The following is a 57,281-nucleotide window of genomic DNA, read 5'->3' as shown; positions in this document are numbered from 1 at the left end:
GTGATAGTTTTTCTTTGATTAAATATATGTTCATGTTATATTTTCAGTCATAATCTTTTTATTTAATATTTGCTGTTTTGTTTTAAAAAAACTTAGTTTAAAGCAGAAAAAGCCTATACAAAGCTTATAAAAATAAGGCTCAGAATCTGCTTACACTACTTCAAATGCTGCCTTATTTCCAGTACCATGATGGTTTGCTGTTATCAATCTTTGCAATGAGAACAGAAAAACCACTGAAGCTTCAGTAATATAGCCATGGAAGAGAGCAATAATTTATCATTGCTGTAGTAGTTCAGTCCCAGATGAACCATTTGCTAATTTATTTCCATATGTAGCTAGCAGACAGATTAATCAAGCATTCCGCTCTAAAACCTGGATTGTAGTTTACCCTTTTATCAGACAAGAGGAGCATGAGGCTATACAACAAAACAACAATTCCAGTTGAAAGGTATTCTGTCAAGTTTAATGTTTACTTAAAATAAATGATTTTAGAAAAAAAAAACCTGTGGAGCAAAACCAAACCTCAAAATAAACATTTTAACTATAATTGCAGAAGACCAAATTATTTAGAGGATGAGCTACTGTATAACAATTCCTAATTTTAGTGCCTGAGTCCACTTCTTTGTTATCCAGTATAGCAGCTAGATTAATTACAGAAATGTCAGCATTTGATCACTAGCAATATTATTGTGATTATCCTGTCATTGTTTCTGCTAGTGGGTTTTCAGATTATGATTGTATGGCTATTGTTGATTTTAATTCAAAAGCTGCATTACTGATACAGGCAATCGAGTCTCACATAATTAAACATATTTAGTCTATGTAATTTATTCAAAATGTGGTATTTTACAGTGAAGAAAAACCAGGCTGCTATGTGGGAATATCACTGTTTGAAGAAGGAAATATAATTTTAGCACCAATAGTGGTACTAAAGAGACTGTGTCCCAGGGATAACTTTTATTTTGCTTTTATTTGTTTGTATCCTGCCTTTATTATTTTCACAAATAACTCAAGATGGATGATATATATATATTATTTATTATATATTACAGTATATTTTATACTGTACAAAAACTAAGGATTATTAGATGTTTTATGATAAAGCAGACCATTTGTCTATCCAGCTAGAGGTGTTTGTGCAAACTGGAAGAGACTATTTCCTGCTATTCATCTATTCAGCTAATGAAACTGGAAAAAGAACTGGGAACATTTTGCATGCAACATATGTGCTTATTAAATAAACAATAATAACAGTGATAACATAATAATGGTGCAAATAAAAATACAAAAATTAAATTATTAAACTGGCATTATGAATGGATTTCTAATGTTAATTGATAATCTGGATTATATAGACTGCTACTAATTGCATCTGCTCTATAGTGAGCTTTAGTCCTTTAAGCAAAAGATTAAAATCAAATGAGGTTAAACAGCTGAAAAGTAATGTATTGAGTGAGTTGGAGTTTTTTTTAAAAAAGCTGCCTAGCTGAAGTCCAACAGTCTGGGTCTATTAATGTTTTGCATCCATAAATGGCTGCTTGAATTTTCAAATTTCTTGTTGGCTATACTATTCCCATGCAATTTTTCCATAGGTTATTCTGTGGATAGATGGTACACAAGAAATAAACTTCAGATCATAGGATAATTGGCACTTGTTACACAAGTAAGTCGTTCTACTGTCATATATATTTGAAGGGGGAAAAAGTACTGTTAGACAACTTATACGTGGTCCTTCACAATGACACTTCTCAGGAATTCCATCCAGCAGTGGTCAGTGACCACTGGTCAGACAGGTTGAATATTGAAATTCCAAAGGGCCATTTGTTCTCCTTTCCCCCCTATTCTGTTGGCTGATGTAGAGGAATAGTTAATGAGAACATGTAAGCATGGGTCAAAAATACAGGCAATGAGAAGGACTGAATTCAGGAACAACCCAAGAAAAAAGCTTCAAGAGTTCCCTGAGAGAACATCCTGGTCCTTAATAACTCATGTAAGATCTCCATTCAGATCTCCAAGGAAATGATGTTTCATAGGGAAGGTGCTATAACAGATTAATTAAATAGTCCCCACTGTGCCCTCCAAGTATTCTTCTGCCCCTTCTTATCCAGGATGTCTTGGGTTACCTTAAATAGCTTTTCACAGACACAACATGAACAGAAAAATAATTCTATTTTGTCAGTCTTATTGCCACAAGATAACATCTAAGAAAGGCTCTTACATGTGCTTGGTCTCTTTGTTCTTTGTTTTCTTTTTGTGGTATCTTAGGTATCTCTTATATTGTTTTATCACCCAGAATTCATCTGAAAACTAGAGGGAGCTCTCCCTGATTCACATGCATAGAGACTCCACTCAGATGCAATCTGATCCAAAGCTTCCATTGCTCTTTCTTTCAAAATAGCAAAATAGCAATAAGGCCTTGATCAAACTATATACCAGAGCTTCAAAAAACAACCTACTGTACCTACCAATAGAGAACTACTAATATAGCCCATCTATTTTCCATCTACTCCAGAAGTAAATTTTATTTTGATATTCTTCTCTAGATACGGCTCTGAAACAGGATTATGCAATGATGATGTGGCAGATGTTCAACAATTTCTTGACAGATGATGTGGACAGTGGTCCTAGAAGGTCAAAAGTTCAAAACTGATTTAGCAGAATTTAAAGGGCCAGTGAGAGAACAATTGAGAAAGTAAAGAAGATAACCTTGGTAGAGATAGGCCAAATCTGTTACCAAAGTAACAAGGATGAAAACATAGTTTAAACCCAGACAAGCAGAAAGCATGCAGAAATGGCTTAGGTAGACACCTCTGACCTCTCTAATTCACATGGGTATAAGAAGGGGAAGAGGTACAGCATAATACAACTTGTAAAATTCCATCATTATAGTCACTCTCAGTAAAAGTAGCTTTAGCTTTCCTTTGGAAGTGATTCTTGATCTGGTGTAGCTGTGGGCGACTGAAATAAATTAACTTTTTAACCCAGGATAGGGAATTTGTTACTGAATTCATTTACTGGTAAAATTTGCTATGGATATTGGAAGTTGTTCCCCATTTCTGCAGTGTAATGCCTCTACGTGAGAAAATATATGTTAAGCTTCCCATCTGCAATTGTTAAGCAGAAATTAAGTCTTTAAAAAGAGGAATGCTCATTTTTTAATTAAAACAACATTCTGAAATTGCAATATTTGTTTCAAATATTTTGACTGATGTTTTCTAATGCTATTTCAAGATTAAATAAAAACAATATTTATGTCATGTTTTACTAAATGCTGTCATTATAGGCAGATAACAATTAAAATATTATTATCTGCCTATATATTAAGTTTGTTTTTCAAATTTGCTTGAGTTTAATTAATGAAATGTAATAATCTTTCAACAAAAAGTTTTCAGCCTTAGATCCCTTTTTTTTGAAGTTGCCATATTTGGCAATGATTCTGATTTCTACATTCTAAGTTTGTCTCAGCAAGTCCATAAAATTGGGTTGAATCAAAGGCTGGATAAGGATGTCGCCAAGGGACATCCTTATCCAGTGGCAAGATGAATTCTTCCTCTCCAACAACCACCCCTGGAATGTCATAGATAAATTTGTTCTTGAGATTTGGGAGAATTCAAAACAGATTTGATGGATGTCATACTCATACTGAATTGAGTATAACCTACTGAAAAGGACCTAGGCTGAATGGCTGGGCATGGGTAATTCATAGCCTGCACCCATGACCCTTCATACTGAGTACAGTATTAACTCTGTGCTAAAGTAGCCCATGGTGCATGAAATTGTCGTTAAAAGCTTTATCTTGTAAAAGAAAAATAATGGACTTAAAATGTCTGAAATTAATATGGAAAATGGCACTGAAATATATTCTTACAATTATTACAATAGGAAAAGATAGAAAGAAATGTATGTGTGTGGATCTGCATAAAACACTAAATATTATATATAGTAGTAGTTTGTGATTACAATAATATTTAAAACCTGAATATAATCAAAGCATAAAATATTTAGATGTGTAGATGGCAAGCAAGTAACAATAAAAGTGGTAAATGAAATTATTCAGGTATCAGTGTGTGTTTTTCTTGTTCACTTCCTTATAAAGGATGCAACTACCCCACAATTCATATTTAAATAATGGACTGCCATCTAATGTAAGGCAAGCTATTAGGCTTTTCACCAGAAAAGCAAGCAATGACTACATCAATTATTTAAATAAATAGTAGAGTTGGACTATTTTTTGTTTGTAGAGTCCACTCCAGGACTGAAAATACACAAAATAAAAAACTGGATTACAATGTTGAAAGGGCAGAAAGCAATTATCTTAGAACAGACCTGAACATTTTATGGCTTCCAGGCCATATCTGGCACTTTTTCTATCCTTGTCCGGTCTGTGTGAGGTCAATCAGAAATTAAAAATCAAATGCAAGTAAGTGTATGCCATGCATGCAATGAAACTGCATTGGTTTCATTTTGAAGACAACTGCTATTTTTTTTTCAACTTATGTATGTGCGTACATGTATGCCTGCACACTTTGATAGCCCTGTTGCTTCAACCTTCCACAATAGTCTCTGCCAGTGTAATTATGAGCTGGGATAGCTATAACAACAAGTCAGCCAGTGAGAACTGTTTGGTGACTAAGAAACAGGATCTGTTGTGAGCCAGAGGAGATGGCTTGGACCTTGGACATGGCTTAGCTTGACTGAACTGTATATATATAAGGATTATTACCCTGTTTCCCCCAAAATAAGACATCCCCTGATAATAAGCCCAATCGTGCTTTTGAGTGCATGGCAATAAGGCCAAGCGCTTATTTCAATGTTAAAAAAAATACAAGATAGGGTCTTATTTTCGGGGAAACACGGTATTGCTTCTGTGATATATTGATTCTGTACTTCTGGATTCTGAGTTCTGATTCTGGCTTCTGCTGCATGGGGTATTGTATACATGCATTATGATTTATATTATTGTATATAAAGAGTTTTCTTTTATACATGAATCCTACTGAATTGTTTACTTTGTGTGCTGGTTGGATCGCTGCAAACTCTAACAGCCTCCATTTCTCATGTGGTCCCTTGGAAAAATTAATTGCCTACCCCTGTCTTAGAATATATAACACAAGTCATTTATATAATGAGAATATAATGCAGATAGCTGCAATGAGCACAGAACACAAGTCTTAAATCCAAAGCAAAACAGGCAACATGTTAAACGTTTAGGCAATATGTAAAGTTTAGGCATTTCAGGTTCCATATACAATATCAAATTTTCTCATTGGTGGAGTTAACAAAGCAGAGTTTATTCTGGAGTTTTGTTATGGCACCACAGCTTTTAAAGGATCTTTCAAATGCAGTCCAAAATCAGATGTGCGATATACAGTATTCACAATAAAAAATGGATGCATCATCACTGGAGGAGTAGATCAGAATATCACGCTTCTCACAGGGAATGTTTCATATAAAGAAGAGAAAGTTATAAGCAATGGTTATAGTAAACAATGAGTATGTAAGTAAGTAGGTAAGACAGTAGAAGTCACTGATTCAGACGAAGCAGTTAAACACATCCTCCACAGTGCCTCCAAAGAGAAAAGGTGCTTGAAAGTAAAAATTATTGGAAACTTTTCTTAATAATGCTGAGGGTAGCATTCAACTTGCACCCCAAAGGATAGAAACAGAACATGTTTAAAGTAGTTGCAAGTTTATATATATATATATATATATATATATATATATATATATATATATATATATATATATATCTTCTTATTGCTATATATATATAGCTTCTTATTGCTATAACTTAACTAGTTTGTACCAGTCCTATGTCTCCTTGATAGTTTTTAATTAGTATTAAGATATCTTAAATGTAGAATTAGTAGTTATCACAGGATAGCACAGGAATCACTGGCATATGGTAGAACCCATGATTATAACATACTATAGACCTGAACAGGTGCAATTTATTCAAAAGGAAGAGAATGAAAAAAGAAGGAGGGGTTGTTGCACCGTATATAAATAAAGTACATGCACACGCAGGAATTCATGAACTGGAGTATAAAAATCCTGTTGAAAGTATTTTCTTTTAAAATAAAAATGATATTGTGGGAGTTTAATATAGATCACTGAGACAGGCAATAAATATTCTGCCTTTCTGAGTCAAATGATCAAACTTTCAAAACTATAATAACAATCTGCAAAAGTCAAAGATCTTACAATTTTTCTTGATGACAAGTAGAAAAAGTAATAAAGGGACCTAATTTTACTGAAAGGAAATGGTTGTAAAAGTGAAGGTGATTGGAACAATATGGGAGAAAATGACCATGTTATCCTTGAGTTCAAGGGGAGGCAGAATATAGAAGAATCAAGCTATGGGATTTCTATGGGATCCCATTTCTATGGGATTTCAGGAGAGTAGTTCTTGATACACTCAGTACAAGGAGAAAGGTATCTTAAGAAGTTCTGCAAAATGAGATGCCAAATATATAATTGCAAATAACATTTCCTAGAAGGACAAATGGAAGACTGTGTAAATACTTGATCAGTTGACTGATTGCCATCAATTCATTGTCAATTCTTAGCAACCACATAGATTTTTATCCCCATGACAACCTGTCCCTAATCTGTTTTTTCAGGTTTTCCAATGGTGCACTTATTGTCACTCTTTCCAGCATTAGAGCCTTTTCCAGAGAGTTAATTCTTTGCACAATCTGTCTGAAGTAGAATAAATTGGAGCCTGGTCATTGAGTGAGAACTTTGGGTTGCTTTCTTCAGTGGTCCATTTGTTTGTTTTCTTCTTGGTCCACATACTCTTAGGAGTCTTCAACACTAACATTAAAAAGCGTCAATACTCTTTATCAATCTTCTTCTTCAGAGTCCAACTTCCACTTTCATATAATGTCACAGGGAATACCATGGCTTGCACGATTCTAATCTTTGCAAGTATAGACACATCACAGCATTTGGATATTTCTTCCAAGGCCTTAGTATCTGCTGCATATTTCTTGAATGCTCCCTACCATCTCAGAGGACAGGACCAGAACTAAAGGGTTGAAATTACAGGGAAGTAAGTCTCCCTTCCTTGAGATGTTCAATAGTTGTTGGATTGCTACCTGTTTGAAATGTTTTAGCAAATTTTACACTGAGTGGAGGGTTGGACTAGACAATTTCTGATATCCCTTCTAAATCATTATTCTACATTAAACATTACTTGGTTTATTATGATTCAATTTTTCTACTAGCTCTTTATGATGGTCTTTCAGATATATTTATATTATCCTCCTAAACCAGGGGTGTCAAACTCGCAGCCCGCAGGCCAGCTGCGTTACGCTCTGGCCACGCCCCTGCCCTGTTTAGTGAAGGGGGAAAAGTCATGATATGTCATGCGATGACACAAGTGACATGAGTTTGACACCCCTGTCCTAAACTGATCACGCTTGCTAGCAATTATAAATAATAATTCTGGTAGCATATCTGTCCTTCGCGTTAGCAAAAATATTGCACTATCTTAGTGCTCATAGATAGGCCAATTTAGGAACAAAGAGCATTGCAAAATTTCTGACCAGTGTAGCAAATCCTAAATGTATCAACCGAGTTCTCAATGTACTGTTACAGAATTCTCCAGCATGGAAAATTCACTGAAATAAGATATGCTATTTATTAGGTAGAGTTAAGAAGGTGATTTTAATGTTCATCCCAATAAGGGTGCTACCTAATTATAAGTAGTTCAGAATGTAATTCTGGCAGACAGAGAAATATTCAGGGCATTATAAATCTGGACAGTTTTCTCTCAGTTCTTAGAAAAACGAACAGAAATATTATCTTTCATCATTCCAGTAAAAAACATAAAATCTACACACATAAATTAATTCTGCAACCTACATCCTTCGGGGGTTGGAGTTCTTCTCTATGCAATTTTTTTAAAAATTGAACCCTCTCACATTTTTTCTTACATACTGGACTCTGAATGTTCATTTTCTCATCCTCATCTTCAGTGCAGGATCATTTTTAATGCTAGTTTTCTTTATTTAGTCTAATATTTCCCACTTTAGTGGGAAATAAATGTTCTAAGAAACCAACATGAAAGGCTGTTTTAGTCCCTCCATCATTAGCCAATGATGTTGAGCTAATGTATAACTCCATAAATATAGGAGATGAACATTGAGTTTATTATCTAAATGCCAGTGAAAAAGCATGGAGGGAGAATTAGGATTCTACCAGCTTGAAGACTGGACAGTGGGGCTCTTCAATTATCTATGCAAACTTGGCAGTTGCTAACTTTTCCAGGTTCTGGTACTAACCACAAATGTGGATGACTCACAGATTAACTTTGGTAAATTAATGCAATTCTATTTTTTACCTAGAGTTGATGCTGATAGTAAATTATGTAGTTTGAAAAAGTTTCAGTTTTTTTAAAAAAAGTCTTCGGAAGACGAACACATCACTTTTTCATGCAACAGGCAAATCAGAGAGAGATTTTCCAAATTATTTTTAACACTGATTATTATTGTTAATAAGGATAAGGAACCATGATGAATATCCGTAAATTGGTGAATGTTAGCATCCATATTTGATTGCTTGTAATTACATATTATTTTGGAAATAGACCTTTCTATTTTTTTTTCAGTGTTAGTACTGTATGTATGTTGACAATTAAGTGACTGTCACCATCAGTGTACATCCATGTTTCTGAAGACTCACAACATTGGGGTATGTGTGTATCCAACATTCACATGCTAACTCAAAACACAATCTAGCTTCTGGTCTGAGTGAACCAATAAAAGGGAATTCCCATTTGTGGAGAAGCATGTACACAGAATAGGTGAAGAGGGAAGCAAAGGCAGATATCAGACTGTACCCTCTAGACTAGAATAATATCTTCTTAATCAGCAAAATTAAAAGCCCTGTTTTGCTTTTACAATAGTGAAACCACAAAACAATGAAACCAGGCTGAAAGAAATCAGTCCAAATGAGACACCAACACCCTGGGCTTCATAGGCTACACTACTACTAAAATCTATGGAGCTAAAACTTACTCTAACGTTCATTTATATCTGTGCATTCCTCCATGATCCAGAAACAATTGGGAGATAAGTACAATACCTACTTGGATCATTCATATGTTGAGGTAAATATAATTGTCAGAATATCAGGATATTCTTCTTTTGGTCATAATAACAATGTGGATAAAAAGAAGAAGAGGAGGAATGGGGGAAAGCAAAGAAATAGATTTTTTAAAAAAATAAAAAAACAGCAGTACAATGTCAAAGACAAATCAGGGTCACTAAATGTTATGCTTTGGCACAGCTCTGCTATTTACAACAACCCTAAAGAAGAACATAAGAGATTGAAATCTTTCCAAATTAAGCAGCTGGTCAACAAACAGTTCAATCATTCTCATTTGGAATCAGCCTTACAATTCAAGAAATCCCAACATAGCAACTGAGAAATCTAAAATCTTCCCAGATTTCTTATTCTATTGCACTACTTTCTACTGCACATTCTACTGCATGTGAATAAAGGAGAAAGAAAAAAGAAAAAGAAAAAAGAAAAGAAAAGAAGGAACATCCTTCATCTTGCCACAACTATTTACTCCTCAAAATTTTCATTCAAAATTTACTGCCCACATTTTAAACCAGCTGCGTTCACTCACATTTGATTGTTTTGCTCAAATCAACGCGGACTGCTTGAACAGCTTCTTGCAACTTTCAGTTTTGACCATGGCATCCCGGGTAGAATGGCACTTAAGGTCCAGCCCTCTTCCTTTAAGTTAACTCATGCCAGATGCATCTTAAATTATCTGAATCCAGAGGCTTAGACTGGTAAAATTCTTCTACACTTACTTAAGACAGTGTATGTGCTGCTAGCCCACTGATGCGATATCAGAAACCTGCAAGCTACTATTTCTGCAACTGTGTCATTGTAGATACTATGAAACATGTACGTAGCTGTTGCCATGGAAACAAACACAGCTAGGTTAGAGTGCCAAGCTGTGTTAATTCCTTCAACCATGAACCCCAGGGGAAAACTAGCATTCATCTTCTGTCTCCTTTTGTCTCTGACTGCTTTCATTTTCTTCCCTGTGTTATCAAATGTACTCTACAGATGGAGATGGACGTGTTCTTAGTGATACCTGAATATATACCCACTGATTGAAAAACATAAGCCCCATGTGTTAAACCAACAGCAGAAGTCCTATTTTCCTATACCTTGTCAACACTTAACTTGGGAGACATGAAGAAAAAACTTCACTTTCAAGGATAGAGAAGACATCATTTTAAAAAAATACATTACACAAGAGCCATTTCCTGCAAAACAGAGAACATGTATGGAGGATGTAAAAATGGAAAGACACAGCAAGGGTGAACTATATTCTTCACATACCGAATATCTCAGGTTTGGTTCCTGGTATTCCTGCCTGCATCTCCCTATAACATACAAGTATACATTCATACACAATTTTTTCAACATGGGATACACAATTCTTCATTTGGGATAGAGGTAGAAATGATAGAGATGATAGAGATAGAGACTTCGGGTCAGTCTTGACTCCAGGGTCTCCAGGCCTAGACAACAACTCCTGCAGTTTTCTTGGCAAGATTTCAGAAACGTTTTCCCCTTGCTTCTTTCTATGACTAAGAGAGGGTGACTGACCCAACGATACTCTGCTAGCTTTGTGTTTAAGGCTGGGCTAGAAGTCATGGTCTCCAGGTTTCTAGCCTGGTACCTTAATCACTACATCAAACCCTTAAACCATACTGGAGTGAGATCTTTATCAGGGACTCTGGAGAACTACTGTCCCTTAAAATATCATGTTCTGTGATTTAGTGCCAGTAAATTTATATGTTTATTGTAGCATTTTTCTGGAGATGGAAGGTTTCAGAATTATTTCAAGGGGATTTACTCTTTCATTTCCTTTACTTTCCTCATGACTGAAAAATAAAATGAAAATAAAAGTAAAATGGGGCAATTTCAGGGAAACCTCAATTCTAAACTTTTGTGTCTTTTTGTAACGTTCAGTTGGGCGAAATGATGCATCATAGGCCAACAATTTTTGAATCAATGTACCTCAAATTGAATAGTTTACAGAATGAGTTCAAAATCCATGACTCATGACCCCATGGGATTGAAATTTGGTAAACCTGTGGCCGCTTCAGCACCACTCCGCTTTCCATTTAGACATCTCAGAAACCTGTAGTTTGCATGGCACGAGGGAAGACGGGAAGGTTATATTTCCTGTTTCTTACCCCCTTTTAGCCCCTTTCTCCCAAACTGCTGGCACCAAGACTAGATGGGCGACAGGCAATTGGCTTCTTTGGAATCAAGGCTGAAATTTGAAATCTCTTAAAGGCAGTGGCTGGTAAGGGAAGGATGAGAAAGCTATCCGGATGCCTAATGGTGCAGTAGAGCTGCCTGGAGGATGTCTGTAGTCAATAGGTGAGCCCTTCTTTCTCTCTCAAAGGAGGGGACCCTTGGAGACACTCTGAGAAAAAGGGGTGCAATTTTCCTCACAATCCATGGCTTCCTTTGTTCCTTTACTTCCAGTAAAGTGGAAGGCAGTTCTGTAAGTTAGCCAAGGAGAAGGAGTGATTTCCAATGCTTCCTGCCAACTTCTCATAAGCAATGTCATGGGGTGGGGGGTGGCAGGAAGTCAGAAGTTGTTCCCATTCCAATGCTTTTTTGCCAGCACATGGTCTCTGTTTCTCTGTTTAGGAAATATTAGATCTCCTAGGTAAACAAGACAGGAAACACAACTAGATGAACTAATTCTATTTTATTGTAAGGCTACATTAACAGACTCTTGCAAGTGTGAAAGTACAAACTTCCTGCCATCACCTTTAACTGCTTAATCCATTAGGCTGGGTCCTTCCCAAGTTTCTTTCCTTGATCCTTGAACCACTCCTGCCTCTCTTGTCAGATTGTTTCCTATGCATCATTTCTTCCCTTGGTTCCCCAAGGTCATCTGCACATTCTATTACAATATCTCTAAAACAATTACCCAATGGGGTCACAGGTTGTCTAATAATATATTTTACTATTGAATTAACTAGAGTTTATACTATTTTATTTTAGTCCTATTGACAGATCAGTCTAAAATTAAGAAATAGGTAAAAGCATAGAGGTTCTTCAAACTTCCCACCTGTTGCATCAATGCAACAGAATTCAATTTAAAGCTTGTACCTTGTAAAGCTTGTACAAGCTTACATGAAGATTGGGATAAAAGAATGATAATACCCAGTGGTGAAATATAAAATTTATTACTACCGGTTCTGCGGGCATGGCTTGGTGGTGGTGGGTAATGCGACTGGGTGGGCATGGCCAACTTTTTTTTTAAACTTTTAAAACCATTTTTTCTACAACCTCTTTGAGAGGTTGAGCTGAGCTGCGCGATCATCAGAGGCTTTTTTAAAAAAAACTTTTAAAAGCATTTTGAAGAGGTTGTAGAAAAAATGCTTTTAAAAATTAAAAAAAAGCCTCTGATGGTTGCACGGCTCAGCTGGGCATGGGGGGGGGGCAGGGATGTTTGCTACTGGTTCTCCGAACCACCACCCGCCACCATCGCTATCGCTGGTGCAATCCAGTCCGAACCGGGAGCATTTCACCCCTGATAATACCACTATAAAAGTTCTATCCTTGCATAGAGATGGAGGAAATTGTGAAAGTTGTAAAAATTGTGCTCCACAATACAATTAGAAAAACAAAAGAATGAGTGAGTGAGTGAGTGGCTATGTTCTGTGAATGTGATTTTATTTAAAAACAAAACACAATAGTTATTTGAAATATTTGAAATTGTGTTCTATTATCAGGATACGGTGGCTCAGTGGTTAAGATGCTGAGCTTGTCGATCGAAAGGTCGGCAGTTCAGTGGTTTGAATCCCTAGTGACCAAGTAACAGGGTGAGCTCCCGTTACTTTCCCCAGCTTCTGCCAACCTAGCAGTTTGAAAGCACGTAAAAAATGCAAGTAGAAAAATAGGGACCACCTTTGGTGGGAAGGTAACAGCATTCCGTGTGCCTTTGGTGTTTAGTCATGCCGGTCATATGACCATAGAGATGTCACCGGACAGTGCTGGCTCTTTGGCTTTGAAACGGAGATGAGCACCACCCCCTAGAGTTGGGAATGACTAGCACATATGTGTGAGGGGAACCTTTACCTTTATTATCAGGACAGGAAGAGTTATGTTATCAGGGTGCAAGCAGGATACACAAACATAAGACAGGAGTTATACTGAAAATGAATGTAATTGCCCTAGGCCTCACACATGAAGTAGCCATATCAACACTGACAAAGATTATTATGTTTTTATGTTTGAAATAGTCAGATCCTGAGTTAGCAAACCATACTAACACATACCAGAAATACTCATTCAGAAATACTCGTACCTGCCCTCTAGTTCAGATGGGTCCCCAAAATAGAATACAATACAAAAACCAAAAAAAAAAAAACCAAAAAAAAAAAAACCCAGCAACAAAAACCTGAAGCCAGTGGGGCTGGCTTGAAGGCCCCCCCCACTTTCTTTAAACTTTGAATTTTAACTGCTAATATAACATTTATATATAATTTTTATGATTTTATATGTTCTTTGTACACTGCCGACAATTGCTTTGTGAGAGAGATTGGCAGTTTCTAAATTTAACATATAAATAAAATAAATAAATAAATAAAGTTATTTACAAAGCTGGCAGCAAAGTCTCTTGAATGAAGGATAGTAAAAATCATTTCAATTTTTAGTATTGATGAAATAAAAATATCTTAAAAATTCATTAGATTAAAAATTAGGGCAGAATGAGGAATTTCAAGAAAACAATAAGTTCTATTTACAGAATGATTTCCAGTCCCTCTGTAGCAAAATTCCACTGGGTTAGTAGACATCTGCTTGCTTCATACTGTAGTGTATTTTATCCTAAGTGATCTAAGTTGCAAGTATTTGTTTCTCAAAATTGGAAATCACTCTTCCTGTCTTAGATTACTAAAACAGTGTTGACATAATGAACATATTTCATCTCAATCTTGGTTATGTTTTGTCATAAGAAACAGCTCAAACATTTCTATATCTAGTCATAGAACTGACTGTTTTTGTGGGAACAAAGGTTCATTAGAAGCATCACAGATTTGAATAAAATTGAAAACAACAAAAACTGTAGGTGTCCTCACCATAGTTTGATGTGCTCTTGAATTTTCCCTTATTCACTTTAGTTTGTATAAGTTCTAATCATGATTCGAAAACTCTTCCATCTTTAAGACCTAGACTGAAACAAGACACCTTAGGCAAATTTCAAGATACAGCTATAGAAATCAAGAATCAAAGCTGTATTCATGAGACAACTGAGAAGTCAAGTGTGGTCAGAAAAATAGGATCATAGCATCAAAAAAAAAATTCATAGCAGTTAAAAATGGACACGTTTCTTATAGATTATAATTATTTTAATTATTAAATATTAAGATATTTTGGAGAGTAGTTAAAGTACCGGGCTAGAAACCAGGAGATAGTGAGTTCTAGTCCCATCTTAGGTACAAAGTTAATTGCTTGATCATGGGCCAGTTCCTTTCTCTAAGTTCTAGGAAGAAGGAGGCAATGGCAAGCCACTTCCCAAAATCTTGCAGGGGAAAATTCAAGCACTCACCAGGCATCAATATTGATTAAAAAGTACAAAAGAGAGGGAGAAAGAGGAAGAGAAAGAGGTATTTGTGCCCAATATCTTATTTTTTTTAATGCAGCCTAAGCATTTTTATAATGGTAGGAAACAGCCAATATTTTGTGATAAGAGTACATGATTTCCAAATCTAAGGTTCAATCCAGTGTCTCCAGGTGAGGCTGGCAAAACCTTACCCACACATCAAAATATAGTTGTTGGGTAATCTAGGAACATTGAAACAAAGATCTAGTTAAATATAAGACAGAGTTTTATGTTTCTACTACATCTTTGGAACATCTATTTCAGAAAAACATTGGACTTGAATCGTGATTTCTTTCCTGCAGAATGAAGTCTGTTGGAAGCCATAAATGGGGGGCCATGACCTATAGTTTTCTGAACCAGTACAATTTGGGATGGGCACAGCTACTTATTTCTAAGGTTATCACCTGCATGTATGTTATCTATAAAATCATATTATACTTGCTTGCTTGCATGCATGCATGTCTGTTTTAAATAAATACATAAAATGCTCATTCAAATATTTTTTCCACATATGTTCTCCCCAAATATGAATTTCTAAATATATTTCAACCCCAAATAAACTTATTTTCCATCTCTTTCTTTCTTCCCTTTTCATGTATGCATTTCTTAATTTGTCCTGGCATATTTCTCTTTGCTAAGAACATTTGGGAAGTGTGAAGGAATGGATACCTAAACTCCAATCTGTCCATTTGTTTAGAAAGTGCAGATTATGCCAGAATTCACAAGGTATATCATTTTGCTAACTTCCCTAGGTCTCAACAAGTTTTTCCAAAAATAGCATTAAACCCTACCAGTACATTTTTCCTGGAAGGCTCCTCTAGTCCATCAGATAATGTGGGCTGCAACAACTACATATTTCCCATTTTCCAGTATTTCCCATTTTATTGCAATAAAAATGGTACTTCACTTGATTCTAATTAACTTCCTAGGATGATTACTGACAGTGGTGGGTTTCAAATTTTTTTACTACCAGTTCTGTGCGTGTGGCTTGGTGTGTGTGGCATGGTTTGGTGGGCGTGGCTTGATGTGTGTGGCAGTGGAAGGATACAGTAAAATCTCCATTCCTACCCCACTCCAGGGGAAGGTTACTGCAAAATCCCCATTTCCTCCCAGTCAGCTGGGACTTGGGAGGCAGAGAATAGATGGGGACGGGGCCAGCCAGAGGTGGTATTTACCAGTTCTCCAAACTACTCAAAATTTCTGCTACCGGTTCTCTCAACTACTCAAAGTTTAGGCTATTGATTCTCCAGAACTGGTCAGAATCTGCTGAAACCCACCTCTGATTACTGTTTAAACTGATTATCACCACACATTCACTACATTCAAGGAACTTATATTGTTGGAAATTCCATTTAGAGACTTCACAATGTTCTTTCGCAATGTTCTTCTACTGCAATAAGCAACGTAGAGAGAAAACTCTCCCAGGATTTTTTTTTCATCGCATCAGAAAATAAGTCAAAATCTTTCAAAATATTTAGTAACAAGTAGGAAGAGGAAAGTCTGTTCTTAATTTAATAGTCAACTGGCAGATGAAAATTTACCACCAACAAAGGAAAGTATCTGATATTAGATAGGGTTTTTGTTCAGCTAAATGCGAAGCACTCCCCACTATCTCTTACCTTGCTATTTATAGTGCTTAAAATTTCTATGCCCTCTGAGATTTTGTAGATTAAAATAAATAGGAACATTCTTTTTACTTACTACCCTTCAATATTATCATAGCAGTGATAAAAATAATAGAAGCCTCTTTGAGGGCCCCCACCATTTCCTTCTGCAATTTCTCAGTGATCAGCATTCAGAGCCCTGCTGCCTTTAAACTTGGAGGTAGATGCTAGAAAAAAGCCATGGTTGCTTATTGTTCATGGGATTTTCTAATTCCTTCATTACAGCTTTTTAGTACAATAAGAGATTGGATGTGGGCTGAGAAGTTTAATCGAGGGAAATCACTGCTACTGGTTAAAAGTCATCCAGTTAACCTAGAGTTGGTGTTACATCCAGTAGTACATTTAGAATAACATCTCAGTGTCTTATATTCCAGGAGAAAATGAGTCTGGTCACAGTGACCCAGACCTTAATCTCTTTTTTATTTGGATTTCTGCAATGTATTCCATGCAAAGGAAAATAAGACATTGCAGGTGTACACAAGAGTTCAGCCCGGATTGCTTTCTGGTTGTATGTTTTGTACATATAAACTATAACTGACATCAGTTGCATAAGTTTATCATTGATTTTTAAGACGAGCCCAAGATTTTGATTGATTCAACAAGCTAATTTTTATCTATGAAGTAGGGCATGTTCATAGCTAGGGTATCTGAGACAGAATGTCTCTTCACTTATGAACCTGTTTATAAAGGTTACATTTTCTTTGGGAATCCTATTATATGTTTCACAACCAAGAAACTTAGGATAGTAAGAATAAACCCTAATTTTGCTCGGCTTTACATACTAGTGAAGAATGAAGATGTTTTTGTTCCATGGAACTTTCGTGGCAATTTAATATAGGGTTCACCTGCTTTTTCAGGTTTTAATTATAGTATTGTTGTTTTTCTAGTCTTCTCTTTGGCATCTGTTTCCAATTTAATATACCATCTTAGAATAGTGAAATAAAGCAGGTGCAGAGGAAGGAGAGAGGGAAGAAAGGAAGGAAGGAAGGAAGGAAGGAAGGAAGGAAGGAAGGAAGGAAGGAAGGAAGGAAGGAAGGAAATTAGTTATTTGGACTATTTATCCAAAATTCCAGTGGATAAATAAACAGAAATAGAGTTATGGTCAGGAATTGTGAGTAGCTAAAATGAAAAAGAAATGCATATTTACAATAGCTGCAGGAGAAGAAGTAAGATAAGTTACAGGAATCCCTTTTACATGCAAAATGAATGAGAATAAACTTTAGAAGGAATGAATTTATTAAAAATATATCAATGTATATATTTAAAATAACTTCTGACACATCAACCCTCGTTTCGATTTTATTCTCAAAAGATACTGGGATGTCAATGTTTTGTCACTAATCTTTATTACTCTGGGAATTATGCTTTTTAGATCAAAAAATTATTTTGGTCTTACTATTTTGATCTTTTATGTCTTAAGTAAAATAGACGCTCAAGAAAAAAATAGTATTTATTTCATTATTTTATTATACAAAACAGATATTTGTTCACAATTAGTATGTGAAACAGTAAATAACTTGTAAATTAATTAATTAGCCAAGTGGTTAAATTAAACAAGTAGGTAAGTAGGTTAAACTGTACTAGATGACACACGCACATACTGCATGCAAATTAAAAAGGACAATTGTTCCAGGTAATTCAGTCGAGAGAGAAAAATCATTTCCTGTCTTTTAGAGACATTGCCTAGCAAGCTTTCACCTCCCACTCCTATATGCATACAATATCTTGGGTATATTGTAAAAAATGAGCACAGCTTGCAGGGTGAGGCCCTTGAAATTAATATGTATGGTCTATCATTGTATTAAATCAAAATCTGAATTCATTTCTGACAAGCTCAAAGGCTCAAAATGTTAATGAATGGGAAAATGATATAATTAAACCTGAGATTTCTGGCTCTGAGACAACACACAATTATTACAGAAAAGCCAGATTGTATGATAATGGATTCCTAATGCTCTTGGTGTCTTAAATGCATTTAAAGGATTGCAACTGTTAAAGCCCAATTGCCATTGGGACACAGAGGCAGGTGCATCTATCCACTAAACAGAAGCTTCAGAGCTGGAAAATAGCAGAGATCCATGCACAAGGAACTTTGAATCCCAGGAATATAAAAAAGGCATGTGTATATGTATGTGTATGTGTAAATGCATATGCCTACACACACATGCATACATATAAGTTACACAAAAATATATATGTGTAAGGGACAGCTGGATAGAAAATCAAGCTGTTTCTTGTAATTCTTTTTAAACACTAGACATAGGTGGAATTTGATAGAATGGAGTAAAAGATGAATCTATACAACTGAATGAGGCTAGATTTTGTGGGACCCTACCTGACCCATTTAGCTTAAAATGTAATTAGTAGTAGCTTCTCAAAATTCATGTTTTTTTCCCAGCCCACATAGAATTGCCAGGGATTTAATTTAGAACCTTCTGGATAGAAAATTTGTGCTGTACCATTGAGTACCCTTAAGACCCTCCTGTTCTAGCAAGCCGGACTGGCCTAATATGAATTTTATTCTGCGGGCCAATTTTATATATTGATTTTAATTTGGTTTTAAATTTTATAAATCTATGTGTTTTAATATGGCTGTACACCGCCCTGAGTCCTTTGGGAGAAGGGCGGTATAGAAATCTAATAAACTAAACTAGAAACTAGAGTCCCAATTGCCTCGGGACCTACACTTGCATTCCTACTGACTTACTTTACATTCAGCTGAGCTGTATCAGAACTCGGCTGAAAAGTATCTTATTAAAAAATGTGTGAGAAGTTAACAGCCAGGAGGTTGGGGAAGAGTTCATACCCTCCTTTTACTACTCAAGGCAGAACACCAAGTTCATGCTATTGTGTATTATATGGGAGGTTGCTTATTTTACAGCTCCTTCTGCCATCTGACTAATTATAAATCCTACTTCAGACAGGTCCATGGGAAAATCCTGAGTGTTAGGAAGATATATACTTCATATTGAGTAAGGAAGGTAGTAAATTTGCTATTTGTCAGATAAAGAGGTGAATACTCAGCATTCAAGGGCCATGGCTGCTGAAATTTAGACTTGGATGCACATAGGATACATCCTTGTGGCAGAAATCAAGTATCAGTGATGTAACCTGATTCCAGTACTGAAGCAAGGGCTTAGTGTCTTGATGGTTTTGCAGAAAAATCTTTAATTGTTTAACACTGGTGACAAGGCACAGGTTGTCCTCCCTTTGTATATCAGTATGCTGATCTTGTGACTAGACTTCACAACAGGCATGATAATATATCTTGACACTTCAAAAATTTAATCCCATGTTCTATTAGCCTGAGAACCACTAGTTCCCATCTCAATCAATCAGAATAGACCTAGAAGGGAATTTGGAGGTCTTCTAGTCCAAAGCCCTGCTCAGAGAGGAGGCCCTACCATTTCAGATAAATGGTTGTCCGGTTTTTTCTTAAAAACCTCCAGTGATTAATATGAATATCAATATTCAGTGACAAATATGAAGCATATGATCTCATATGCTTCAGCCAAATTCTTATACATCTGTATGTGGATCTCACACAAAATTATTGATGAATCGGCTTATGTAAGCAAGAAGCAGGCTCTATAATCAATCTGAGAGGAACTAATCATTGAATTGAAAGGGGTAATTGGCCATCAAGTCCAATTTCCTATTTGTGGCAAGAATTCAAACTAAAACTTTCCCAGCAGATGGCTATCCAGATTCTGAATATACCCAATGAAGCCCATCTCCTTCCATAAATAATTTTTCTCCTCTCCAAGTGCTCTTTCCATTAAAAAGTTGTTATTAACATTCAATTGGAATATGTCTTCCTGTAACACTTCATGAGATAACACAGGTTTTGACCTTTTTATGACAGATCTCAGGTATCTGAAAAGTGTTAACAGATTCCCCTTCAGTTGTCTTTTTTTCACTGCTCAGCATATTCAGGTCTTTCATTGTTTCTTAATTTTCACTCCCCTTACTACTTTAGTTTGTCTGAATACTTCTTCCTGTTGTCTAATTTTTCCAAACCATATTATATGACAATCATATCCCAAAACAGTGAGGAACATCAGAAGTTGCTTTATAGAATTAAAAAAAATATTCTATACAGATTATTACCTCAGTTTTTTCAGTCATATAAAAATGAGACTTAACTGATTCTTTAAAAAAAATACCAGGTAGGATCAAATCTCAGACATTCAGTCTCAGAGTCTGTATGTTATACTAAAACATGGGCCTCTCCCAGACCAAAAAAAATCTGCAATTGTTTTGTGGAAACATCATCTTGTTTTTACTTGCTTAGCTTCATTGCCCTCAATACCTTGAATCCATTGACAGCCTCCATTTGCTGCGATAAAAATAGATTAAAACATTAGTCAAAATTCCCACCACGTTATCCAGTGGTCTAAATGTAGTCATAGAATTCAGGAAAAAATGGTTTTATTTATTATTAAACTTCTATGCTACTCATCTTGCCCAGATGACTCTAGGCAACTTACACACATTAAAATCTTAAAACAACAAATAGAAAACATACATTTAAAATTCAGCTAAAATCCAATTAACCAAGATGAGAGGAAGGAAGCAAAATGTGCATAGGGAGGAGGTGGGATCTGTTCTAATCCATTAACAGCCTCCATTGCACTAAGGTCCCAGGCCAGCTGGCAGAGCCAGGTCTTCATGCCCTTTCAGAAGGCCAGACAGATCATACTTCAGGGGGGTAGTATATTCCACAGGCAGGCACCATGGCAGAAAAGGCTCTTCTCCTAGACACCACCAACCAAACTTCTTTGGCTGATGGGCTTCAGAGCAGAGGTGGGTTTCAGCAGGTTCTGACCAGTTCTGGAGAACCGGTAGCGATAATTTTGAGTAGTTTGGAGAAACGGTGGTAAAAATTCTACTGGCCCCACCCCCATCTATTCTCTGCCTCCCAGGTCCCAGTTGATCGGGAGGAAATGGGGATTTTGCAGTATCCTTCCCCTGCCATGCCCACCAAGCCACGCTCACCAAGCCATGCCATGCCCACCAAGTCACGCCCACAGAACCGGTAGTAAATTTTTTTGAAACCCACCACTGCTTCAGAGCATTCCTCTTCTGCTGGCATGGGTAGGGTGGGCAAGTCCCATTGGGATAAGCCAGTTCCTCAGATACCATAGACCCATGCCATGAAGGAATTTAAAGGTTAGGGTTACTTGTTAGGGTAACCCTATCATCTTGAATTGGACTGGAAGCAAACTGGACACCAGTGCAGTTCAGTGTAATATGGACCAAGATAGGGGTCCCAAGAACTGCCTGCGCAACTGCTTTCTTCATCAACTGAAGATTCTGGATACTCTTCAAGGGTAGCCCCATATAGAGCATGTAGTAGTAGTCCAAATGTGAAATGACGAGGGCTTGAGTGACTGAAGGATTTGAGGGACTCTCAAGTCACGATTCCAAAATGTTTTTATGGCTACATTCATTTGTGATTTTTGAATTTATGGCAGTTCTATGGTATCTTAGAGAAAATAAAAATAATGAAGACACACACACACAAACACACATTATAGAATGATGTATACTTTACACTGCACTCTTACATATGATTTCATGGCTAATCCAAGGCTTGGAAATTCCCACTTTGATTGTCAGCCCAATGGAGTACAGTGCATATTTGTGTCTGCTGTGAAAAGCTGGTATATAGGAATCTGAGCAAGAGCAGGGGGGAAAAAAGTGAACTTTGGTTCCTTTAATTACAAGAAAAATTATGAGTACTCTCTTTCCACACTTTTCTGTTGTGGATCTATAAGATGGTGATGGACTAGGGCTTTCTGAAATGCTTGTTCCAATGAAACTTAAAAGATTGCTCTAAGCATAATTCAGTTGCCTCTTGTGAGGTTCCAGTAAGCTTCAGAAAGATCTCTTACTATTTTTAGAATTCTGATCATATTTTTATGATAAGAACTACTTCCGTATGAACAGTATATTACAAATAGACCAAAATAAATTAGTAAAGTGTTCACCTGAGCAAGTTTCTCAATACAAGTTAAAAAGTATTAAAATTAATCAATGTGTTCCATGAACTGTGGCTCCATTCCAGCAAAAATCTATCAAGTGCTCTCAATTTTTGCTGTAGGCAGGGAAGTTATTGGAAATCCACCTTTCCTCCATAAATGAAGTTGCTTTATGATTGGCTGAATCACTATTCCATAATAGCATTTGCTCCTAAAGTCTGAGCATTTTTAAGGATCATTTCCCAAAGAAACTAGGGCTAGGGACAGTTCTCAGAGCAGCGACTATGTATCAGTCCTAGAACTGGAATCAAAACAATAAAGGCTGTTGACATGCAAGGAAAGTAGATGTATTTTAACTATATCTAATTACAGTGTTAGTAACATCTGACCAATTATTAGTGCAGCACTAATCAAAGAAGTTACAGAAATATTTTTCACCCAAAATCCACTCTCTTCACTACTTTCCGTTTTTAAACACATTATCACATCTGTCATAATATCATAAATACTATAATGAATATTTGAAATTTTAATTAAAGTCTATCTTATCCTATTTTGGGCACAATACTTTTTCCTGCCATTGACTATTAGATGAAAAATACCCTTTACTGATTGTAGGATACTCGTTTTTATAATTTTTTACAAGCTCATTTTTAAAAAAACTAAAGTATTTCCTTGCTACTTGTGTTAATTAAAACATCTAGTGTCTTCATTAATGCTATTTACCATTCCTTGATTAATTTAAAGCATTATATGGAAGGTAGTATGTGTAGCCAGATAAAAGACATGCAATTTCAAAATACATCTGGGCTATATTAAATTTTACACTGATACAGTTTTGAATAATGAAGCCCAAAGTTAGGCAAGGCAGGGAGGAAAGAGACATTCTTTAAGAATTCTATAACAATCTTCATGACAAAAAGTTTTATTTGAATTAATAAAACATTTCTTATTCATTCTGATTCATTGTTTATAGAGTCTTCAGGAGCTCTCTTGAATCTAAATGCCCTCCTGATGTATTTGAATTTAATTTTCAGGAATTATGGAATTGGTCCAGCACATCAATAGGGCATGTTAGGAGAAAACTGATGTGCAAAGTTGCTTGAATAATTTGATTTTTGGGGAATTCCAATAAGAAAAATAGTGGTTTAGATGTCTCTGATGCATTCAGAGACAACGCCAAAGCTCCTTTTGCTCCTTGCACAATAGAAGTTTTCTTTCTTCCTCTAGATCGAAGGAACAATCCAGGAAGCGATGTGTTCCCGTGTAGCTCCCAGACTGTCACTCTTTGCAAGTAATTATGAAAATGGAGGTTTTTTGATCAGCTTGTGAGTTGAGTGACAAGGGGTGAGGAGCTTCATCAAATTCACAGTTGAGACCTAGCCAAAACTATGGATGCTAGAATTGACCTTCATTATTTCTAAATCACCTTTTGGATTTAGCTTTTTCTACAGTTCAAGAGACACCATTGAATCAGACATGTCCTGTTCTTTGAGGGTCTTGACAACAATTATTTTAAAGCAGGTCCAATTGTCTATTGGCAGAATTATCCAAGACATGTAGTAGATGGAATATAGGCAACTGCAGTGGAAACTGACTGGCCCATTCTTGATCTAATATTTTAAAATTATCTTATTTTCAGCACAAAACTGCTTAATCAAGACTGCTACACTACACTAGCATGGAAATTAACATGGCAATTATCAAAAAGGCCTGCTTAATTGCTATGTTTCTGCATTGCCGATACAACAAGATGCCTGACTCCAGAAGAAACAACAATCATATGGCTTTGGTTATGTCCTAATCATGCCTTGCTATCATTAAGGGGCGGGAGGATGAAAAATAAACTAGAAGATCAAGGGATATTTTTCATGCATGACTTAAATCACATTCTGAATAAATTCAGTTTGTAATTCATATAGAAATCCTGCATGTAATATAAATTTAGTTCCTTTTCTGTATTTCATTCTGAAGTCAATGGATCACATATCACCAAATTGTGGGGAAGGAGGAGGAGAAGAGGTCCAGGAATGGATTTTTAGCCACACAGTTTCACTTTATAGTAGTACAAACTTTTATTGGAAATTCCAAATTGCTTCTGCCTAGTCTTTTCTCCAACTTATTTACATAAAGTTAGTTGCATCTCATCAAAACCTAGGAGATTCTCCCAAGAATTCCTTTTCAGCCATAGGCCATTTTCATCCATTTCAGAAAAGTAGGAAAACACACTGATTCTAGTTGAACGTGCAGGAGTTAATCTCATCTGTCAAGAGCCCAGGAGGAAAACCATCTAAGTTTCTCTGTTTGTAGCTTATTTGAATGGCAAAGTCCTAAACACCCAACTCTGAAGGATTCAATGGATGCCCTATACCTGTGATGGCGAACCTATGGCACGCGTGCCACAGGTGGCACGCAGAGCCATATCGGTGGGCACGCGAGTGTTGCCCTAGCTCAGCTGATTTTTGGGCCTTCCGGGCCCACTGGAAGGCTATTTCCGGCCTCTGGAGGGCCTCTGGGTGGGGGGCGGGAAGGGCATTTTTGCCCTCTCCAGGATCCTAGAAAGGCTCTGGAGGCTGGGGAGAGCAAAGAATGGGCCTTCCAGTCCCACCGGAAGTCGGCAAGCAGGCCATTTCTGGCCTCCGGAGGGCCTCCGGGGGGATGGGAGAGGCTGTTTTCCCCCTCCCCAGGCTCCAAGTAAGCCTCTGGAGCCTGGGGAGGGCGAAAAACAGGCCTACTGGGCCCACCGTGCCATCGCGTGCCAAAAGCGGGGGGAGCGCAAGGGTGTCATGCATGCCTGCATGGGAGGAGTGGGGTGCATTGAATTATGGGTGTGGGCACGCGTGGGTGCGACCCCCCCACACTCCCCCCATTTTTGGCACATGATGGCAAAAAGGTTAGCCATCACTGCCCTATACAATCTTAAGACTGTATAGGTGTCCAATCACACTTGGCCAATAAAAAATTATATTCTATTCTATTCTAAAGTCAGTTAATCATCAATAAAGTGAAAAGTAAAGATAATGATAATTTCATCACTTCTTGATTAGTTCAATTTCAATTTCAGGGATGGTAGAAAAAAGAAGCAGATCACATTGTATTCCCCCAAACTGATAGATTATGATTTAATATAGATACAATATCAAACTTTATGCTAAATAAACATTGTATTTGGTTCATAGCAATGCTGGATTCTTTAGCATTCCTACAATAAACCAATCAGCTTGTTTGAAGTTTTGTGTCTTTAGAAATCTATTCTTGCAGAGGTTTTTTTGTCTTGCCAGCTGAGAGAAGCGGATAATCCAGTTGAACAAATGAATAATCTGAAAAAAATGTTTAATCTACCCCCATGAAATGAATTCTTGTCTGAGAAAAAAATAGACATTTGCAAAACACTGCAGAATGAGAACCAATGGACATCTACTAAATGGATAACCCAGCTCCCTCTTAAACCAAAAAGAAAGAAAGAAAATCAAAGACATCCAGATTGACCTGCCTTAACATACTTGCTAATAAAAGGGGCCAAAATACAAAGATATTCAATTTTCAAAATTCTACAACTTTTTTTCTTGCAATAAATCTAACCATCAAGTCTTTTGAAAATCTACTTTTCTTAGTTACTATTATGGAACTTGATACTCATTCATTCATTCATTATTTTATTTGCTGCCAGATGGCTGTTTGAAGCATTTCATATAATTAGGAGGCTGAGTTGAACTCCTCTACCTCTCTAATTCCTCTACCCTTGCATAAAGACATGGTTTGTTTAACTATAGCTTAGTCAATAAACCAGAATTAGTTGGATTAATCCAAATTCAAAGAGCTCACAGTACAACTGGATACAACTGTATAAATCACATACAGATGTTTGAGAAAATTATGTTTAATTTCAATGTAGTCTCCATTTATTTCCAAATATATCTACACAGAAACAGGCAGTGTCAATTGTTAAGATGTTTCTGCTTATCATTTCAACCTCATTTCACTAGTCAGACTCAATTATCTTCTGCATGCAAGTACACTTGTCTTTTCAACAAAAAAAAAACAAAACACAACACAATATTCAAACACTCCATAAATAGCACCGGGAACACTATTATCATTTAAGGGAGCACTGCTGTCATTTAAGGGAACTCTGCTATTTCTTTGATAGAAGTTATCAATCCTGCAGTTGAGATATGAAACAAAACAAAGAGAAACAAATATATGTAGCAGTGAAGGATAAGAAACTTGAACAGCAGCTTTTCAGTCAGGGATGACATGTTGTATGCTTTAGGAAATAACATGTTCAGTAACAAGTTGATATACAGCTTTCCACTAAAATGCATGCTTTTTAAAAGGTTGACAAGCTAACTCTTACTTAACTGTTCAATATTCCTGGGGAAGAGTCTCATTTTCCTACTAATATGAGTGTAATCGCAAATGATTCAATTATTCCATAGTAATTACTTTTTTTAAAATGCCATAACAACTTCAATTATTGTTTGACAAAATAAAATATGACCTCCAATACTTGTCATAATACATGCAGTTTTGCTTTAAATGCCATAAAGCTATTTAGGTGGATGTTACTATTATTAGACTTGTAGGTCTGAATACATATTATTTATTTTCACTGGCAAATGGACAACATTCTTCAGACTAGTCCAAGAATGGATGAGATGCAGCATCAAGAAAAGAAAAAGGGGATTTGGAAACCATTCTTCTGGCTTCTGACAAAATTGCAATTTCATCTCCTCTTCACATCCTCTAAATCAGGGGTGTCAAACTCGATTTCATTGAGGACAGCATCAGGGTTATGTTTTACCTTGGGGGGCTGGGGGGCCGTGGCCAGGTGGGCGTGACCAGCTCAATGTCACTCGTGTTGGGGGCACCTTTGGGGGCCAAGCACTCTGCCAGCAAAAATGGGATCCGGAGCTTCACTGGCAGAGGGTTGCAGGAGGCCATGGCAGTCGAAAATGGAGCTCAGGAGCCCATTTTCACTAGCAGAAGCACCACAGGATGATCCTTTGCTCTTTCCAGGGCAGCCCTGCGGGCCAGATCTAAGTACCCTGTGGGCCGGATCTAGCCCCCAGGCCTTGAGTTAGACACCTGTGCTCTAAATTAACTCTTCATAGTGTTTTGGTGGCAAACACACTTCTGCATGCAGATCTCTAATTGTTGCATCTAGCTGAGAGTGAAATGCAGCGGAAGATCTAACAGGGAAAAGAGGAAGAAGTATGTAAAATATAGGGCAAGACTAAAGTACAGAATTTGGATTATGTCATAATTTGTGTATGTACATTTGTGTAAAAAAATAAATAATGAGCCAAAACCAAATGACCCATGATAAGGTTTAATGTGATGTGTATCCCATCCCAAAAATATTTTGATATTTAAAGCAGGGGTGAAATCTGAACCGGTTTGCTACCAGTTCGCTGGCCATGCATGCACGCTGCTGCATGCACATGCGTAGTGTGCACCAAACGTGCACTGCATGCGCATACACAGTGAGCACCAAACGTGCACTGCGCATTTAAAAAGCTGCCGGTTCGTTTGAACCGATAATTAGCTACCGGTTCAGTTGAACCGGTAGTTTAAAAAAAGCTACGATCTGACGATCACCTGTGCCGTGCGGTTTAGCTTTGCTAGAAAGCAGGATTTCCTGCTTTCTAGTGAAGCTAAACTGCATGCCACAGCTGATCCCCCCCTCGCTGTTCTACTTACCTTCCCAAGCCTCCTTTTGGTGCATACTGTGCATGTGCATGCACGCAGTACGCACCAAAAGGAGGCTTGGGAAGGTAAGTAGAACAGCGAGGGGGGGATCAGCTGTGGCGTGCAGTTTAGCTTCACTAGAAAGCAGGAAATCCTGCTTTCATAGCTTTTTTTTACCACCGGTTTGCCTGAACCAGTAGTTTTTATCGCTAGCAGTTTGCCAGAACCAGAGCATTTCACCTCTGATTTAAAGACATAATTGTGAATGGGCTGTAGCCACTCACCAGAGATATAATTAAGAGCCACCGTGGCGCAGTGGTTAGAGTGCAGTACTGCAGGCTACTTCTGCTGACTGCTGGCCACCTGCAATTTGGCAGTTCAAATCTCACCAGGCTCAAGGTTGACTCAGCCTTCCATCCTTCCAAGGTCAGTAAAATGAGGACCCAAATTGTTGGGGGCAATATCTTGACTCTTTAAACTGCTTAGAGAGGCTATTAAAGGACTGTGAAGCGGTATATAAATCTAAATGCTATGCTAAATGCTATTAAAAGTTATGCTTTAATAATCTGGTTACTCAAATTACTGGACTATAGAAATGCGATCAAGTAAAAAAACTTGTTTAGGCAATTTAATAGGTTTGTGTTATACTTGGAACAACTTTGTATGAATCTAAGTCAACAAAGCAAACTGAAGAAGGACATGGCAGGAAGAAGCTAGTTAATATGACAGCAAGGTTATTGTTTCTAGAACATATGAATACTAGTTAATGCAAATGTGGAGGATTATTTTTATGCTTATTCATTCATTCCTGTAAATATCCTTCACCCATTAACAACAGAAGTAAGCACTATCTGTCCATTTCCTTTGTAAAATCAAATTCTACTCTGAAAAATATATCCATTGATGTCATCATGGGCAGAATGGCATCTGCCAGCTGAACAAGTGTTCCTTTTCATTAAACCTGGTGTTGAGATTTGGGCATTAGAAGAGATGGTGAAGAGAGACATCCCACTGCAATAATGCAAACCAGCTCACTCTACTGTACATTGGATATAGACTACAGAAAATCTTAATTAAACTGCAGGGAGGGTAAGTTTGTAAATATCAACATCATCCAAGAGAGGAAGATACCAAATGACATCCAAGCTCATCTGCATCTCCAGAATCATTGTTTGGGAACGACTATGGTGTGACACATTAATAAGAACAGCTATCCAGATAAAACAGAGCAGCATCTTCCTTGGACTCCAACACAGAAAGGCTTAGCTGAAGTTAAGTTAAAGGAAAAACTAAGAACACAATCCTATGCATGTCTTGTCAAAACCAATTCCCATTAAGCTTAATGACCCTCATTCTGAAGTATATGGATCTAGAATACACATGCTTGTAAGTAATTTCCATTAAAATAAGTAGACTTCTTTTTGAATTCCTAGCTAGAAAATCCTTTGGGGAAATAATGATGTTCCTGCTTTCTTAGGTTTGTTAATTCATACTTTCCAGTCTTACTTATCTAGGGTTTTTTTTTTATGAGCAACCAGCAAAAATGAACCCCAGAAAGAGATTCTGCAAACATTCTATGTCCTAAATATGTACCGAGAAAACATTAAATGTATTCATTTCCAACATTTCTAATGTATAAGAATATTTCTATAAATATAAATTTCAATTTATTACCAGTCATGCTGATAATACCACTTTGAACTTTGAATTTATTTCTGGAGGCATGCTATGTATTTATGTATGCATGTTCACATATATGCACACGTATAAAAGAGGACAGTTAAAGTCTCCATTCCTGGAAGGAGAGCAGACTGTGCATAAATGAAATGAATAGGGTTAGCACCATTGTTATGAACCTTACATTATGAAGTCAAGTAAATTAACAAGGAAGAATTAAAAAGGAACATTTTGTCTAATTCTGAAACTATAGGCAACTATTGAGGGACACAAATAGTCCCTGAAAGCTAAGCTCAGTTGCCTTTCCCTTTGTCTGCAGCAGAACATTATCACTAATATATTCTGTCTCAGCTAAAAAAGGAACCAATGGCAGGACATCTATCTTCCTGGAAGAAGGTTGCCAAGCAACCAGCAAACTTTCAGCTCAGAGCTGATGTATCTGGGCACAACAGTCAGATTCCCCCCATCAGTTGCAACTAACTTGATTTTGATGGATTAAAAGAAGATGAAAATCTACTCAGCTCCTCCCTTTGAAGTGCAGGGATCATTAAGATAACAAACAAATAGCCATAAAACACAGACTTGATTCATTCCAAAGACAGTTGGTAAATAAAACATGGCCATTAATGAAAGAAACCATTGTTCTACCATTCAGAACAGCAGTTACTAAAATCTCGCTGTAGGTTTAAAAAAAGGAGAGAGAATTCATGCCTCCATTGTCAATAAGACAATTTAACTTTTCATTGCTATTAACTAATAGTTAGGCTGAGATTTCTAAGGGATGTCCTATCTTTCTAAACTCATAAATAAATGTATCATTTTCATTATTAGGAGATGTAAATTATGTTGAATTGTACCAGTTGATCAAAACCATTTTCTTGTCATGGGGGTGGTAATTTAGGACATCCATTCTGCTAATAACACACACCAGGATATTGTCACCGCTGTGCTGGAAGCTGGACAAAAATTAGTTATTGCATTTTACCATTTCAAGAACATTATTATTTATTTGTATCCTACCTTTTACAAAAAACTCAAGGGGGCAAACCTATCCAACACACTTTCCTCCTCCTATTTTCCCCACAACAACAATCCTGTGATGTGAGTTGTGTGAGATCTGGGCTATGTGTATTATCAGACTGGACATGAGACATGAGATCTGGAAATCCTACCAGTTCTTTTGACACATAGTGTCATGTTTGGAAAGTCAATTTCTTTAAAAAAGACTAGTTGGCAGCCTAAAGTTATCTAGAGGATGGGTCAGAATTGCCAGAATTGTTTTTCAAATAGTGATACATTGAACTAATATATACATTCACAAGGTAAATAGTAATTTGGGGAGCTTGTACTAAATTAAATATGAGGTAAATAAGTTTACCAGTGGCATTCTGGCACAAGAGTTTAAAATCTTACAGAGTGAGGTAGAAGAAAGAAAACACACAGGGAAGAATTAAAGTGAGATGTTATGGAAAGATAAACCATTTTTGTCTCTGTACCATCATCTGTACTCTTCATCAAATCTTTCTACCAACAACATCAATATCCTTTTTTATAAAAAAAAGAAGATAAATGAAACTGTAGTGCTAATGTATGTACAGGACTATACAGGTAGTCCTCGACTTACAACCACAATTGAGCCCAACATTTCTGTTGCTAAGCGAGATAGTTGTTAAGTGAACTTTGCCCCATTTTGTGACCTTTCCTGCCATGGCTGTTAAATGAATTATTATTATTATTATTATTTATTAGATTTTATACCGCCCCCTCTCCCGAAGGACTCGGGGCGGTGAACAGCCAAAATTAAAAAACATACAATATAAACAATTAAAATACGTTTAAAACAGAATTAAATCCAAAATGGCTCCCCAATTTAAAACACCTTACCCATACCCCTATAAATAAGACGAATTTAAAATTTAAAAATTTAAAATTTCCACATTTAAAAAGGGGGAAGATTTAGGCCAGGCCAGCTTGATAAAATAGAAAAGTCTTAAGGGCGCGGCGGAAGGTGCGCAGATCCGGGATCCTACGTATCTCCGGGGGGAGCTCGTTCCAAATCGTAGGTGCCCCCACAGAGAAGGCTCTCCCCCTAGGGGCCGACAGCCGACATTGTTTGGCCGACGGCACCCGGAGGAGCCCCTCTCTATGGGAGCGTACTGGCCAGTGGGAGGCTATTGGTGGTAGCAGGCGGTCCCGTAAATAACCAGGTCCTAAGCCATGGAGCGCTTTAAAGGTGATAACCAGAACCTTAAAGCGCACTCGGAAGACCACCGGGAGCCAGTGCAGCTCGCGCAGGAGAGGTGTTACATGGGAACTCCATGTCGCTCCCATCACCACCCGCGCAGCCGCATTCTGCGCCAGTTGGAGCCTCCGAGTGCACCTCAAGGGGAGCCCCATGTACAGAGCGTTGCAGTAGTCCAGACGAGAAGTAACAAGGGCATGAGTGACTGTGTGTAGGGAGTCCCGATCTAGATAGGGACGCAACTGGCGGATCAGGCGAACCTGATGAAAAATCCTCCCGGACACGGCCGTCACATGCTCTTCTAACGACAGCTGTGAATCCAGGAGGACACCCAGGTTGCGGGCCCTATCCGTGGGGGCCAATGATTCGCCCCCAATAGTCAGCGATGGCACTAGCTGACTATATCGGGACGTCGGAAACCACAGCCACTCGGTCTTGGATGGGTTGAGCCTGAGCCTGTTCCTCCCCATCCAGATCCGTACGGCCTCCAGGCACTGGGACATCACTTCAAGGGCATCATTGGGGTGGTCCAGGGTGGAGATGTACAGCTGGGTGTCATCCGCGTACTGATGGTACTTCACCCCAAAACCACGGATGATCTCGCCCAGCGGCTTTACATAAATGTTGAACAAAAGGGGCGAGAGGACCGATCCCTGCAGCACCCCACATATGAGGGGCCTCGGGGTCGACCTCTGCCCCCCTGTCAACACAGACTGCGACCGGTCGGAGAGAAAGGAGGAGAACCACCTTAGTACGGTGCCTCCCACCCCCAACTCTTCCAACCGGTGCAGCATGATACCATGGTCGATGGTATCAAAAGCCGCTGAGAGATCTAACAGGACCAGGACAGAGGAGCAGCCCCTGTCCCGAGCCCTCCAGAGATCATCAACCACTGCAGTTGTTAAATTAGTAATAGTGTTGTTAAGTGAATTTGGCTTTCCCATTTTTTAAATTTTTTTTTTTAAATTTGATTTATATGCCGCCCTTCGCCAGAGACTCAGGGCGGCTTACAATGCGTTAAGCAATAGCCTTCATACTTTTGTATATTTATAAAAAGTCAGCTTATTGCCCCCACAATCCGGGTCCTCATTTTACCTACTTTAGAAAGGATGGAAGGCTGAGTCAACCTTGAGCCTGGTGAGATTAGAACTTGCAGTAATTGCAGGCAGCTGATGTTAATAACAGTTCTTTAGTCTGCTGCGCCACCATTGACTTTGCTTGTTAAAAAGTCTCAAAAGGTGATCACATGACCCCAGGAAACTGCAACCATCATATATATGAGTCAGTTGCCAAGCATCTGAATTTTGATCATGTGATCATGGGGATGCTGCACTGGTCATAAGTGTGAAAAACAGACATAAATCACTTTTTTCAGTGCTGTGGTTACTTTGAATGGTTGTAAGTCGAGGACTAACCTGAGATCATGCTATACTCATAGAGTTAAATAATACTATTACATCTTTCCTTTCACAGTGCCATAGTAAATCATCTCAAGCAGTGAACATTGCATACACCAGCCTTTTATCGGACATGTTCTCCTGCCAATTCTCTCAGCCATATGCTAGTCGGGGCATAGAAATTGAAGACCACTCTATTTGTAGGGCATCAAGCTGGTAAACATTGAAGTATGTTATGAATTCCATAAATATAGTGGAACTTATTAAAATAACATGAGATTTAGCTATCTGAAAAGAAAGGCTTCTCACAACTGAATATTTCCAGATCAGGGAACTGGAAATTAAATTTTATACAGGAGACATTGAGAGAAATCAGTAAATGTAGTCTAGAAAATAAGAAGTCTGCGAGGACTACAACTTGTTCTTTAACATCTCATAGTGCAAGATATGAATAACAATCTTAAACTACAAAAAGGCAGAGTTGTTTTCAGAGTGAGATAGGAGACATAATAAAAATGATAGTTAGATAGGAGAGAGAGAGAGAGAGAGATAATGTCAAATTCCAGATCAATGTTAGAAAACAACATCCTAGAGAAGTTTCCAATAAAACCGATTATCTACTAGGGTGTGCTTTGATAGATATGTTAAATCTAAAGATAGATATTTCAAAGGGATACTTTAATTCTAATTACTATGCTGAACAGAGAGCTGAACATGATATCTAATTGGCCATTTCCAACTATATGTTTCTGTGATTCTCCCATACCAGCCTACCATTTTTTTCCTTCAAAAGCCATCCTCTGATTCTTAAAATCTTGGGTGTGACTTCTAAAGGCTGTCAAAAATGGGTACAAAACTCAATATTTACTATAATAAAGGAGGGGGGTTTGAATAAATATGTAGAGAATAACATGCATGTTTGAATACACAGTGGTATTTTGCTGAAGATTTCAAATGCTCCATTATTCTTGGTAAGCATGTCACATAAATAATAATAGGCAGACGTAAGGCTTCTGTGATAGTGAACCTAGTCACTGATTTTGAAAAGATTGCTATTTCAGTGAGAGCAGTCAGTTCTAGGTAGGCACCAATTGTCTGAAATATTAGAAATATGTTTTACCAGCTTGTCAGTGGATCAATGATCCATCCTATATGCATAGGAGATCCTCAGTAAATTTGATGAGCTCACCTCAAATCCATAACTGCAGCTGCTAATGCACAAATGAGCCTTTAGGAAAGTCTGGAATTTATTATTAATTAATTTAAAGTTACTGTAATTGCAGTGGTGTTCATCATATTGTCAGTAGCATCTCAGAATCTTTCTCCTCTCCTAACAATATCATTCAATTCTGTATCTATCTTTTTCTTTCTAAAACAAGCAAACTAAATATTTCCTTTACTTTTCAGCCAACAGAGGAAGATTTAAGATTTCTATCCAAAAATATCCTAAATGTTTAGGATATTGTGTTATTTAGCTTTCTTTAACTATGCACTGCTTTTCTGAATCAAATCCAGTGAGGACAATAAATGTGTACAGTATAGAAATATACAGACTAAAGTAATAGTGTTTTAGAAATATACCCCAATATTAAAATATAATTTGGCTGGCATAAAATCCCTTTCCAGAGGCACAGCAATAAAACATACATAAAATAGCAATATGACTAATAGAACAACCAGCTAAAAACATTAAAAAGAGATGTCCCAAAAGTGCTTTTTCAGAAGGCAACTGGACTTCGTTTTTTCCTAGAAGACATTTCACTTCTCATCCAAGAAGCTTCTTCAGCTCTATTAAAAAGAGATGGTTTTTAAAAGTCTTTTTAAATGCTGAGTACTTGGAAAGCAGTTCTATAAAGCACAACCATCACTGAGAAATCTGCCTCCAGTCCCACCCATCTCATAACAAAGTGATCTTTTAAAGGAAGATCACTGCTTCAGTATTATTTAAAACATAGGAACATTCACACAAGCATAATGGACCAAGAAATAACTTGGTACAACCATGGGTGTCAACTTTCTTCAATCAAATCTTCAACTTTCAAATGTTTTTGCCTTACAACTCCCAGAATTCTCATCTAACAACAGTACTGATCATCCTCGTTTAGATGGGAATCCAGAGTTATAGTTCACAAAACTAGATGCTCTGAAACCATCCTCTCTCATCTATCAATACATTATTATTCATTCTTATTCCCATATTGTACTATCTTGCTTCTAATATCTACATAGGTTTTTGCAATGCCATGAATATAACTGATGGAATCTGCTTCTTTTGCCACACTTGTTTTACTTCTATTGATAAAGGAGAATATTTGTAACTCAGGGTTGAAATGAGGGATCCTTGGTCTCTCTGAGCTTGGTTATTTTTTTTGCAGATGTTTCATTATCCAAACTGGGTAATATCATTAGCATTGATGATGTTACCTCAGGGGTGAAATCCAGCAGGTTCTGACAGGTTCTGGAGAACCAGTAGCGGAAATTTTGAGCAGTTCGGAGAACCAGCAAATACCACCTCTGGCTGGCCCCAGAGTGAGGTGGGAATGGAGATTTTGCAATATCCTTTCTCCAGGAGTGGGGAGAGAATGGGGATTTTGCAGCATCCTTCCCCTAGAGTGGGGTGGGAATGGAGGTTTTGCAGTATCCTTCCTCTGCCATGCCCACCAAGTCACACCACGCCCACCAAGCCACACTCACACAACCGGTAGTAAAAAAATTTGGATTTCACCACTGTGTTACCGAGTTTGGAAATGAAAGGTGTGCAAGAAAACAACCAGAACTCAGAGAGCACAAAGGAGCTCTTGTTCTATTTTTATTTGCAGGTCTTTTTATTTTGTGATTTTCTCCAGTTCTTTCTCTTCTCTTCTGTTATCTCCAGGAAGTGCCATGTCCACTATCCAGACTTTTTTGTCTTACTTATCAACAATGGTAAAGTCTAGGGTGTTTATGTGACAGGTGCTTGTCTGTTTAAATTCTAAAATCCCAGAGCTTTATAGCTAGTTCATTTTCTATTACTTTGTCTATTTTGTGGTCCCACCAGTTCTTGCTTGAGGCAAATTGTATTTCTTACAGATATTCCAATGCACCATTGTTGCTGCTTTGTCATGTTGTCTGTGCAATCTTCTTGTAATGGCTAATCCACTGTTTCTTTGCAGAGATGGCATTTGGTGTTTGTTGCCGTCTACTCAATTCAGGCTTTATAATGCATTTATTCTAAGGCTTGGTCTTGTGCAAACAGAATTAGTGCCTCAGTCTCTTTCTTCAACTTTCCTGCTCTTAGCTATCTTGTCCTTATCTGATTTCCCTGCTAGGTTGTAGTAATGTTTTGCCTTGCCCTATCTTTTTCCTTCTTCATTTTGTCTATCTTGTGTGCCAGCTTGATCTCTCTGGTATTCAGTAAGCCTTCATATGCACTAGCATCAGTGTATCTTCTTCACTGTCCTTCAGATATTCTTCCAATGCCCTTTTTTCTTCTTCAACTGTCTGGTCTACTTGCAACATTCCTTGTCACTTATTTTCCTTGGTCTGTCAACATTGCTGCATGCATGAAGGGCATGATTTATTGTCATTATTTTTCTGGTCTTCCTATCCAGGACTTTTAGTTCTGCTTGAATCCAGTCCACTATTCCAGCTGTGTATCTAATGACTGAAATTGCCCAAGTGTTAAATTTCATTTTGATAGATAGAAAGATAAACAGATCCTCCAGTTGAACTCAACCCCCAGTGACTGCATCAATAAATATTTCTGGGCAGCAATATGGAAAAGATTTGCCACAACCACCTTCTGGGATACTTTTTCATCTTCCTAGTCTAGCTAATTGCCCTACAATTCCTAGGTAGTTCCCAATCCAAGTATCAATCAGGTCTGACTGTGCTTAGCTTCTAAAATCACTTTACCTCATAGGAGCTCACTGCTTCCATCTGCTATAGATACCTTAATAGATCTCTTGTTGAATATCAGAAACGTATGTGATTCAGGATATAAATTTTCTGTGGGGGCACCTACCATCTGGAACGAGCTCCCCCCAGAGATACGGAAGATCCCGGACCTACGCACGTTTTGCCGTGCTCTCAAAACTTTTCTATTTCAGCAAGCTGGCCTGGCCTAACTCCCATCTTTTAAATTTTTAAATTTTTTAATTCGTGATTTTACAAATTGGGTGTTTTAATCTGTGTTTTGGCCGAAATATTTAATAATTTTAAGGGATTTTTTTAATATTTGTATTATCTGTATTTTATCTTGGCTGTTCACCGCCCTGAGTCCTTCGGGAGTAGGGCGGTATAGAAATTTGATTAATAAATAAATAATAATAAAGGATATAAATTTTCAAATTTTCAAAAATGTATATGGTATAGATATAGATGTAAACTTAGAAATCACTATAAATAAATTATATCAATCCCTACATACTTGCTGTGACAAACAATTCATAACTTTTAGTTCGTTGTCTGAGACTCTCTCACCTTATACCTGCAAATACCTTATTTGCAGCTTCCACACCAGTGGTGATATTCAGCCGGTTCTATCCGGCTCGAGAGAATTGGTTGCGGCGGCTGTGGAAGGCTCCGCTCACCCACCCACCCACCCACTCATCATTTCCTGTTTTTGACGATCTGTGCATGCGCGGAAGTCCCTGTGCATGTGCGTTCACATTTGCGAACCGGTAGCGAAGGTAAGTATATTCCCAGTTGCTTTCCATTTCTTTAAAAAAAAAATCAGCATAGGTTATACAATATAGATTGGCACTGAAGGACTTGTATCTGTATGATAAGCTGATAGACAATTTTCTTCTTTCTTCTTCTTCTGACTTTTTGTCTTTGAAATTCAATATCATCTGGTCAACCCTTTGAATAGAATAAGTGCTATAAACATAGCACTATTTTGTGATAGCTTTCTATCTTTATAGCTTTCTATAAAGAGGACTGAACTCCCCCAAAAAGGAACATAACCTTCCTATTTTGACTGTCTGTGATTCTCTAAAGGTCTGAAATGGAAATCTTACATAGCATCCTCTACTTTTTTCAACAGACAATATCAAGAAAGGACATTGAAAGAATATATGTTCCCCTGAAAGATAATCCCATACTGATTCTGCTATTAAAATATTGGTGCAAACACCACAACTTTAAAGATTTAAAGTTATTTCTGTTTATGTTTACTTAGAGCTTTTTCATAGTACTTTCACAGAATACAGTATAGTAATGAGAAGAATAGAAATAGAAATGATCAAATGATGACTCTAGTGTCTAAATTATTATGGCTATATTAGATTGCCATAATTATCTGGATTTATGCCTTGCACTTAAAGCCAAAATGAACTCAACATTGTTAAAAATAGTATTATAAACCAGTTATGAGCAAATACAATTTAAATTAAGATATCATATAAGCAGCTCCTTCATCTACAAAACCCAATAAATGGAATATTCTTGAAAAAAAATATCAGCCTATTAAAATGTGTAGAAACTCTCAAAAGTTTCCTAAATTAAGAAATAAAAAGCTACAATATTGTCACATATTGTCATATATTCAAAGGCAATTAAGATACAGGAATAATATCTTCAGCAGGACCTACCAGGCTCATACCCAGTTTCTAGTAAATCACAGGCATTGAGACATTTAACCCTTAATCTGATTCTTGGCTAGACTCAGCAGAAGACTCCCAAACATGACTTGGTTAGATTAAAAACTTTACTGTAGACAAAAATGAAAGAAGTCATTACAAGATTGGAAAAAAAGAGATCCTCATTGCCATAATTGTGTGAACCTATCCATTATTTTTGCTGCTGCTGTGATTGAATTATCAAGCAAGCAACAACAAACCATTCTGCCCATTCTCATAGGTGGGTGCATCTCAGACTGAGGAGGACAACTAAGGCAGATCACTTAGCCTAATATGGATATGGTGGATATAGATTCCCATTGAGATAACCAATGCTATGCAAACAAAGGGAGAAAGAAATCATAACCCAAGGAAATTAAATGTATGAAATTAAATGTATGAGATAACCCAAGAAGTTGAATCTGAATCTACCATTTTCATTGTACTTAACCATATCTTTTTATCTTTGTGAATTATCCTTGTTTTCCCCACTACCATTTACTGCCTTTTGTTCTTTAAACTTCTTTGTACTCTCTTTTTTTCATTTCTTCATCAAGCTGCACCTTTCACGGTATTCCCCTTCCTCTTGAACCATTCCCTGTTCCTTTTTGCTTACTATTCAATTTTGTTATGAATCTTATTCATTTTATTTTGTTTTGTTTATTATTTATTTATTGCACTTATATCCAATCACAATCACAAATTGATTCCTAGAGACTCACAACAGTATTCCTTGATCATGATAAGAATAGCCAGTTTTAACACATTTTGGTCAGACTGCCACAAGTATAATCAAAGCCCAGTTTTACCCCAAGCATGCTGTTTCTATTCTGTACCTGCTAGGATCCATAGCCTACTCTTCCAATCAGAATATTTTGTTGCATACCATTAGTTTGAAAGTAGAGACAAAATACTGGCACACAGTATTTCAGGACATGGTAATACGTAGATTCTGGTTTTACCTATGTTACTTTACCTATATATTTGTCTGATTAGACTGACAATAGAAAACTTATACTCTCATGTAGTATTGGTAAAAAAAAATAATACAGCAAATAAACATTCTCCCTTGCCTGTCCATTTGAGAAATAGATGATACATCATTTAACAACTTTATCCTTCTAGGCAGTTCAAATGGAGGGAATGGCAGAGAAAATCCAGATGATTTGGAGATTAAATAGACAAGACTGTCCTTGAGAAATTACTTTTTGTGCTGCACAGTGTTCAAGAATGTGTGTTTTGTGTTATAGAGTTCCCCAAGGAACAGCAACATTTCAGCTGCCCTTGGAAAACTTTAATACAAGTGCTAAAAAAGCCATCAAGCTAGGAATGAAAATCAAGATTCAACTAGACTTCAAAATAGAAGGGAGAGTGGGTAATTCAGAATAGGTATTAATTTTCCAGATTGGGACCTGATTTGTTTTGGTTCTGACAAACAAATTCTGATCGTGATGTGTTTCTTTTGATCTCTGAGATGTTACAACTGGCAGCAAAAGCAGGGTAAAACAGCATTTGTATAAAACACTCTGTTGGGGACAAGGGGGAGACATGATAGCAGTGTTCCAATGTTTGAGGAGCTCCTACAAAGACAAGGGGATCGAACTATTTTACAAAGCACCAAAAGGCAAGATAAGAAACAATGGATGGAAACTAACCAAGGAGAGAAGCAACCTAGAATTAAGTAGAGATTTCCTAAAAGTCAAAGCAATCAACCAATGGAACAACTTGCCTTCAAAATTGTGGGTGCTCCATCATGGGAGGCTTTCAAAAAGAGATTGGACAATCATTTATCTGAAATGGTATAGGGTCTCTTGCTTGAGCAGGAGGTTGGATTAGAAGAACTCCAAGGTCTCTTCCAACTATATCGTTCTATGTTCTAGTATCGCAGTAGAGAGATTTGGGGAGGGGGGGTGGAGAAAGATCATTTATGTCCGTGATGGCGAACCTATGGCATGCATGCCACAGATGGTACATGGAGCCATGTCGCCTGGCATGCCAGCTCAGCTCCGTTGTGTATGCGTGCGCTGGCCAGCTGATTTTTGGGCCTTCTGGGCCCACCAGAAAGTAGGGAAACAAGCTGTTTCCTGCCTCCGGAGGGCCTGGGGGGTGGGGAAGGCCCGTTTTTCTTTCTCACCTGGCTCCAGATCCTCTCTATGCATCTGGGGAGGATGAAAACAGCCTTCCCCACACCCTCGGACACCCTCTGGAGGCCCAAAACGGCCTGTTTCCCAACTTCCGGTTGGATAGGAAGTGACTTTTTTGCTGTCCCCAGCCTCCAGAGCCTCTCCCCAGATGCATAGAGAGGGTCTGGAGCCAGGTGAGACAGAAAAACGGGCCTACCGGGCCATCACATGTGAGAAGCGGGGGGGAGGGGGTCACGCGCGCGCGCACGCACGCACACTATTCTATTCTATTCTATTCTATTCTATTCTATTCTATTCTATTCTATTCTATTCTATTCTACAAATAAAAATAATAGACACAGTCAAAAAGAAGCCCTGTATATCTCATCCCAACACCTGGAAGCAGTGGTGGGTTCCTCCCAGTTCGGCCCAGTTCGGCCGAGCCGGTAGCAGTGACAATATGATGTCACCGAACCGGTTCTCTTTATTCGGGAGCTGGGCCTTCCTGCCCCCCCGCCCGCCCGCCCCCTCATTATTCTTATCTTTTATTTGGCCCCACCCGCAATCTATTGCTGCCTCCCAAGTCCCAGCTGATTGGCTAGAAGGAAAAAACCTGTTTAAACTCTTGCTGCGGGGCTTCAAAGGGCCCCCCTACAGCTGATCAGTGTTAAAAGGCAGTGTGGTGGTAGACCAGTGCCTCCAAAAACGAATGAGTAGACCGATGCCTCCAAAAATGAATGGGTAGACCGGTGCCTCCAAAAACGAATGGGTAGACCAGTGCCTCCAAAAACAAATGAGTAGACCGGTACAGCTCTGCAAGCAGTTAAAAGCCTGGTAGACCAGTACCTCTGCTAAATCCTAAAGAATTGTCACATAATCATCAAACCACGCCCACAAAATAAGCCATGCCCACAGAACCAGTAGTAAAAAATTTTAGAACCCACCCCTGCCTGGAAGGATAACCAGGTCTTCAGGTCTTTATGGAATACCAAGGACGTGACAGCCACACAGATTTCAGAAAAAGATCCCAAAGGGCAGAGAAGGTGCATTTCCTTCTCCTTCATTGGGCAATAGATCAATCAAAAAGATCTGGAGCATGCCAACTTGACCAGCATGTATCAACCAGGCAAAAAGCATGGGAGACAGGCAGTCCCTCAGATAACCTGGTTCTGTGCCATGTAGGGTTTATAGGTGATAATTAGTATCTTAAATCATACCTCAAAACAGATTGGTAACAAATGTAGCTCACAGAGCAAAAGTGCTACAAGGGCGTACCAAGGCATGCCCATCACTGTTTCTACTGCTACATTTTTCCAGGTAGAGTGTATTGCAGTAGTTGAGCTTTGAGGTGACTTAGGGCATGAACGACCATCTGAACAGCTTCCCAACCCAAGAAAGAGTACAGCTGGCACACCAGATGGAACTAAGCAAAGCCTCCTTGGCCACAATTGCCACCAGCTACCATCTGCAGGAACTATATTACAGAAAAACTCTAATCGGATCGAACTGAATCAAATTGTGCGTGTGACATGTTTATTGTTTTTTGTTTTGTTTTGTTTTGTTTTGTTTTGTTTTGTTTTTTGCTTCTATGCTGTCCACAGTCACTTCTTGTGAGATGGGTGGCCGTATAAATTTGATAATAAATAAATACTCATAAATTATCATTCCTGTTAAAGGGCCATAGCAGTCTCTGAATGGTGCCTGCTAGTTTTGGTGCAAAATTAAGTCAAACAAACCATAATCAGAAGAATTTTTAGGATACTGATTATTACAGAACACACATTCATAACCAGAAGACAGATCATGATATTATATTTTGCTTCACATTTATGCCCATATTAGTTATGCATTCATTTAAAAATGTTAATATTTACTTTTCCTGACTAAAGCCAATTGCTGAAGAGTTATCATTTTATTATCACTACATATTCTCAAAAGAACAGGTAATCAGAAAAGTCTACCTAGATATTTAATCAGACTTTTATTTTAATGACCTAATGTTTTCGTTTTGTAACTGCTGGCAGCTCATGCTGGGTAGAAATTTAGTACTCTCTGCATTTAATTATTATTTTATCAGAGATTTCTTTGCTTTCCAACAGTGAAGAAATAACTGGGATTTAAAATGCAGCAGTGCTCATATTTTAAAACCATAACATAGTGTCATAATCGGTTACCTGAAAAAATGTTAGTGTTTGACAGAAACAGATTTTTATTTCTTATTTTTGTTAATGAGAATTTGGTTCTTAATGATACAATTTCACTACTGACAAATAACTCTTTTAAGTTCTCTGATATTAATTTCTACAAGAATTACAAAGAGATCCATTGAAATGGTATAGAAGTCTTGATACAACTCCAGCCTCTTTCATTCTCCACTAATGACTTTTGATTGTTGGAAAATATGAATCAGAATGGTATGAATAAAATAGAATAACAGAGTTGGAAGGAACCTTGGAGGTCTTCTAGTCCAGCCCCCTGCTTAAGCAGGAAACCCTACACCACTTCAGACTTCCACATGATCCACACTTCCCAGAATATTTTAAGGCCTCTCATAATTCTCAGCCCTGGCTGTGGGTGCAGACAATCATACAATCACACTGCTATGGATAGTTATCATGTTCTGACCTAGGCTTCAGGGGTGGGTTCTACTTACCTTTACTACTGGTTTGTAACGGGGTCGTGCGCAGAAGCATTTTGGTGACATCACGGTTGGTGGGTCGGGCCTCCCACCAGTTTTACTACCGGTTCTATAGAACCGGTGCGATCGGGGGCAACCCATCACTGCTAGGCTTCCTGAGAAAGCATAAATCGCAATCGTAGTCCCAAAAAACCTCTTTTATTGAGACAGCTGTGAATTATGGTCATTCACAGCCTGTAATGATTCACAAACAGTCTGTGAAGATTCCGACAGATGTCTGCTCGAGTTGACACAGTCTTTCAGGTAATGTTGATAAGCATCCACCTTTATCTCCCTTGAAATGCTCAAACAGACTTCTCAGAGCTTGAATTGACTATATGAACTAATTGCTTCCTGCAATGGCTCACAACTGTTTGCTCCTTTTTTATGTCTTATGGGAGGGGCCAATCAACTCCAAGCCTTACTCCCGAGTCACTCTTTTTTTTCTTAATTGTTCTTGCCGTCTGGTAGCTTTGCACATGCTCACACTGGGAACAGGCTCACACTGTTCTTCTGCCTCGCTGATGTCAGATTCCGGAGGCTTCGGAGGCAGCACATAACTACCAGATGGTCCTGGCCCCCTCTCTGCCTCTGTTCTGTCCCCCCACCTCACATAGGCAGACACATGAGCAAAAGACGTCTACCAGTAATTTATTTTTACAAGCTGACCTGAATCCTTTGGCAGATAAAAGTTCTGGCAGCTACTTTCTGAATGCCTGCCAAGTTTCTTATCACCTCTAGAAACAGGAGTCAGCGTATCTGTAGTCCGTTGCTGGGGCAACCAAGAGTTCATAAGGCACAAAAGAGTAGTCAGAAGTCATTCACAAAGTCCAAGCCTTAATTCCGAAAGATATCCCATCCGAAGCTCATGATATGCAGTTTTTGTCCGTCACAGAGGCTGCAGAGCAACCCCACCCACTTTTATCCCCTGTGGGGCATGGCTCAGTGACTCAGCAATCTTCGGCCCTTCCACACCTCTTCCTTTGCTGTGCATGCCTCTCCCTCCGATGCTGCCTGGGATCAATCCAAGATTGATCTTCATCACTCCCTATTAGTGGGTGCTCTGACATGCCTTCCTCCTGGCCTTCAGCTGGAACCTGAGGCATTGCCAGAAAGGAGGGTCCTGGAGAGGGAGGCCTTGTCAGTTCCTCCCCATCACTTTCAGAGTCATCTTTGTCACTGCGTTATTTTATTTGCCAGCTGAACTCATCATTTCTGGACTGTCAGACTCTCCGTAGCTTGCCAACTCCTTATCAGTAAGCTACGTGTTTCCGTATCCACCCACATTCCTTCACTTGCTTCACACACTCTTTCCTTTGTTCTCTTTCCAGCAAGGTCCGGCTAAGATAGCCGGCAAGAATTACTTTCAAAAATGTAGCAATTAACTTTTCTTAGTTAGTGAGGTGTTTTATTTTCTTTATAACAAATAAATGAGTTTTATTAGAAACTTTTCCTCGTGTTTCTTTTCAGAATATTGCAACTTGGAATAAGCCACGATCCATCTCCTCTAAACCAGGGTAATTAGTCCCAGAGCCAAACATGGGATTAATAAACTCCCTGACAATCTTCCTCCATGAGGACAGGCTCTGGCGCAGAGCCCTCATCCGAGCCTTCCCCAGACTCCAGGACTGGTCCATGTTCCTCCCCAACCTCCTCACTGTCCGAATCTGCTGCCAGCTCTGCTGGCCGCTAGCAGGCCACAACATATCTAAGGAATTCTTACCAATGGTTGTTTTACTATTATACAGTTGGATTCCTGCTACCAATAGCTGCACAGAGTTGATTCATCCATAGCATAAAAGAACTTTATAAAATTAACAAAAATATATTTTAGGCTGCTTGTGAGAACAAAATCTATCTTACAGCCACTTATGTAATAAAATTACAAAAAAATAGTAACATAGAAAAAATAATAGAAGCATTCGGAATCAATGCATCCAGCAAAACACCCCAAAGATCCAGAAATAAATCTTGTACATAATTACAGCAACTCTTCAAAGAATACCTCAGTAAACACAATCAAAAAGAGAGAAAGGAAAGCAGATAGGTCTTCATAGCTTTCCTGAAAGCCAGAAATGCAAGGATGAATTACAATCTGGGAGCATCATGTTGCCTATACCTACCATTGCATTATGTCCAATTACTTCCCTTTAAGATGTGGGGTTATGATGTTACAGGTCTTACTGGCTTCAATCAAAAAGTAATAAAAAACAAAAGGTAATCAAAAAGTCAAATACTGCTATCTTAAAGGGATACAAAGAAATCAAGAAATCACCATAAACATTTCTTAACTCTTCATGAGAAGTTTGCAATTCACCTACACAGTGAATTGATTGACACCCCACAGTGTGGGATAATAACTAGGATTGGCACAAGGGAGATCTGTTCAAATACTGACAGGTGACTCTAGGTTAGTCCCTATTGCTCAGCCCAACTTACCTTATAGGGCTGATGCTATGTGGGAAAACTGGGAGAAAGGATTATAACTTGGTAAACTGAGAGATGTTAAAATAATAAGTAAATAAATTCCTTAACAAAGAGTTTTGCTTATTTTTTAAAGTTTGCTTGATTTGGGTCAAAGTACTGTGAAAATTTAATAACCTGATTTGGCAGGGGCAGCATTCTAGTTTGGATCTTTTACTTTACTAAAGGGTGACATACATAGAAAATTGTAATATGACAAAGGTAAACAGCATTACAAATAATATAAAAAATGAGCAATCCTTTCCCTCTTGGGAAAATGGGTTCATCCATGGTATCGTAACCTGCAGAGATGATTGCGATGAAGGTGAACTTAGGAGTCAGAAGCGGCAACATTTCTTCCAAATTTATTTTGAGTATAAATACAGTTTAAAAATTCACCCCAAGAATAAACACAAAATTCTTATGCTGACGTGGTCTATCCTCTTCTTGGTAACATAATTTGCTGGGAGGCATAATTATATTTTCTTTTGTACATTTACTCACAGGACCATTAGGCATCCTCAGTGGATGGTCAAAACAGTCAGATGGCAGCTACCACTGGACAATTTAACCCACACTCTTTTTTACATCCATAACACATGCAACATATGTACAAAAGGGTTGTATATATAGGGTTGTACACACATGGTACATGTGGTATATACATATGGCTTCAGCCATTTTCTTGACTTTTTAAAAACCTCCTCACAGATACTCCTGAACTAGCTGATTACAAACAATTAAAACCACATTTAAAAATAACATTATACAAGGACCCCCAATGTTCTTTTAAAAGGATTCTGGTGGCTATATTTCCTTTGCTTTGTTTGTTGCCTCTTGTTCTGACCTAGGCTTCCCAAAAGAACGAAGCCAATTCCTCGTCCCGATAAAACCCCTTTTATTTAGTTTAAGGGGAATTCCTCTCCAGCAAAGTCCCGGCCAACAGACTTTCCAGAGATTTCACAACTACAGAGCTTTATCAGGCTTGGAAAGCTGCCAGGCCAATATCTTCCAAATGCCACTCTGTAGCAGACAAGACTTGGCAAGAAGTCAGGAACAGATCTTTACTCGAATGAATTTAACTACCATATTTTTCAGACTATAAGGCACACTTTTTTGTCTCCCAAAAAGGGGTGAAAATGTCTGTGCGTCTTATAGCCCAAATCTTGCTGAAGCCCCGCCCACCCACCAGCTGGTTTTTTGGCCTCTGCACACTGCATTTTTGGGCCTTTTTCCGGCCTTTTTCCAGTCTTTTTTCGACCCATTTTCGGGGCTTTTTTCATCCTGTTTGTGAGGCTTTTTTTTGGCCAATTGTTTCGGGAAAAGCGGCCTGAAAAAAGCCTAAAAATGGGCCAAAAAAAGCCTTGTCTCTTGTCTCCTGCAAACTCCCCTCCCTTTCGCTCCTCTTTATTCCCTATGGGAGGGGCCATTCACTGTCCACCTGTGGCTTTACTCGACCCTTGTTCCTTAGCTGTTCCCTTCTCCTGGCAGCTCTGCGCATGTGCACACTGAGAACAAGCTCCAGCTGTTCTTATGCCCCACTGATGTCTAACTCTGAAGATAGCTGAAAATTGTCAGACGGCCCTGGCCCCATCTCTGCCTCTGATGCAGAGCACTCATCAGAGCCTTACCCAGACACCAGGACTGGCTCATGTTCCTCCCCAACCTCCTTACTGTCTGAATCTGCTGCCAGCTCTGCTGGCCGCTGGCAGGCCACAACACTTCTTCTCTCTTCTCTAATGTATCAGTTCCCTTCCTTATAAGTAAATGTCTGGAAATCCTTTCCTTGTTTCAGTAGATAGTAACTATTAGGGACACACTGTTCACAAGTATGGGGGAACAGAAGAGAGATGTGCCTATTCATGACCCAGGCTTAATCTTATTCTTGGTTTCTGGGGATGTAAGAGAGTGAGAACTAAGCAAGGCATACCTTACCCACTCACCAGACATGTTTTTTGTTAGATCCGGCGCAGGGAAAAGAAGACTGGACCAGCTCGATACATTAAGCAACTTTTATTCATTACAAAGTAACGAGTCAAGACTGCTGGCGCGCTGCCGGAGCTCTCCTTATATTCGCTCCCGGCAGACGCACCGCCCCTTGACAGGGATTCAAATCTCCCGCCCGATGGCTGGCAGCCAATCAGGGCGGATGCCCTTATAAGGACATAACACTCCTCCCCCCTTAGTCCGAAATGTCAATCTCATTCACAAACGTTACGTAGTCGCGCAGGTACGCCGGACGCCTCGGCACCCTAGCTGACCTGCACAGTCTCACTTCTCCTCCGTCTCCGGCCTGGAAGGACGGGGCTCTTTCGTCTCCTGGTTCCCTCTCCGGAACCGGGCTCGGTTCGGCTGTCGAGTGAGCGGGGCCACCCCCAGCGCCTCCGGCCGGACCGCAGACCTTGGATCGCTGGTCCTGGTGGTCTTCCTCCTGTCCTGTGGATCTCTCGCCTCGCCTCGGCTGCTCGGTTCCGACCCGGGAAGAGCGTCTGAGTCTCGGTAAGTCCATTGCTTGCTCCTCCCTAGTCTCCCGGGCGCTGTGGTTCGGTCTCGGTCCGGCTTGCTGCCGCTCGGGTGGCGGTTCCACTCGGTTCGGGTGGTGCTGGCTCTCGTTGTTGTTGTTGTGCCGTCCGACCTCGCAGGGGTGGCGTTGGTCCCCTCGGTTGGGCTGGCGTTGGTCTACCTTGTCTGGCTGGCGGTGGTCGACCTGGTCGGGGTGTTGTTGCGGCGCTGCCTCCGCGGGGCGGCGGAGGTCTCCCCTGCCGGGGTGGTGCAGGTCTCCCTGGCCGGGTTGTTGTCGGCTTCCCCTTCCCCCTAGTCCCTGGTCTACCGTTGGTTGGTGCCTGGGGCCATCCTGGTCGGGGTGTCGTTTCTTGGCTGTCTCTTGTGATGGGCGGGGGTCCCCCACGTCGGTGAGTTGTGTGCCACCCTCACCCGTGGGTCGTGGGTTGCCCGTCTTGGCTGGGTCCCGGTCTACTCGCCTTGAACTGCAGTCTCCCTCGCTGGGCTGGCATGGGCTGCTGTAACTGGTGGGGTGCGTTGCTCCTCCTCTGGGCAGGTCCCGGTCTACCTGCGGGCTGGGTTGGTGGTCCCTGGCCTTGCTGTGCCCGGTGCCCACCTGGCTGGGTTGGTGTTGCCATCCTCCGTGCGGTTGGCCCTGGTCTACCTCGCTGGGCTGCCGGCGTGACAGCATCTGGTAGTGGGCTGGGCCGACCTTGACGGGGTGGTGCTGCTCTGCCTCGCAGGGGTGTGGTAGGCCTACCTCGTCGGGGTGTCGTAGGCCTACCTCGCCGGGTTGTTGTAGGCCTGCCCGGTCTGGGTGTGGTAGGCCTACCTCGCCGGGGTGTTGGAGGTCTACCTCATCGGGGTGTTGTAGGCCTCCCTCGTCAGGCTGGTTTTCATGCGCTCCCCCCCACCTTTTTCGGAGTTGGTCGATGTGACGTCTCGCGAACTGTCCATCTTCCAACTCGACGATGTAGGATTTGGGGCCGGTTGTGCTGGCAATCTTCCCCTTCAGCCACTTAGGAGAGCCGCTGAAATTCAGCGCGAAAATTGAATCTCCGTTGCTGAAGGCGCGAAGCGGGCGGCTGGCGGTTGCGGTCACTTCCGGGCTGTATTGGGGGTGCAGCCGGTCCAAGGGTGACCTCAACCTTCTGCCCATCAACAGTTCGGCCGGGCTCTTGTGGGTGGTGCCGTGTGGCGTGATGTGCTGGGTGAGGAGGAAATTGTCTATGCGCTCTTGCCAGTCCCCCGGGCCCATCTTGGTGAGAGCCTCTTTGGTCAGTCGGACCATGCGTTCCGCTTGTCCGTTTCCGGCCGGCCTGTAAGGGGCGGACAGGGCGTGGCGGATGCCCAGTCCCGCCAGGAAGGATTCCATGGCCAAGGATGTGAGCTGGGGGCCGTTGTCTGAGACCAGCACATCCGGTAGACCATGAGTGGCGAAGAGACGGCGCAGGGCTCGGATCGTCGCGTCCGTTGTGGTAGATGCCATGGGCACCACCTCGAGCCATTTGGAGAAGGCATCTACCACGATGAGGAGGTGTCGCCCCTGCATCGGACCCGCGAAGTCAATGTGAACCCTCGACCAGGGGTTGCTGGGGGTCTCCCACTTCGCGACCTCGGATTGCGGCGGTGCTGGGCGAACTTCTTGGCACGGGTCACATCTGGAGACCCATTGTTCAATGTCTTTGTCCATGGAGGGCCACCAGACATAACTCCGTGCCAGTGCCTTCATGCGGACGATGCCCGGGTGCCCCTTGTGCAGGGTCTCCAACGTTCGCCGTTGCAGAGTGCTTGGAATCAGCACCCTGTCTCCCCATAGCAGACAGCCCTTCATGGTGGACAGCTCCTCCTGTTTCCTGGCGAACGGGCTGAACCTTTCCTCTGGCTTTCCCGATGGCCACCCTCTGAGGATCCAGGATTTCACTTTGCGGAGTGTGGGGTCCTTTTGGGTGTGGACGGCCACATCTGCGGATGACACCGGGCAGCTGGCGTCATCATCAATGTGCAGTAGGTGGAGCGTGGGGGCTGGGTCTTCGACCGGCTTCTTCGACGGGCATCTGCTGAGGGCGTCAGCGTTTCCTATGGCTGTGCCTGGCTGGTGCACGAGCCTATAGGAGTAGCCAGCTAGGAAGATTGCCCATCTCGTCATTCTTGGGGACATGAAGGTCGGGGTTGGTTGGTCGCCTGCGAGGAGTCCCAGGAGAGGCTTGTGGTCTGTGACTATGGTGAAGCTTCTTCCATAGAGATATTCGTGGAAGCGCTTCACTCCAGCCACGATGGCCAGGGCTTCTTTGTCCAGCTGGCTATAGTTCCGTTCTGCGCCGGACATAGTCTTTGAGAAGTACGCGATTGGGGCTTCCGAGCCATTGGGCAGTTCGTGGCTGAGGACTGCCCCCACCCCGTAAGGCGACGCGTCGCAGGTCAGTCTGATGGGGAGCGTCTCGCTGTACTGAATGAGGACGCTTTTGGACGTCAATAGTCCTTTGATGGCCCGGAATGCCGCTTCCTCTTCCTGGCCCCACTTCCAGGAAGCCGATTTTCCCAGCAGGCGGTGGAGTGGCTCAGCAACTGTGGCTTTCTGTTTTAAGAAAATGGCGTAAAAGTTGAGCAACCCAAGGAAAGCCTGAAGCTCCGTTTTGTTTTTTGGGCTTGGAGCTTCATGGATTGCTTCCACTTTTGATTTGGTGGGGTGGATGCCTGTGCTATCAATGAGGAAGCCCAGGAACTCGACTTCCTGTACTCCTATGATGCACTTGTCCCGCCTGACCCTCAAACCCTTGGACTTGAACCGCTGCAGGACAAGCCTGAGCCTTTCAAGGAGTTGGGTTCTTGAGTCACCGGAGATGAGCACATCATCGAAGTAAGGCACCACCCCTGGAACGCCTTGGAGAAGGCGTTCCATCATGGATTGGAAGATGCCTGGGGCAGCGCTGACTCCAAATTGGAGGCGGTTGCATTTAAATGCCCCCCTGTGCGTGACAATTGTTTGAGCCTCCGCCGTTTTGTCATCCACTGGCAGTTGCTGGTAAGCCTGGGCCAGGTCCAGTTTCGCGAAAATTGATCCAGATCCCAGGGAATGCAGCAGATGTTGCACCACTGGGACTGGGTATGCGCTCTGTGCCAACGCCTTGTTGATGGTACAACGGTAGTCAGCACAGATGCGCACAGACCCATCATGCTTCAGTGGGGTCACAATGGGGGTCTCCCATGAGGCATGATCGATCGGTTCCAGGACGCTCTGGGCGATCAGCTTATCCAGCTGCTCGTCTACTTTGGGCCGCAGGGCAAATGGAACTCGGCGGGGCTTGAGCCTGATTGGGGTGATTCCCTTGTCCAGATTAAAGGAGATTGGCCTCCCCACAAATTTCCCCAGCTTACCATCGAAGACTTCTTTGAACTCTTCGATGATGGAGTCGAGTTCGTCCCTGCGGATCTCGTGGATGCCCTGAAGTGAAAGTCCCAGCGGCTTGAACCACTCCACACCCAACAGGTTCGGTCGGCTGTGCTGCACAATGGTGATGGGTAGCTTTCCGTTGAAGTCGTTGTACTTCACCCGGATTGTGGCTCTGCCTAGGATTTCAATGGGATTCCCGTTGAAGTCCACAAGTCTCGCCTTCGGGGTTTTCAGCTGGGTCCTTTTGTATGCCGGGTTCAGTTGCTGTAAGTGCTGCCAGTCCATGATGGAGTAGGCGGATCCGGAGTCTACCTCCATCTTACACGGAGACCCCTCTGCTAGCAGCGTCACGTGGAACTTGGTGGTTCCCTCGTCGCTTGTGTGAGCAATGGTGGTGGTCTGGTGCACCGTTCTGTTGCGGGGATATTCCTCCTCCCTGCGCCGGGACTGGTTTGAGGACCGTTTGGATGTCCTCTGGTTATCTTTGCGATTTTCCCTGAATCGTGGTCTGGGTGGTTCCGGGGCTGGATCTGTGGCTCTGCAGGCCTCTGCGATGTGGCCCCTCTTCAGGCATCGGCGGCAGGTCGCGTCCCTCCATCTGCAGTTTGCCCTGGGGTGGTCGCCTCTGCAGCTGCCGCATCGCTCTCCCCGGTCGCCATGCTGTGGGTTTTCCCGCCTGGGGGGGCGGGACACCTTGTGGACGGCCATTTCCTCATCAGACTCGGATTGAGTGGTTGCCTCGTCTGATGAGGTCGGGCCCGACTTGTGGATCTTATGGATCCCCCTTGCTTTTACCATCGCGGCGGCTGCTTGCTCAGACGTTTCAGCCGCCGTTGCCTCGTCGAGGACATCTTTGAGCGGAATCTTCTTCCGGCTGAGGAACTTCTTCTGCAGCCCCACATCTCGCATTCCAAACACAATGCAGTCCCGGATGGCATTGTCCACATTGTCGAACTCGCAGTTGGCAGCGATTTGGCGAAGCGCTGCCACGAATTCCTTGATGGATTCACCTTCCCGCTGGTTTCTTTGCTGGAAGGTGAACCTGTTTGCGATGGGGGTGCCTGTAGGTGCATAGTGCTCCTGTAGGACTTCCTGCAGGTCGTTCCAGGACATCTCCTCGATGTCCCTGGGTGCCACGAGGTCAATCGCCATCTCCAGAACGTCCGATCCGCAATGAGCCAGGAAGAGGGCTCTTTTTCTCTCCTCATCGAGGTTCTGGTATCCATTGCCTCGCAGGAACTGCCGGAATCGGACCATGTATGACCTCCACTTCTCCCGGGATGGGTCGAACGGGTTCAGCGCGGTCATCGGGGCTTGCGGGGTGGCCATTCTGGAAGATCGCTGTGGTGTGGTAATTTTGTTCGGTGGGCGATCGTGCCAAGAGTCTTGTGAAGGTTCTTCTCTCTAGTCCTTCGTCGCCAGTGTTAGATCCGGCGCAGGGAAAAGAAGACTGGACCAGCTCGATACATTAAGCAACTTTTATTCATTACAAAGTAACGAGTCAAGACTGCTGGCGCGCTGCCGGAGCTCTCCTTATATTCGCTCCCGGCAGACGCACCGCCCCTTGACAGGGATTCAAATCTCCCGCCCGATGGCTGGCAGCCAATCAGGGCGGATGCCCTTATAAGGACATAACATTTTTCTACAGTGGCAAAAAAAGACTAATAGCAATAGTACTTAGACTTATATACTGCTTTACAGTGCTTTACAGCCCTCTCTAAGTGGTTTTACAGAGTCAGCATACTGTCCCCAACAATTTGGATCCTCATTTTACCCACCTCGGAAGGATGAGCCTGGTGGGATTTGAACTGCCAAATTGCAGGCAGCCTGCAATCAACAGAAGTAGCCTGCAGTACTGCACTCTAACCACTGCGCCACTGAGGCTCAGGTACCAGCCTTCTGGTACCACCCTTTCCAACTAACAAATTTTAATTACAAGGTATAAGATTTCATGAACTGTAGTTGATTTCATCAGATTTACCACCTGTATTTTTGCTCCTGTAGTGCCCACCTATTTTTCCTTCATCATATGTATGATAAATGTGAGATAGCTTTAGGCAAGTGAAGTACTTCACTCTGTATATAAAGAAATTGCCCTGTTCCGTGAAGAGATTTAAAAGTCACACTGCAAAATCAATGGGTCTGGAAGTCTGAGTACATACAGGTACTCAGTAAATAGGTACATACAAACCTATTTACTACCAATGCTATTTTCAACTTGAAAAGGGACTTTTATCAGCAATAATGAACCTATCATTTGTTAGTGATGTACATTTTCTTCAGCCTGGAACAAAGTTGCCTAAACCTGTATAAAAGCTGTTCCAATCCCAAATGGCACCTAGATTCTTAATTACCTTAGCCAGGTGGCTCACAAATTCCTTTTCACTGCTCTTAGGCATTGCATACAAAATTAATTGATTTCTGAGAGCTCAACTGCAAAGGAAGGAGCTAGTTCTAAAGTGCAGAAAGGAAAGAATTGGCTAAATGGTAAATTAATTTACCACTTTTATCATGTAAGTTGCTTTTGCTCTTAGCTGGCGGCCAGAAGAGCACACTGAGGGGAGGTAAAGCTTCTATTAATAAAATGGGTATCAAATAAGAATACTCAGAAGAATACCCTTAGAGGAGAAGAAAAAGAAATAGGCTGCAAGGAACAAAGCTGTCAGGTTAAATTTACTGATATCCAGTATTTGGGCCCAAGGATTTATCTGGGGCAGGATTTCACTGTAGATACTTACCTACAAATAGAACAAAAAATTATAGCTCAGGATTGAACTGTGGGAACCTTGGTGTTGTCTAAGCTTGGTTGTTTACTTGAAGATGTTTCATTACCAAACTAGGTAACATCATCAGTGTCCAAACAAACAAGCTCAGAGAGCACTAATGACTCTACTTACCTAGAAAAACACAGCAGTTCTGAAAAATACATGACCATTCTTGGAAGGAGATCAGTGGAGTTCCCAGAGTTGAGGGACCCATAGGAGAATTCGCTGGATGGTTCTACCTCACTGCCTCTCCCACTCTGGAGTAGGAGTTAGTTTCCTTAATTCTTTCCCCATGTATACCTCCATAAGCATTGGGGTGAAGGCAGTGCTCACACACTGTGCAGGTAACTGCTATTCAATAGAACAAGTAACAGTTACATCAAGACAAAATTGAATTTCTCATCCAGTTTGCCCTACTGTACTGAATTCTTTTGCAGCCAGTTTTCCAAACTTTAGGGAGAATATAGACACTCAAAGAATATTAGGGATTCTGTCATTTTAAAGTCATTTGGAGTTCTGCAGCCTGGATAAGATAGTCTTAGAATTTGATAGGCTTAGCAACTCAAAACCTAACAGTAAAGATGCCACCATGTATGCCTACCCTGAACATCAAATCTTAAGCCGATTCTAACCCTCCTTCTCTATTTCCTTCCTTCCTAGATTTTGGCCCAGCAACTCAAAGCTGAAGAACTCAGCTGGTGACAAGCAACTCATCTGCCACCAATGGAGAGGCATCTGCTGCATTAAAGCAAATTATCTGGAAAGAGAGTACACAGTTTATGGCTGGCCTTTCTGTTTTTTTCTGTGTATATTAGCAACATAGCTGACACAGAAGAGATATACTGCTCTTAAACCTATTTCTGTCTCTGTACTAAAACATGGCTAATCGTATTTTAGATTCTACTCGCATTCATGGAATTCGTGGAAGATGGTATATATGAGTACATTTAAGAAGACTGACAGGTTTCCCTGCAGCTACTTCTGCCTTCCCCTTTGCAATCAAACCTAAAAGAACTGATCCTAACAGATTAAAGGCCAACATCTCTCTCTCTCTCTTGGCAACTTAAAAGTAGCCACCACAAGGGAGGAAGGGACTGTGCTGTATAGTTTGGCAGAATATAAATGACTCTTTCTGAAGAGCTTTTGTGGATTGATTTAACAGGCAGATCAAGCCAGACTCTTTTTAGTCCTGCGTGTAAGTAATTATGTTGGCAAAGTCGGGAGAGAATCTGCAAAAGTGCAAGACAGTGTTTTTCTGACTGGGAATTCTGAGAGTTGAAGTCCACACCCCTTAAAGTTGGCAAGTTTGAAAAACATTGGGGTAGGGCAGAGATGGGTTTCAGCAGGGTCTGATCAGTTCTGGAGAACTGGTAGCAGAAATTTTGAGTAGTTCGGAGAACTGGTAGTAAAAATTCTGACTGTCCCTGCCCCCATCTACTGTATTCTCTGCCTCCTGAGTCCCAGCTGATTGCAAGGAAATGTGAATTTTGCAGTATCCTTCCCCTGGAGTAGAGTGGGAATGGAGATTTTACAGTATCCTTCCCCTGCCATGCCCACCAAGCCACGCCCACCAAGCCATGCCATGCCCACCAAGCCACACCCACAGAACCAGTAGTAAAAAAGTTTGAAACCCACCACTGGTGTAGGGCATGGGTCTACAACCCCCAGTCTGGGAACTGGCACTGGTCCGCAGCATGCCAGCAACTGGGCTGTGCAAACAAGCGAAGCCCCATCCACGGATGCAGGCAGCACACAAAACCAGCTTCCCTCTGGTCTGCGGAAAACCTTTTCTCTACAGAACCAGTCCCCAGTGCCCAAAAGGTTGGGTACCCTGGTATAGGGAATAGAGCTTTTGTGGAAAAAATAAGAAACACTTGTATTCTGGAAGACATTCATATTATTACTTTCTTTTATTTATTTATATCCTGCATTTATAACTTTTATATAAAAGATAGCAAAAATTCCTAATACTCCTTCTTCCTCCTATTCCTGTTGTGACCCAGGCCCAAGTAAGTAGTAGTCGACGCAAACAGTTCCAAAACAAACAGATTTTATTAGAACAGCTGAGAATTAACTCATTCTCAGCGTAGTCCAAACTAAATTAAAACAAACTCTTCATAACACAAATTCTTCAGTCTAATCACCAATAATTAGCCAAACTGCCAAAGGCTTCTCTTGACAAAAGTTCAGAAGCAAAAGACGCCAACCAGAGATAAGTGCAGCAAGACAACAAGTCTATCAACGTTGTTTTCTGACAAAGAGCCCAAGAGCGGTTGCTGGTCTTTTAAGCCTTATAGGAGGGGCCAATCATCTCTTGGCCCTATTCCCGAGTCGTCCTCTATGCTGTAGCTGCTCTTGCCTTCTGGCAGCTCTTCTCATACATGCATTAGGAACAGGCTCCGCCTGTTCCTCTGCTTCTCTACTGTCAGCCTCTGGA

The 57,281-nt window shown here is 40.4% G+C and overlaps 2 long non-coding RNA genes across 2 annotated transcripts; both read left to right on the top strand.

Annotated features, from left to right (window-relative positions):
• The first annotated feature begins 30,129 nt into the window (after window positions 1–30,129).
• Window positions 30,130–37,897, top strand: LOC117666137 (uncharacterized). Its single transcript, XR_009621279.2, has 3 exons — window positions 30,130–30,286; window positions 33,397–33,548; window positions 37,810–37,897. It is a non-coding gene; the product is annotated as an uncharacterized LOC117666137 (long non-coding RNA).
• Window positions 37,898–37,907: 10 nt separating this feature from the next.
• LOC148116406 (uncharacterized) lies at window positions 37,908–55,612 on the top strand. Its single transcript, XR_015728744.1, has 2 exons — window positions 37,908–37,990; window positions 55,505–55,612. It is a non-coding gene; the product is annotated as an uncharacterized LOC148116406 (long non-coding RNA).
• Window positions 55,613–57,281: the final 1,669 nt, after the last annotated feature.

This window comes from Pantherophis guttatus, chromosome 1, assembly GCF_059756535.1.
Source record: "Pantherophis guttatus breed Tessera chromosome 1, ASM5975653v1, whole genome shotgun sequence".
In the NCBI taxonomy this organism is placed as follows: domain Eukaryota; kingdom Metazoa; phylum Chordata; class Lepidosauria; order Squamata; family Colubridae; genus Pantherophis; species Pantherophis guttatus.
This window is presented reverse-complemented; position numbering and strand designations above follow the sequence as displayed.